Genomic DNA, 72,089 nt, shown 5'->3' with positions numbered 1-72,089 from the left:
TTCTTGATTCCTGTAGTTCTTGAATGGCCTTGTCGACGAACTCTTGCAGGTCTGACCCTCCTTGCCTTGCTCCTTCTTGAAGGAAACGTGCTTTGAAACATGCCTCCATGTGGTGCCCAAGCGCCTCCCTCGTGACCTTGGCCAGGTCGGTGGCCCTCAAGGTGAGAGCCCCCGAGCCCTGCCTGAGGAGGGCGCCGGGAGCGCTTTCCTATGCGATGGAAGGAGGTTTCCCCTGGGCAGATGCGGGCCCTGAGGGGCCCGCCTCTCGAGGGGCTGGTCCAGACGATGTCTTCTTCTTCTTGGGGTGGTCTCGAGAAGCCTCCTGCTTCTGCGATCCGGGTCTTCCAGTGTCGCGGCCTGAAAGGCTCGCTCCAGGGAACACACTGCATCCTTCTCTACACAGGGCACCGTGATGACTCTGCCACTTCTTGGCATCTTGAGGATGTTGTAGCCATGGTGAGTCACGACCATGAACTTGGCCAGTGCTGGGTACCCGAGGATGGCATTGTACGGCAGGCGGATGTGGGCGACGTCGAAGTCGATGAGCTTGGTGCGGTAGTTGTCGCGTGCCCCGTAGGAGACAGGGAGGCGGACCTGCCCAATCGAGACCGTGGAGCCGTCGGTGACTCCGGAGAAGGGCTTGGTTGGCTGAAGCTGGTCGTAAGGCACTTGGAGATTGTTGAACGTTTCACGGACAGGACGTTGAGCCCTGCCCCACCATCGCTGAGGGTCCTGGTAACCAGTACATTGCTGATGACTGGGGAGCAAAGCATCGGGAGGACCCCGGCTGTGGCCGCGCACTTGAGTTGATCCCCTGAGCTGAATGTGATGGAGCAGGCCGACCACCTGAGAGGGCGCGTTGCTTCAAGCCTGGGGAGGACTGCATTCACTTCACGGGCAAACTGCTTGAAGATGCGTTGTGAGGCTGGGGCTTGAGCTCCGCCCAGGATGCAGGCGATGGCGCGTGGCTCCTGGAAGCCCCCAGCCCCTTCGTCTCGGTGGCGGTCCTCGTTTCTCCTTGGCTAAGGCGGTAGTGGAGGGAGGCCTGCGTTGCCCTGTGGGCGATCCTCACGAGGCTGATCCCTCCAGTCCCTCTCGCGAGGCAGGTCTCGCCAGCGATCCTCGCAAGGTTGATCGCGCCACCCTTGGCGCGGGCCACGGTCTTCCCAGCGTCATGTGTTTCTTCCTCCTCCTCGGCCGTAGCCCCGATAGGCGCGTTCGGGACGACGGCCGATCCTTCCTTCTCGCACGGTGCGGAGTTCTTGGCATTTGTTGGTGTTGTGGGTGTGGAGGTCATGGTACACACAGTACCGGCCGCCCCTGGAGGACTTGGGCAGATCTTTGCCCCGCTTGGTGTCTGGTTCTGCGGCGAGCACGGCAGCCCCCTTGCGCTTCACATCCTTGGCCTTGGGATTCTTCTCTTCTGGGTCTGTGGCAGGCAGCTCGAGGAGGGAGAGGCGTCCCTCCTCAGCCCTGGCGCACTTGGTCGCCAAGTTGAACAGCTCCAGGGAGGTGCACAGGTCTTCATGAATCGCCAGCTCCTCCTTCATCTTGACGTCGCGCACACCATCGGAGAAGGCCGAGATGATGGCCTCCTCGGACACCTTGGGGATCTTGAGGCGCGCGCAGTTGAAGCGCTGGATGTACTTTTTTGCAGGGTCTCTCCGGGTTGTTGCTTGATGCGGCGCATGTCGCTCACGGCGGGTGAAGCGGGTGCGCATCTGGTCCCAGGAAGAGATCGTCCCTAGAGCCAGATTCAAGAGCCAGGTGCGAGCTCCTTCCTTGAGCGCCATGGGGAACCAGTTCGCCGTGACCTTCTCGTCCCTGCTGGCAGCTTCGATGCCTAGCTCATAGAGCTGGAGGAACTCTGCAGGGTCAGTCATGCCATCGTAACGAGGAGGCAGGTCTGGCTTGAACTTGCCGGGCCACGCGACGCTACGAAGCTCGATGGTGTACGCACGGCAGCCTGTAGTGGCCACGAAAGGCTTCGGCTGGTGGAGAGCTCGGTCTTGAGGGTCCCCACGCGCTGCAGCTAGGAGCAGCGCGGGGTTCTGGCGTGCCTGAGCCGGAGTAGGGTCGCGGCGTGCCGGAGCAGGGAGCGCCCGGGCAGCTCCTTGCGGGCGAGGGACTTCTTGGCAGCTCCGTTCTTGCTGCGCTGGCACCTGACAGAGCGGGTTCCGCCAAGGGGCCACGCGCCTTGGAGCCATGGCGTCTTCTTGGAGAGGAGGCGGCTGGTACGCCCCCGGAGCTTCGTTGCCCGCGCGGGCCGGGGTGCGGCACGGCGGAACGGACGGTGCGGGAGAGCCCCCCGCGGCGCGGACGAGCTCGGCGACGCGGTCGAGCCACTCTTCATAGACGTTGTCGATGGGACGGTAGCGCAGGAGCTCGTTTGCCGCGACGAGCGTAGCTCAAGCCTCCAAGGGTGCGCGGAGCGCGCGGGACGAAGCAACAGCTGGTGTGAGCAATGGAGTAGCGGTGCGACCGTCTTGCCGCACGGATGGATGCTGAGACGACGCTTGCTGCTCGCCCCCCGCCGGGCCGGTGGCGGCGTTGATGGCAGGTGACGGGGAACGTTGAGGACGCCCGCCGACGGGCGCCGTCTGGGCGACGCGGGAAGCGATGGCGGCCCGGCGCTCGGCGCGGGCCCGACGAGCATCGGACATGGATGCGACGATAGGAGGAGAACGGGGCGGTGGAATACGAATTCCGGCGCACCCCTACCTGGCGCGCCAAATGTCGGATTTCGGGTTCCGGTAGACCCTTAAGGTTCGAACACTGGGGTGCGCGCGGAGATTACGCCTTCTACCTCTCCGTCTCGCAAAGATCTAGACTACTGAAAGAACTGCACAAGAGACACAAGGTTTATACTGGTTCGGGCCACCGTTGTGGTGTAATACCCTACTCCAGGGTGTGGTGGGTGTATTGCCTCTTGGGGCTGATGATGATGAGCAATACAAAGAAGAACAGCCTCGTGAGGGTCTGTTCTTGGATGGGGCGATGAACTGCTAGGAGGAGTTCAGCCACCTTTCTCTTTCTCTCTCTTTCTTTCTCACTGCCTTACTTTTATTCGCCCCCTTCCTTTCTTCCTATCGGTCAACCTCTAACTCACCAAACCCTTGATCTGTGGGCGGCTGCTCCTATTTATAGAGGCCCTGGTCCTCTTCCCAAATATTGAGCGGGAAGGGAGCCAACAATGGCGGGCTAATTTGAAGGGGGACAGCAAGTATCAGCTATCCTGACAAAAGTAGTCTTCGCCTGCGCAAAGCTCTGGTGATGACGCCGTCTTGGGCTCCACGGTGACCTCCGTCTCGTAGTCCTCCTGGTCTTGGTCTTGTTGCACCGAAATGGCAACCTTTGCCTAATGCCTCGGTACTCCGCGGCTGCGCTTGCCCCCTTTGCACCAAAGAGGAAAGGAGGACGTTGCGCGGGCTGGCACCCGCCTGGCGCCCTGAGTCGTCATGGCTTGTGTCACGGGCACCTCGCGAGGTACCCCACCTTGATTTCTCTGCCTCCTCATGAGCCAGCCTGACAAGGCCGCGCCTGAGGAAGCTCCACGTCGTCCGCCCCGTGAGGCTTGGCCCCTCGCGAGGGTCTTGAGTCTTGTGTTGGTGAAGGATGGGCCGTGCCGGGCCACCTTTGAGCCACGCCGCAGGCCGCAGGAAGGCAAGTCTGGGGACCCCCGTTCCCAGAACACCGACAATGATGACCCACAAGTATAGGGGATCTATCGTAGTCCTTTCGATAAGTAAGAGTGTCGAACCCAACGAGGAGCAGAAGGAAATGATAAGCAGTTTCCAGCAAGGTATTCTCTGCAAGTACTGAAATAAGTGGCAACAGATAGTTTTGTGATAGGATAATTTGTAATGAGCAACAAGTAACAAAAGTAAATAAAGTGCAGCAAGGTGGCCCAATCCTTTTGTAGAAAAGGACAAGCCTGGACAAACTCTTATATGATGTAAAGCGCTCCCGAGGACACATGGGAATATCATCAAGCTAGTTTTCATCACGCTCATATGATTCGCGTTCGGTACTTTGATAATTTGGTATGTGGGTGGACCGGTGCTTGGGTGCTGCCCTTACTTGGACAAGCATCCCACTTATGATTAACCTCTATTGCAAGCATCCGCAAATACAACAAAAGTATTAAGGTAAACCTAACCATAGCATGAAACATACGGATCCAAATCAGCCCCTTACGAAGCAACGCATGAACTAGGGTTTAAGCTTCTGTCACTCTAGCAACCCATCATCTATTTATTACTTCCCAATGCCGTCCTCTAGGCCCAAACAATGGTGAAGTGTCATGTAGTCGACATTCACATAACACCACTAGAGGATAGACAACATACATCTCATCAAAATATCGAACGAATACCAAACTCACATGACTACTAATAGCAAGACTTCTCCCATGTCCTCAGGAACAAAAGTAACTACTCACAAAGAATAAACTTGTTCATAATCAGAGGGGTATTAATGTGCATATAGGATCTGAACATATGATCTTCCACCAATTAAACCAACTAGCATCAACTACAATGAGTAATTAACACTACTAGCAACCTACTAGCACCAATCCCAGACTTGGAGACAAGAATGGATACAAGAGATGAACTAAGGTTTTGAGATGAGATGGTGATGATGAAGATGTTGATGGATATTGCCCTCTCCCGATGAGAGGAGCGTTGGTGATGACGATGGCGATGATTTCCCCCTCCGGGTGGGAAGTTTCCCCGGCAGAACAGCCCTGCCAGAACCCTAGATTGGCTCCGCCAAGGTTCCGCCTCGTGGCGGCGGAGTTTCGTCCGAGAAGATGGCTTATGATTTTTTTCCCATCAAAAAGTCCATATAGCAGAAGATGGTCACCGGAAGGCCACCAGGGGGCCCACGAGGTAGGGGCCGCGCCAAGGGGGGTAGGGCGCGCCCCCCACCCTCGTGGGCAGGGTGTGGCCCCTCTGGTGAAGTTCTTGCGTTCAATGTTTTTTTTATATTTGGAAAACATCATCCGTGAAGTTTCAGGACTTTTGGAGCTGTGCAGAATAGGTCTCTAGTATTTTCTCCTTTTCCAGCTAGAATCCCAGCTGCTGGCATTCTCCCTCTTTATGTAAACCTTGTAAAATAAGAGAGAATAGGCATAAGTATTGTGACATAATGTGTAATAACATCCCATAATGCAATAAATATTGATATAAAAGCATGATGAAAAATGGACGTATCAACTCCCCAAGCGTAGACCTCGCTTGTACTCAAGCGAAAAGCCGAAATCGAAAAATATGTCCACATGTTTAGAGATGAAGGTGTCGATAAAAATAAAATACAGACATGAGGGCATCATGATCATTCTTAGAGCAGCAACTTATATAATTCTTGTCATATGATATCTTATGCTAGAGTAATAATTCAATCACAATATCAAGTATGAATCGTAAACTTCATTGAAAACTGACAAACTATAATCTTAGTCATTGAGGCAATTGCAATTTATCATAACATAGGAAAGAGTCAATGTATAAGAGCTTTTCAGCAAGTCCACATACTCAACTATCATATAGTCTTTCACAATTGCTGGCACTCATGCAATACTTATGGGTATGGGATTTTAATCGGACACAGAGAAAGATAGGGGCTTATAGTTTTGCCTCCCAACGTTTTACCTCAAGGGTAATGTCAACAGTAATAGTTCATGAAAACCCACATCCAATTAGCCATGTATACCAGGATCTTTCCAACATATTGTGCTTGCCAAAGGATAAAATGTAAAAAGGAAAGGTGAAGATCACCTTGACTCTTTTGCAGTATAGGACATAAAAGTAAAAGATAGGCCCTTCGCAGAGGGAAGCAGAGGTTGTCATGCGCTTTTATGGTTGGATGCACAAAATCCTAATGCGAAAGAACGTTACTTTATATTGCCACTTGTGATATGGACCTTTATTATGTAGTCTGTCGCTTTTATTACTTCCATATCACACGATCGTATAAAGCTTATTCCTTCCACACCAATCAATCATACATATTTAGAGAGCAATTTTTATTGCTTGCACCAATGACAACTTACTTGATGGATCTTACCCAATCCATAGGTAGGTATGGTGGACTCTCATGGCAAAACTGGTTTAAGGGTATTTGGAAGCACAAGTAGTATCTCTACTTGGTGCAATGAATTTGGCTAGCATGAGGGGGAAAGGCAAGCTCAACATGTTGGAGGATCCAAGACAATATAATTTATCTCAGATGTAAGAAAACATAACCCATCACGTTTTCTTCCTTGACCAATGTCCACTCTTTAGCATGTCATATTTTAATGAGTGCTCACAATTATAAAAGATGTCCAAGATAGTATATTTATATGTGAAGACCTCTGTTTATTTATTACTTCCTATTAATTGCAACGATGACCAAAACTATGTGTGTCAACCCCCAATAACTTTTATTTATATGTGAAGACCCTCTGAGATATAGTGTTTGATTCTTTGACCGTTCACCACCTTCGGATTTGTGCCTTCGAAGTTGTTGATTTTTATGGCACCGGAACGGTAGACCTCCTCGATAACGTAAGGACCTTCCCATTTAGAGAGAAGTTTTCCTACAAAAAATCTTAAATGAGAGTTGTATAGCAATACATAATCACCTACATGAAACTCATGCTTTTGTATCCTTTTGTCATGCCATCTTTTAACTTTTTCTTTAAACAACTTGGCATTTTCGTAGGCTTGGGTTCTCCATTCATCAAGTGAGCTAATATCAAATAACCTCTTCTCACCGGCAAGTTTAAAATCATAATTAAGTTCTTTAATAGCCCAATAAGCCTTGTGTTCTAGTTCGAGAGGTAAGTGACATGCTTTTCCATAGACCATTTTGTACGGAGAAATACCCATAGGATTTTTATATGCAGTTCTATAGGCCCATAATGCATCATCTAGTTTGTTGGACCAATTCTTTCTAGACCTATTAACAGTCTTTTGCAAAATTAATTTGAGTTCTCTATTGCTCAATTCTACTTGACCACTAGACTGAGGGTGATAAGGAGATGCGATTCTATGATTAACATCATATTTAGCAAGCATTTTACGGAAAGCACCATGAATAAAATGTGAACCACCATCAGTCATTAAATATCTAGGGACTCCGAACCTTGGAAAGATAACTTCTTTAAGCATTTTAATAGAAGTGTTATGATCAGCACTACTAGTTGGAATAGCTTCTACCCACTTAGTAACGTAATCAACATCAACTAAAATATGTGTATAACCATTAGAGGAAGGAAAAGGTCCCATATAGTCAAAGCCCCAAACATTAAATGGTTCAATAACAAGTGAATAATTCATAGGCATTTCTTGACATATACTAATATTACCAATTCTTTGACATTCATCACAAGATAAGGCAAACTTACGGGCATCCTTGAAGAGAGTAGGCCAATAAATACCAGATTGCAGTACCTTATGTGCAGTCCTATCTCCAGCATGGTGTCCTCCATAAGCTTCGAAGTGACACTTGCGTAGGATCTGTTCCTGTTCTTGCTCAGGTACACAACGTCTAATAACACCTTCTACTCCTTCTTTATAATGATGTGGGTCATACCAAAGGTAATGCGTCAAATCATAAAAGAACTTTTTCTTTTGCTGGTATGTGAAACTAGGTGGTATAAACCTAGAAACTATGTAATTAGCATAATTAGCAAACCATGGAGCAGTATGAGAAGTATTTATGACATTTAATTGCTCATCAGGAAAGCTATCATCAATAGGTAGTGGGTCATCAAGCACATTTTCTAGCCGAGACAAGTTGTCTGCAACGGGGTTCTCAGCTCCTTTTCTATCAACAATGTGTAAATCAAATTCTTGTAGCAAGAGAACCCATCTAATAAGTCCAGGTTTAGCATCTTTCTTTTCCATAAAATATTTAATAGCAGCATGATCAGTGTGAATAGTTACTTTAGAATCAACAATATAAGGTCTAAACTTATCACAAGCAAATACAACTGCTAAGAATTCTTTTTCAGTAGTAACATAATTTCTTTGAGAATTGTCTAGAGTTTTACTAGAATATTGAATAACATTTAGTTTCTTATCAATTCTTTGTCCTAGAACAGCACCTACAACATAATCACTAGCATCACACATAATTTCAAAGGGTAAATTCCAATCAGGTGGCTGAACAATAGGTGCAGAGATCAATGCTTTCTTAAGTATTTCAAATGTTTCTACACAATCATTATCAAAAACAAATGGTATATCTTTTTGTAATAAATTAGTTAGAGGCCGAGAGGTTTTTGAGACGTCCTTGATGAACCTCCTATAAAAACCAGCATGACCAAGGAAACTTCTTATATCTTTGATGTCCTTTGGACATGGCATCTTTTCAATAGCATCAACCTTGGCTTTATCAACTTCAATACCTCTTTCAGAAACTTTATGCTCCAAGACAATACCTTCATTAACCATAAAGTGGCACTTTTCCCAATTCAAGACAAGATTAGTTTCTTCACATCTCTGCAAAACTCGATCAAGGTTGCTCAAGAAATCATCAAAAGAAGATCCATACACGGAAAAGTTGTCCATGAAAACCTCACAAATCTTTTCACAAAAGTCAGTGCATTACATAAACCAAAAGGCATACGTCTATAAGCAAAAGTACCAAAAGGGCATGTAAAGGTAGTCTTTGATTGATCTTTGGCTAACACAGGTATTTGAGAGAAACCAGAATAACCATCTAGAAAGCAAAAATGTGTATGCTTAGACAATCTTTCTAGCATTTGATCGATAAAAGGTAAGGGGTAATGATCCATTTTAGTAGCCTTATTTAATTTGCGGAAATCAATTACCATCCTATAACCAGTAATAATTCTTTGAGGAATCAATTCATCTTTATCATTAGGAACAACAGTAATACCTCCCTTTTTAGGTACACAATGGACGGGACTTACCCACTTACTATCAGGAACGGGATAAATTATACCTGCCTCAAGGAGCTTTAGTATCTCCTTTCTTGCCACTTCTTTCATTTTAGGATTCAGACGGCGTTGATGATCACGAACTGGTTTAGCATCTTCTTCCAAATTAATTTTATGTTGACATAGAGTGGGACTAATGCCCTTAAGATCATCAAGAGTATACCCAATAGCAGCACGGTGCTTCTTCAGAGTTTTCAATAATCTCTCTTCCTCATGCTCTAAATGGTTAGCACTAATAATAACAGGATATATCTTTTTCTCATCAAGATAAGCATATTTAAGAGTATCAGGTAACGGTTTAAGCTCAAACACAGGATCACCCTTGGGTGGAGTAGGATCCCCTAGGATTTCAACAGGTAAATTGTTTTTCAGAATAGGTTCTTGTTTAAAGAATACTTCATCTAATTCCCTTCTTTCATTCATAAACATATCATTTTCTTGGTCTAGCAAATATTGTTCTAAAGGATCACTAGGAGGTACGGCAATAGAAGCAAGACCAATAATTTCATCCTTACTAGGTAATTCTTCTTCATGGTCTTGTCTACTAAATTTAGAAAAATTAAACTCATGAGTCATATCATCTAAACCGACAGTAACAACATCCCTTTTGCAGTCTATGGTAGCATTAACAGTATTTAAGAAGGGTCTACCAAATATAATGGGACAAAAACTATCTTGTGGGGAACCAAGGACAAGAAAATCAGCAGGGTATTTAGTTTTCCCACACAAGACTTCAACATCTCTAACAATTCCCATTGGTGAAATAGTATCTCTATTATCAAGTTTAATTGTAACATCAATATCTTCCATCTCAGCAGGTGCAATATCATGCATAAATTCTTGGCATAAAGGATAAGGTATTGCACTAGCACTAGCACTAGCACCCATATCACATAAGCCATGATAACAATTATCTCCTATTTTAACAGAAATAACAGGCATGCCTACCATAGGTCTAGGTTTATCTGTATCATGGGGTTAGCAATTCTAGCAGTTTCATTACGGAAATAAATAACATGCCCATCTATATTATCAGACAAGAGATCTTTAACAATAGCAATATTGGGTTCAACTTTAACTTGCTCAGGAGGTGTATATGTTTTAATATTGCTTTTACGAACCACAGTTGAAGCTTTAGCATGATCCTTTATCCTAACAGGAAAAGGTGGTTTCTCAACATAAGAAGTAGGAACAATAGGATCATTATAAGTGATAGTCTTTTCTTCAACTTTAATAGGTGCAGCTACTTTTACTTCTATGGGAGGATGATATTTAAACCACTTCTCCTTGGGGAGATCAACATAAGCAGCAACAGATTCACAGAAAGAAGCTACTATCTCAGAGTCAAGTCCATATTTAGTGCTGAATTTACGAAAAATATCGGTATCCATAAAACATTTGACACAATCAAAACTAGGTGTCATACCTGACTCCTTACCATTGTCGAGGCCCCAATCTTCATAGTTGCGTTTAATTCTTTCCAATAAATCCCATTTGAATTCAATAGTCTTCACCATAAAAGATCCAGCACAAGAAGTATCAAGCATGGTGCGTATGTTACCAGAAAGTCGAGCATAAATTTTTTGAATAATCATTTCTCTTGAGAGCTCATGATTGGGGCATGAATATAACATTTATTTAAGCCTCCCCCAAGCTTGAGCAATGCTTTCTCCTTCGCGAGGCCAAAAATTATATATATAATTGTGATCACGATGAACAAGATGCATAGGATAAAACATTTGATGAAATTCCAATTTCAATCGTTTGTAGTTCCAAGACGCCATATCATCACATAGCCTATACCATGTTAATGCATCTCCCCTCAAAGATAAAGGGAAGAACTTCTTCTTAACAACATCTCCGGGTACACCTGCAAGCTTAAATAATCCACAAACTTCATCCACATATATTAGATGCTCATCAGGATGTTTTGTTCCATCTCCTAAAAAAGGATTAGCTAGCAATTTTTCTAACATACCCAAAGGAATTTCAAAACAAGCATTTTCATTTTCAGTAGGTTCAGTAGGTTGAGGAGCAACTCTTTGCTCTACTGGTCAGGGTGAAGATACCCCGAACAAGCCCCTCAGAGGATTACTTTCCATAGTAACAAGTGACAGTAAATTTCAGCACACTATATAAATTTTTCCTTACCAAATTCTACCTACCAAAGGCGCTTCACTCCCCGGCAACAGCGCCAGAAAAGAGTCTTGATGACCCACAAGTATAGGGGATCTATCATAGTCCTTTCGATAAGTAAGATTGTCGAACCCAACGAGGAGCAGAAGGAAATGATAAGCGGTTTCCAGCAAGGTATTCTCTGCAAGTACTGAAATAAGTGGCACAAGATAGTTTTGTGATAGGATAATTTGTAACGAGCAACAAGTAACAAAAGTAAATAAAGTGCAGCAAGGTGGCCCAATCCTTTTGTAGCAAAGGACAAGCCTAAACAAACTCTTATATGATGTAAAGCACTCCCGAGGACACATGGGAATATCGTCAAGCTAGTTTTCATCACGCTCATATGATTCGCGTTCGGTACTTTGATAATTTGGTATGTGGGTGGACCGGTGCTTGGGTGCTGCCCTTACTTGGACAAGCATCCCACTTATGATTAACCTCCATTGCAAGCATCCGCAAATACAACAAAAGTATTTAGGTAAACCAAATCATATCATGAAACATATGGATCCAAATCAGCCCCTTACAAAGCAACGCATAAACTAGGGTTTAAGCTTCTGTCACTCTAGCAACCCATCATCTACTTATTACTTCCCAATGCCTTCCTCTAGGCCCAAACAATGGTGAAGTGTCATGTAGTCGACGTTCACATAACACCACTAGAGGAGAGACAACATACATCTCATCAAAATATCGAACGAATACCAAATTCACATGACTACTAATAGCAAGACTTCTCGCATGTCCTCAGGAACAAAAGTAACTACTCACAAAGCTTAAACATGTTCATAATCAGAGGGGTATTAATGTGCATATAGGATCTGAACATATGATCTTCCACCAATTAAACCAACTAGCATCAACTACAAGGAGTAATTAACACTACTAGCACCAATCCCGGACTTGGAGACAAGAATTGGATACAAGAGATGAACTAGGGTTTTGAGATGAGATGGTGCTGATGAAGATGTTGATGGAGATTGCCCTCTCCCGATGAGAGGAGCGTTGGTGATGACGAAGGCGATGATTTCCCCCTCCAGGAGGGAAGTTTCCCCGAAAGAACAGCCCCGCCAGAACCCTAGATTGGCTCCGCCAAGGTTCCGCCTCATGGCGGCGGAGTTTCGTCCGAGAAGATGGCTTATGATTTTTTCCCATCGAAAGAGTCCATATAGCAGAAGATGGTCACTGGAGGGCCACCAGGGGGCCCACGAGGTAGGGGGCGCGCCCAGGGGGTAGGGCGCGCCCCCACCCTCGTGGCCAGGGTGTGGGCCCCCTAGTGAAGTTCTTGCGCTCAATGTTTTTTATATATTTGGAAAACATCATCCGTGAAGTTTCAGGAATTTTGGAGCTGTGCAGAATAGTTCTCTAGTGTTTGCTCCTTTTCCAGCCAGAATCCCAGCTGCCGGCATTCTCCCTCTTTATGTAAACCTTGTAAAATAAGAGAGAATATGCATAAGTATTGTGACATAATGTGTAATAACAGCCCATAATGCAATAAATATTGATATAAAAGCATGATGCAAAATGGACGTATCACTTCACGGAGATTTTTTATGGATTATTTAAGAAATATTGGAGCCAATAACCACCAGAGGGGGGCCACCAGGTGGGCACAACCTACCTGGGCGCGCCAGGCCCCCCTAGTGCGCCCTGGTGGGTTGTGGACTCCTCGGCCCACCTCTGGTGCCCATCTTCTGGTATATAAGTCATTTTGACCTAGAAAAAAAGGAGAAGACTTCCTGGGTGGAGCGCCGCCGTCTCGAGGTGAAACTTGGGCAGGACCACTTTTGCCCTCCGGTGGAGCGATTCTGCCGGGATAACCCCCCCCCCCCCCGAAGGGGGAAATCATCGTCATTAGCATCACCAACAACTCTCCCATCTTGGGGAGGGCTATCCATCAACATCTTCACCAACACCATCTCATCTCAAACCCTAGTTCATCTCTTGTATTCAATCTTGTTACCGGAACTATAGATTGGTGCTAGGGGGTGACGAGTAGTGTTGATTACATCTTGTAGTTGATCACTATATGGTTTATTTGGTGGAAGATTATATGTTCAAATCCATGATGCTATTTAATACTCCTCTGATCATGAGCATGTTTATTATTTGTGAGTAGTTGCTTTTGTTCTTGAGGTCATGAGAGAAATCATGTTGCAAGTAATCATGTAAACTTGATATGTGTTTGATATTTTGATAGTATGTATGTTGTGATTCCCTTAGTGGTGTCATGTGAACGTCGAATACATGACACTTCACCATACTTGGGCCTAAGGGAATGCATTGTGGAGTAGTAAATAGATGGTGGGTTGCGAGAGTGACAGAAGCTTAAACCCCAGTTTATGCGCTATTTCGTAAGGGACCGATTGGATCCTAGAGTTTAATGCTATGGTTAGAATTTATTCTTAATACTTTTCTCCTAGTTGTGGATGCTTGTAGGAGGTTTAATCATAAGTAGCAGGTTTGTTTAAGTAAGAACAGCACCTAAGCACTGGTCCACCCACATATCAAATTATCAAAGTAGCGAACACGAATTAAACCAACATGACGAAAGTGACTAGATGAAATTCCCGTGTACCCTCAAGAATGCTTTGCTTATCATAAGAGACCATTTTGGCCTGTCCTTTGCCTCAAAAGGATTGGGATACCTTGCTGCATACTTATTACTACTATCGTTACTTACTCATTACAAATTATATTGCTATCAAACTATTCTGCTACTTACAATTTCAGCACTTGCAGACATTGCCTTACTGAAAACTACTTGTCATTTCCTTCTGCTCCTCATTGGGTTCAACACTCTTACTTATCGAAAAGAGCTACAATTCACCCCCTATACTTGTGGGTCATCAAGGCTATTTTCTGGTGCCATTGTCGGGGAGTGAAGCTCCTTTGGTAAGTGGAATTCGGTAAGGAAACATTTTATACAGTGTGCTGAAATTTATTGTCACTTGTTACTATGGAAAACAATCCTTTGAGGGGTTTGTTCAGGGTATATTCATCTCGTACGGAACCAAAATTAGCTACCCCTCAACCTACTGCACCTATTGAAAATATTGAATATGAAATACCTTCGGGTATGATAGAACAACTGCTAACTAATCCTTATGCAGCAGATGGAACCAAACATCCTGATATGCACTTGATATATTAGAACAAGTTTGTGGATTGTTCAAGCTTGCAGGTTTAACCGGAGATGAGGCGATAAAAAAGGTTTTCCCTTTATCATTGAAGGGAAAAGCATTGGCATGGTATAGGCTATGCTATGATATTGGATCATGGAATTGGAATCGTTTAAAATTGGAGTTCCACCAAAAATTTTATCCTACGCATCTAGTTCATCATGATCGGAATTATATATATATATATATATATATAATTCTAGGCCTCGTGAAAGAGAAAGTGTCGCTCTAGCTTGGGGGATGCTTAAGTCAATGTTATATTCATGCCCAATCATGAGCTCTCAAGAGAAATTATTATTCAGAACTTTTATACTCGGCTTTCTCGTAATAATCAAACCATGTTGTATACTTCTTGTGCTTGTTCTTTTATGCAGAAAAGTATTAAATTCCAGTGGGATCTTTTGGAAAGAATTAAATGCAACTCTGAAGATTGGGAACTCAACGAAGGTAAAGAGTCAGGTATAAAGCTTAAGTATGATTGTGTTAAATCTTTTATGGATACCGATGCTTTTCAAAAGTTTAGCACTAAATATGGACTTGACTCTGAGATAGTAGCCTCCTTTTGTGAATCATTTGTTACTCATGTTGAACTCCCTAAAGAGAAGTGGTTTAAATATCACCCACCTATTAAAGATGAAATTAAAGATCTGGTACCAGTTAAAGAAGAAACTATACTCTATAATGTTGATCTAGTTGTTCCTACTGCTTATATTGAGAAACCCCGTTTTCCTGTTAGGATAAAGGAACATGCTAAAGTTTCAACTGTGGTTAACAAAATCTATGTTAGAACACCTAAACTATATGAACAAATTAGAGTAGAACCTAATGTTGCTTTGGTTAAAGATCTCTTGGAAGAATATTTAGATGGGCATGTTATTTACTTCTGTGCAGAAGCTGCTAGAATTGCTAAACCCGATAAAAGGGATAAATATAGACCAGTTGTTGGCATGCCTGTCATTTCAGTTAAAATAGGAGATCACTGTTATCATGGTTTATGTGACATGGGTGCTAGTGTGAGTGCTATTCCTTACACTTTATATCAAGAAATTAAGAAAGACATAGCACCCACAGAGATAGAAGACATAGATGTTACTATTAAACTTGCTAATAGAGACACCATATCACCTTGTGGGATTATTAGAGATGTTGAAGTCTTGTGTGGGAAAATAAAATACCCTACTGATTTTCTTGTTCTTGGTTCCCCACAAGATGACTTCTGTCCCATTATCTTTGGTAGACCTTTCTTGAACACAGTTAATGCTAAGATAGATTGCAAGAAACAAATTGTTGGTGTTAGCTTTGGTGATGAGTCTCACGAGTTTATTTTTTCCATGTTTAGTAGAAATCATCATGAAAAAGAATTACCTAGTAAGGATGAATTAATTGGTCTTGCTTCTATTGATGTGCCACCTACTGATCCTTTAGAACAATACTTGCTAGACCATGAAAATGATTTACATATGCATGAAAGAAATGAAATAGATAAGATTTTCTTTGAACAACGTCCTCTGCTTAAACAGAATTTGCATATTGAAACTCTCGGAGGTCCTCCTCCACCTAAAGGTTATCCTGTGTTTGAATTAAAACAATTGCCAAACACTTTAAAATATTCTTATCTTGACGAAAAGAAGATATATCCTATTATTATTAGTGCTAACCTTTCAGAACATGAAGAAGAAAGGTTATTGAAAGTTCTAAGGAAGCACCGAGCTGCTATTGGATATACTCTTGATTATTTAAAGGGCATTAGTCCCACTGTATGTCAACAAAAAATTAATATGGAACCTGATGCTAAACCAGTTGTTGATCACCAACGTCGGTTAAATCCGAACATGAAAGAGGTGGTAAGAATGGAAATACTAAAACTTCTGGAAGTAGGTATAATCTATCCTATAGCTGATAGTAGATGGGTAAGTCCTATTCATTGTGTCCCTAAGAAAGGAGGTATTACTGTTGTTCCTAATGATAAGAATGAACTTATTCCACAAAGAATTATTACAGGCTATAGAATGGTAATTGATTTTAGAAAATTAAATAAAGCTACTAGAAAAGATCATTACCCTTTGCCTTTTATTGATCAAATGCTAGAAAGATTATCTAAGCACACACACTTTTGTTTCCTTGATGGATATTCTGGCTTTTCAAAAATACCTGTATCTCAACCTGATCAAGAAAAGACCACTTCTACTAGTCCTTTTGGAACCTATGCTTATAGACGTATGCCTTTTGGTTTACGTAATGCACCTGCTACCTTTCAAAGATACATGATGGCTATATTCTCTAATTTTTGTGAAAAGATTGTTGAGGTTTTCACGGATGACTTCTCTGTCTATGGGAAGTCTTTTGATGATTGTTTAAGCAATGTTGATCGAGTTTTGCAGAGATGTGAGCAAACAAATCTTGTCTTGAATTGGGAGAAGTGCCACTTTATGGTTAATGAAGGCATTGTCTTAGGTCATAAAATTTCTGAAAGAGGTATTGAAGTGGACCAAGCTAAGGTTGATGCAATTGAGAAAATGCCATGTCCTAAGGACATAAACTGTATTTGTAGTTTCCTAGGTCATGTTGGTTTCTATAGGAGTTGGGGACCCAGGGGCTCGGTCCAACTCAGCATCAGGGAGGGAGTCGGGAAACCGGGCGGCGGCAGAAGACGTTGGGCAGGTGGGACCACCGGGGGTCGCCGCCGCACATCGCTCCAAGTAGGGGTGCGGGGATTGGTGCCGAAGGAGCTGAAGCCGGAGAGACATGAAAAAAGGGAACACCGTCTCAACAAAATACACGTGCCTCGAGGTGTACACACGATGAACGACATGATCATAGCACTGGAAAACTTTGGTGTTAGAGGGATAGCCAAGGAAAACGCATGGGACGGAACGTGGTACGAGTTTATGTGGAGTGGTGGATGCTGTGCAAGGATAGCATAGACACCCAAAGATGCGAAGACCGTCATAGGACGGCGGTGTACCGAAGAGAAGGTGGTGAGGGGCGTAGTTCCACCGAGGACGACACGGACAAATGTTAACTAGAAGGGTGGCAGTGGCGAGAGCGTCAGGCCAAAACCGAGCGGGCACGTTAGAGTGAACGAGTAACGTGCGAATGCAGTCATTAAGAGTGCGGAGAATGCGCTCGGCTCGGCCGTTCTGCTGTGATTGTTGGGTAACATAACATGCAATTTCAAAAAAATTCCTACGATCATGCAAGATCTATCTAGGAGATGCATAGCAATGAGAGGGGGAGAGTGTGTCCATGTACCCTTGTAGACCAAAAGCGGAAGCGTTAGGTTAACACGGTTGATGTAGTCGAACGTCTTCACAATCCAACCGATCTTAGTACTAATGTACGGCACCTCCGAGTTCAGCACACGTTCAGCTCGATGACGTCCCTCGAACTCTTGATCTAGCAGAGGGTCGAGAGAGAGTTCTGTCAGCACGACGGCGTGGTGATGGTGATGGTGATGTGATCTGCGCAAGGATTCGCCTAAGCACTACAACGCTATGACCGGAGGAGTAAACTATGGAGGGGGGCACCGCACACGGCTAAGAGAACAATTGATGTGCTATGGGGTGCCCCCTTGCACCTGTATATAAAGGAGGGGAGGACGAGGAGGCCGGCCAGGAGGCGCGCGCCATGGGGGGGAGTGCCACTATGAGTAGGATTCAGCACCCCCTATATCCTTTCTTCACCGGAAGGGAAGGGAAGGAGAGGGAGAGGAAAGGGGGGTCGTGCCCCCTCCTCCTTGTCCTATTCGGACTCCCTAGGAGGGGCGCACGCCACCCCTCCGCGGGCTTCCCTCTCTCTCCCTTAGGGCCAATGTGGGCCCAATACTTCCCCGGTGGGTTCCAGTAACCCCTCGGTACTTCGATAAAATACCCGAACACTTCGAACCATTCTGATGTCCGAATACTACCTTCCAATATATGAATCTTTACCTCTCAACCATTTCGAGACTCCTCATAATTTCCGTGATCTCATCCGGTACTCCGAACAAACTTCGGTCACCAAAACACATAACTCATAATACAAATCGTCTTCGAACGTTAAGCGTGCGGATCCTACGGGTTCGAGAACTATGTAGACATGACCGAGACACATCTCCGGTCAATAACCAATAGCGGAACCTGGATGCTCATATTGGTTCCTACATATTCTATGAAGATCTTTATCGGTCTAATCATAATAACAACATACATTATTCCCTTTGTCATCGGTATGTTACTTGCCGGAGATTCGATCATCAGTATCATCATACCTAGTTCAATCTCGTTAATGGCAAGTCTCTTTACTCGTTCCATAATGCATCATCCCGCAACTAACTCATTAGTCACATTGCTTGTAAGGCTTATAGTGATGTACATTACAGAGAGGGCCTAGAGATACCTCTCCGATACTCGGAGTGACAAATCCTAATCTCGATCTATGCCAACCCAACAAATACCTTTAGAGACACCTGTAGAGCATCTTTATAATCACCCAGTTACGTTGTGATGTTTGATAGCACACAAGGTGTTCCTCTGGTATTCTGGAGTTGCATAATATCATAGTCACAGGAATATGTATAAGTCATGAAGAAAGCAAGAGCAATAAAACTTAACGATCATTATGCTAAGCTAACGGATGGGTCTTGTCCATCACTGATATGTCTCCAATGTATCAATAATTTTTGATTCTTCCATTCTGTTTTATTATCAATCTTGGATGTTTTATAATCATTTTATAGTCATTTTATATCATTTTTTGGTACTAACCTATTGACATAGCGCCTAGTGGCAGTTGCTATTTTCCCCATGTTTTTACACCGCATGAAATCAATATTAGATGCAGTCCAAATGCCACGAAACTCCATGATGATTTTTTATGGGCAAGAAGGAAGGCAATGGGCCCTGGTTGCTCCTGGGGGAGTCCCGAGGAGGGGACAACCCACCAGGCCGCGCCAAGAGGCCCAGACGTGCCTTGGTGGGTTGTGCCAACCTTGGGTGCTCCCCGGACCACCTCTTTGCTCTATAAATACCCCAAAAATACCAGAACCCTAGGGGAGTCGACGAAATATTCATCTAGCTGCCACAGAGTCCGGAACCACCAGATCCAATCTAGACACCATCTCGGATGGGGTTCACCACCTCCATTGGTGCCTCTCCATTGATGCGTGAGTAGTTCTTTATAGACCTTCAGGTCCGTAGTTAGTAGATAGATGGCTTCCTCTCTCTCGCTGAATTCTCAATACAATGATATCTTGGAGATCCATACGATGTAACTCTTTTGCGGTGTTGTTGGGATCTGATGAACATTGAGATTATGAGCAGTTAAATATTTTTATATCCATGAAAGTTATTTGAATTTCTTTGATCTCTTATATGCATGATATCTTATAGCCTTGTATTTATTCTCCGATATTTGGGTTTTGTTTGGCCAACTTGATCTATTTATCTTTCAATGGGAAGAGGTTCCCGGTAGTGGGTCGATCTTACGGTGCTTGATCCCAGTGACAGAAAGGGAACCGACACATATGTATTGTTGCTACTAAGGATAAAAATATGGGATCTATATCTACCGCCATAGATAAACGGATCTTGTCTACATCATGTCATCGTTCTTATTGCATTACTCTGTTTTTCCATGAAGTTAATACACTAGATGTTTGCTGGATAGCGGTCGATGTGTGGAGTAATAGTAGTAGATGCAGGTAGGAGTCGGTCTACTAATCTTGGACGTGATGCCTATGTAATGATCATTGCCTGGATAAAGTCATAATAATTTGAAGTTCTATCAATTGCCCAACAATAATTTGTTTACCCACCGTTTGCTATTTTTCTCGAGAGAAGCCACTAGTGAAACCTACGGCCTCGGGACTTCTTTCTCATATATTTGCTTGTGATCTACTTTCCCCTTGCACTTTTATTCAGATCTATTAAACAAAAAATACAAAAATACTTTGCTGCACTTTATTTTATTTGCGATCTATTATTTCAATCTATTACAACTTTCTCCCGTCCACGCACCATTTCTGGCGCCGTACCCCGAAAGGGATTGACAACCCCTTTAACACGTCGGGTTGTGTGTGGTTGTTATTTGTGTGCAGGGGCTGTTTATGTTGTGTTGCTTGTTTCTCCTACTGGTTCGATAACCTTGGTTTCATATCTGAGGGAAATACCTACCGCCGCTATGCTGCATCATCCCTTCCTCTTTGGGGAAATACCGACGTAGCTTCAACCGACATCAAAAGGAATTTATGGCGCCGTTGCCGGGGAGGATCTTCAACATAACCAGGATCCTAATCACAAATCTCATCTCCTTGTAATTTACATTATTTGCCATTTGCCTCTCGTTTTCCTCTCCCCCACTTCACAAATTTTGCTATTTTATTCGCCTCTCTTTTTCCGTTCGCCGTTTTCTTGTCAGATCTATTCTCTCCTTAGAATCATGAGTGATTTCGGTATGGCACCAACAGATGATGGCCTGACTCCTAAGATCGGACATATATGCAATCTGTATGCTAAAACTTTTATCTTGGAGCAAGGAAACATTATGGGGAAAGAACGTATCCAAGATTTTTTCAATTGTGTTGGAAATCTGAGTCTTGATGATGCTCCTATACTTAAAACTGCTAGATCTTATGCGGATGCTATTTCAGCACTAGTTCTGAAACTTGAAAGTAAATTTACCCGCACTCATCCTACTTTGCAAAGATTGTTTTTTGAGCTTGCCGAAATAAAGAATCATAGAGCCAAAAATTTGGCCACTCTCGTTCTCATGAACGAGTTTGACTACATAATTCGGGAAGCTAGGGAAATCTTTGACTTTTATGGTATGAATCGTGAAAAACCCGTGATAGATGAAATTCTTTACAATAGTGACTATGCACTAAGGCATTTGCTGGGGGATAATTAGATCTTTGATGAGAATCTTAAAAAGGAGGTTCCCATTCTATAAATAATCCAACAAGTTTTTAATAATGTTAATCAACACTATTCTTGGATTGTTGCAGGAAATCAAAGGGGTTATGATGAAAACCAACTAAGGAATGCTAAAGTTTCTATGGATAATATGTTTTATGTTGTGTTTACCAAACCTCCCGATAAAAATACCCCTAAGAAAATTAAGAAGAACAAAGATGACAAAACTTAGATCCTTGCTTTATGCCTAGCTAAGGGTGTAAAACTATATTGCTTGTTGGGAGGCAACCCAATGAATAAAATTTATTTTTGCTTTTTGCTATCTGTTCTTGTGTATTTACACAATTATTCTACTGTTATGATTGTGTTTTTATGTTTTAATTAGTGTTTGTTCCAAGTAGAACCAATAGGATCTTCTTGGGTTATAGTTGTTTGATCTTGCTGAAAAAGACAGAAACTTTGTGCTCACAAAAACAATTGTTAAAATTCACCAGAACGTGATAAAATGCCAATTATTTTTGCAGAAGATTAATATAAAAATTATCCAGGTTGTCATAGTTTTTTAGAATGTTTGGAGTTCCAGAAGTGTTTGAACAAATCAGATTACTACAGATTGTTCTGTTTTGACAGATTCTGTTTTCTTTGTGTTGTGTGCTTATTTTGATGGTTCTATGGTTTTCTTTGATGAGTTTTTGCCATAGAAAAGTTGGAATACAGTAGATATAATACAAAAACAAAATATAAATTGGTTTGATACAACACTTATAGTAGTGGTTTATTTTTCTTACACTAGCGGATCTCACGAAGGTTTTGTTGAGTTTTGTGTGATTGAAGTTTTCAAGGTTTGGGTTATCTTACGGTGGATCAAGGAAGGATGTAAGAGCCTAAGCTTGGGGATGCCCCGGCATCCCAAGCTATTATCCAAAAATGAGCAACCAAGTAAGCTTGGGGATGCCCCCGAGTGGCATCCCCGCTTTCTTCCAACGACCATCGGAATTTTAGTCGAGGCTATATTTTTATTCATCACATGATATGTGTTTTGTTTGGAGCGTCTTGTATGATGTGTGTCTTTGCTTGTTTTATTTTGTGTTTTAAGTCATCAATCCTTGCTGGACACACCTATTTGAGAGAGCCAAAATTATATCATGACTTGTTAGAATTGCTCTCTGTGCTTCACTTAAATATTTTATGAGATTTTTGAAGAAATGCTCTCTTGCTTCACTTAGATTTATTTGAGAGTTAGTAAAATTTTCAAGAAATTCTCTCTTGCTCCACTTAAGTTATTTTGAGAGAAATAAAATTTGTTATGCTCATGATCTTCACTTATATTTGTTTGAGCTTATGAAAAGCAACACATGAAAATTAGTCCCAAAGTGATAGATATCCAAGAAGGATAAAGAAAATGTCATGTAGATCATTGGACAAAATAAACTTGATTCTTAGTAATAGTTTTGAGATATGATGATGTGATATGTGAGTTATGTTGATGAGTAATTGTGCTCTGGTAAGAATATTGGTGTTAAGGTTTGTGATTCCCTATGCATGCACGAAAGTCAATAATCATGCAATGAAAATTATATCCTACTTGTGGTGCATTATTCGGTGTTAATTATGCTTAATGCTTGCTTATGAGATTATTCGTCTCTTGGTTGGTCTCTTCTCAATCTTCTTGCTAGCCTTCATTTTGCACTAAGTATGACCTCTACTTGTGCATCCAAAATCCTTTAAACCAGTTTTGCCATATGAGTCCACTATATCTACCTATATGTGGTAATCTTTTGCCGTTCTAAGCTAATTTGCATGTGACATCTCTAATTTTCAAAATAAACTTCTCTTTTGTGTGTTTGTTTCACTCGCGGAACGGTAATGGGTGGCCAATATTTTCCATGCTGGATGTGTTATTCTCACAATGAGTGTTTATTCACTTGTCATTGCACGAGAGTAAGGCAATGATTTTAGGGATTCCCAGTCCCGAAATGCAAAAATGAATTTACTTTATGTTGTCAAATAATAAATTCCTTGGAAAGTGATTGTATGGAGGGCACCCGTGGACACTGTTAGCCATGGAAAGTGAAAGAATGGTGGAAAAAGGAATAAACTTTATTTTCTGTTTGGGAACCGCTTATGGCATATCTAGCATGAAAAGTGTTGGGAACTCTAAGTCGTTTTCATTGGTGGGATGGATGCACCTCTCAAAATGTTTTTTATCTCTAATGTTTCGCTTTGAGCTCTGGCACCTCTACAAATCCCTACTTCCCTCTGTGAAGGGCCTTTATTTTACTTTATGCAATTTTTATTTTTAATTTTAGTCTCCATCTTCTCTCATAAAAAGCACCAACTGGGAGGCAATGTTTGAGCATGATGGGCTAGGGATAACTTATTTTAGCATTGATATTTTGAAAGACATGGTTGCTTGTTGATATGCTTGAGTATCTAAATTATTATGTCAAAAATAGACTATTGCTTTGAATCACATAAAAGTGCAAATGTCCATGCTATAAAGAAAAGAATATGATATGACATGATCAACAACACTCCACATCAAAAATTCTGTTTTTATCACTTACCTACTCAAGGACAAGTAGGAGTTAAGCTTGGGGAGATGCTGATACGTCTCCAATGTATCTATAATATTTGATTGTTCCATGCTATTTTATTATCAATCTTGGATGTTTTATAATAATTTTATAGTCATTTTATATCATTTTTTGGTACTAACCTATTCACATAGTGCCAAGTGCCAGTTGCTATTTTTTCCATGTTTTTTACATCGCATGAAATCAATATCAAATGAAGTCCAAATGCCACGAAACTCCATGATGATTTTTATGGGCTAGAAGGAAGACAATGGGCCCTGGTTGCACCTGGGGGGAGTACCGAGGAGGGGACAACCCACCAAGGCGTGCCCTGGTGGGTTGTGCCCACCTCGGGTGCCCCCCGGACCGCCTCTTTGCTCTATAAATACCCAAAAATCCCAGAACCCTAGGGGAGTCGAAGAAATATTCATCTAGCCGCCGCAGAGTCCAGAACCACCAGATCCAATATAGACACCATCTCGGATGGGGTTCACCACCTCCATTGGTGCCTCTCCGATGATGCGTGAGTAGTTCTTTATAGATCTTCGGGTCCGTAGTTAGTAGCTAGATGTCTTCCTCTCTCTCGCTGAATTCTCAATACAATGGTCTCTTGGAGATTCATATGATGTAACCCTTTTGCCATGTGTTTGTTGGGATCTGATGAACTTCGAGTTTATGATTAGTTATATCTTTTTATGTCCATGAAAGTTAGTTGAGTTTCTTTGACCTCTTATATGCATGATGTCTTATAGCCTCGTATTTCTTCTCCGATATTTGGGTTTTGTTTGGCCAACTTGATCATTTTATCTTGCAACGGGAAGAGGTTCCCGGTAGTGGGTTCGATCTTACAGTGCTTGATCCAAGTGACAGAAAGGGAACCAACACATATGTATCGTTGCTGCTAAGGATAAAAAGATGGGACCTATATCTACAGCCATAGATAAACGGATCTTGTCTACATCATGTCATCGTTCTTATTGCATTACTCCATTTTTCCATGAACTTAACACACTAGATGCATGCTGGATAGCGGTCGACGTGTGGACTAATAGTAGTAGATGCAGGCAGGAGTCGGTCTACTAATCTTGGATGTGATGCCTATGTAATGATCATTGCATGGATATCGTCATAATTATTTGAAGTTCTATCAATTGCCCAATAGTAATTTGTTTACCCACCGTTTGCTATTTTTCTCGAGAGAAGCCACTAGTGAATCCTATGGCCCCCGGGTCTTCTTTCTCATATATTTGCTTGTGATCTACTTTTCCCTTGCACTTTTATTCAGATCTATTAAATCAAAAATACTTTGTTGCACTTTATTTTATTTGCGATCTATTATTTCAATCTATTACAACTTTCTCCCGTCCATGCACCGTTTCTAGCGCCGTACCCCGAAAGGGATTGACAAACCCTTTAACACGTCGGGTTGCGAGTGGTTGTTATTTGTGTGCAGGGGTTGTTTATGTTGTGTTGCTTGTTTCTCCTACTGGTTCGATAACCTTGGTTTCATATCTAAGGGAAATACCTATCGCCGTTGTGCTGCATCATCGCTTCCTCTTTGGGGAAATACCAACGTAGCTTCAAGCGACATCACTCACATCATTATCTAATGATGTGATCCCGTTGACCAGATGACAACACATGTTTATGGTCAGGAAACTTAACCATCTTTGATTAATGAGCTAGTCAAGTAGAGGCATACTAGGGACATTCTGTTTGTCTATGTATTCACACATGTACTAAGTTTCCGGTTAATACAATTCTAGCATGAATAATAAACATTTATCATGATATAAGGAAATATAAATAACAACCTTATTATTGCCTCTAGGGCATATTTCCTTCAGTCTCCCACCTGCACTAGAGTCGGTATTCTTGATTACATAGTAATGATTCTAACACCCATGGAGTCTTGGTGCTGATCATGTTTTGCTCATGGGAGAGGCTTAGTCAAGGGGTCTACAACATTCAAATCCATATGTATTTTGCAAATCTCTATGTCTCCCTCCTTGACTTGATCATCGATGGAATTGAAGTGTCTCTCGATGTGTTTAGTTCTCTTGTGAAATTTCGATTCCTTCGCCAAGGCTATTGCTCCAGTATTGTCACAAAATATTTTCATTGGACCCGATGCACTTGGTATTACACCTAGATCAGATATGAACTCCTTCATCCAGACTCCTTCATTTGCTGCTTCTGAAGCAGCTATGTACTCCGCTTCACACATAGATCCCGCCACGACGCTCTGCTTGGAACTTGTAGCGATCCGACCTCAGACGGTCAAATCTCTGTGCATAAGTGTCATCCCTGGATCAGTAATGCTGACACACACAGTACTCGAGGATTTATAACAGATTTCAATCACACACTTATTACATCGAATGTCCCAAAAGAGAACTTATTACAATAATATGGCTGAAGGCTATCTAAATAAGATAACAGCGGAAGCTTCGAAGCTAAATGAGCCTGATGACCCACAAGTATAGGGGATCTATCGTAGTCCTTTCCATAAGTAAGAGTGTCGAACCCAACGAGGAGCAGAAGGAAATGATAAGCGGTTTTCAGCAAGGTATTCTCTGCAAGTACTGAAATAAGTGGTAATAGATAGTTTTGTGACAAGATAAATTGTAACGGGCAACAAGTAACAAAAGTAAATAAAGTGTAGCAAGGTGGCCCAATCCTTTTGTAGCAAAGGACAAGCCGGAACAAACTCTTATAATAGGAAAAGCGCTCCCGAGGACACATGGGAATATCGTCAACCTAGTTTTCATTATGTTCACATGATTCGTGTTCGATACTTTGATAATTTGATATGTGGGTGGACCGGTGCTTGGGTGTTGTTCTTACTTGAACAAACATCCCACTTATGATTAACCTCTATTGCAAGCATCCGCAACTACAACAAAAGTATTAAGGTAAACCTAACCATAGCATGAAACATGTGGATCCAAATCAACCCCTTACGAAGCAACGCATAAACTAGGGTTTAAGCTTCTGTCACTCTAGCAACCCATCATCTACTTATTACTTCCCAATGCCTTCCTCTAGGCCCAAATAATGGTGAAGTGTTATGTAGTCGACGTTCACATAACACCACTAGAGGCTAGACAACATACATCTTATCAAAATATCAAACGAATACCAAATTCACATGACTACTAATAGCAAGACTTCTCCCTTGTCCTCAGGAACAAACGTAATTACTCACAAAGCATATTCATGTTCATAATCAGAGGGGTAATAATATGCATATAGGATCTGAACTTATGATCTTTCACCAAATAAACCAACTAGCATCAACTACAAGGAGTAATCAACACTACTAGCACCAATCCTGGACTTTGGGACAAGAATTGGATACAAGAGATGAACTAGGGTTTGGAGATGAGATGGTGCTGGTGAAGATGTTGATGGAGATTGCCCTCTCCCAATGAGAGGAGCGTTGGTGATGACGATGGTGATGATTTCCCCCTCCCGGAGGGAAGTATCCCCGGCAGAACAGCTCCGCCAGAGCTCTAGATTGGTTCCGCCAAGGTTTCGCCTCGTGGCGATGGAGTCTCATCCCGAAAAGTTCCATCTGATTTTTTTTCTCATTGAAAGACTTCATATAGGAGAAGATGGACGTCAGAGAGCCACCATGGGGCCCACGAGGTAGGGGGCGCGCCCTAGGGGGGGCGCCCCCCACCCTCGTGAGCAGGGTGTGGGCCCCCTGGCCTTCATCTTTGGCGAGGATTTTTCTTTATTTATTTGAAGATGTTCCGTGGAGTTTCAGGACTTTTGAAGTTGCGTAGAATTCCGTAGAATTCTGGGATGGAAAAGGAGCAAATATTAGAAAAATCCTCGCCAAAGATGTTTCAGGACTTTTGGAATTCCGTGGAGTTTCAGGACTTTTGGAGTTTCAGGACTATATGTGAAACCTCTCTTTCCTTATTACTTCCTATTAATTGCAACAATGACCAAAGCTATGTCTGCCAACTCCCAACAACTTTTAATCATCATACTCTTTCTATGTGAAGTCATTACTCTCAATAACATCAATATGAACTTTTTGTTTCTTTTTATTCTTTTTCTCTTTCTTTTATTCACCCAAGATCATGGCAAAATAATCAAGCCCTTGACTCAACACTAATCTTTGTTATATATAGCTCACGGACTCGATTACAAAGAGAGATCATAAAGCAAAACTCAAAACTAGATCATGCCATAAACTTTATTCTACTAGATCAAGATACTACTAATAGGATCGAACTGAGAAAAAACGGTAAAAATAGGAGTTGTGATTGTGATACGATACCGGGGCACCTCCCCCAAGCTTGGCAGTTGCCAAGGGGAGTGCCCATACCCATGTGATTATATCTCCTTCTTTGTTGTCGGTGTAATATTCTTGGCGATGATTCCCCTCAGGATGCGATTCTCCTCCTTGAGCTTGTTGACTTGCTGTTTGAGGTCCATTATTTCCTTACGAAGCTTTCCTGTGACAGCTAAAGCTCCTTGCACCCAAGGGTGTTGCATATCTTTGGGAGAACAAGTGACACTCCTCTTCATATTTTCATAAGAAAGAAATCTAACATTAGAAGGGATAACCGAATTTGGAATAGCTGAGCTCTGTAGTTCCCCCATCGTGAACCCAGCTCGGAGGCGAGAGGTGACTTCTTCATCCTCCATGGCATCTACCCTCATCAAGTCAGCCTCCATATCTTCCTCCGTTGCTGGCCCAAAGTGGTCAGCGTCGCTGTTTGCCCTTGGTTCCGGTGCCAGATTAGATACCCGGCTCTCCCCGATTGACTCTTGAGAAGACATCTTGTTCTAATCTACAGCAGCAATAGCTTGAAAACAAATAGAGGAGATTTGTGTGATACGGGAGTCAAAACCTTCGGGAGAATATATAATGAATTTTTACCGACCAAAACACATATCGTGCAAGAAAACGGAGTCCGGAAGGCACACGAGGTGCTCACGAGGTAGGGGGGCGCGCCCAGAGGGGTAGGGTGCGCCCACCACCCTCGTGGGGCCCTCGTGTCCTTCCCAGACTTCTACTTATTTTTCTATTTTTCTAAATATTCCAAAACATAGAAATATTGCCTTTAAAATTGTTTTGGGGTCGGTTTACTTACCGTACCACATACCTATTCCTTTTCAGAGTCTGAAACGCTCCAGAAAGTGTCCCTTATGTATTCCTCCGGGGTTACGGTTTCAATAATATTGGTTTCAACATTTATGGGATTACCTGAGATATAATGTTTGATTCTTTGACCGTTTACCACCTTCGGATTTGTGCCTTCGAAGTTGTTGATCTTTATGGCACCGGAACGATAGACCTCTTTGATAACATAGGGGCCTTCCCCATTTAGAGAGAAGTTTGCCTGCAAAAAATCTTAAACGAGAGTTGTATAGCAATACATAATGACCTACATTAAACTCACGCTTTTGTATCCTTTTGTCATGCCATCTTTTAACTTTTTCTTTAAACAACTTGGCATTTTCATAAGCTTGGGTTCTCCATTCATCAAGTGAGCTAATATCAAATAACCTCTTCTCACCGGCAAGTTTAAAATCATAGTTGAGCTCTTTAATAGCCCAATAAGCCTTATGTTCTAGTTCGAGAGGTAAGTGACATGCTTTTCCATAGACCATTTTGTACGGAGAAATACCCGTAGGATTTTTATATGCAGTTCTATAAGGCCATAATGCATCATCTAGTTTCTTGGACCAATTCTTTCTAGACCTATTAACAGTCTTTTGCAAAATTAATTTGAGCTCTCTATTGCTCAACTCTACTTGACCACTAGACTGTGGGTGATAGGTATATGCAATTCTATGATTAACATCATATTTAGCAAGCATTTTATGGAAAGCACCATGAATAAAGTGTGAACCACCATCAGTTATTAAATATCTAGGGACTCCAAACCTCGGAAAAATAACTTCTTTAAGCATTTTAATAGAAGTGTTATGATCAGCACTACTAGTTGGAATAGCTTCTACCCACTTAGTAACGTAATCAACAGCAACTAAAATATGTGTATATCCATTAGAGGCAGGAAAAGGTCCCATATAATCAAAGCCCCAAACATCAAATGGTTCAATAACGAGTGAATAATTCATAGGCATTTCTTGACGTCTACTAATATTACCAATTCTTTGACATTCATCACAAGATAAGACAAACTTACGGGCATCCTTGAAGAGAGTAGGCCAATAAAAACCAGATTGTAATACCTTATATGCAGTTCTATCTCCAGCGTGGTGTCCTCCATAAGACTCGGAGTGACACTTGTGTAGGATCTGTTCCTATTCATGCTTAGGTACACAACATCTAATAACACCATCTACTCCTTCTTTATAAAGATGTGGGTCATCCCAAAAGTAATGTCTCAAGTCATAGAAAAACTTTTTCTTTTGTTGGTATGTGAAGCTAGGTGGTATAAACTTAGCAACAATATAATTAGCATAATCAGCAGACCATGGAGTACTATGAGAAGTACTTATAACATTTAATTGTTCATCAGGAAAGCTATCATTAATAGGTAGTGGGTCATCAAGAATATTTTCTAACCTAAACAAGTTGTCTGCAACGGGGTTCTCAGCTCCTTTCCTATCAACAATATGCAAATCAAATTCTTGTAGCAATAGAACCCATCTAATAAGTCTAGGTTTAGCATCTTTCTTTTCCATAAGGTATTTAATTGCAGCATGATCAGTGTGAATAGTTACTTTAGAATCAACAATATAAGGTCTGAACTTATCACAAGCAAATACAATTGCTAAAAGCTCTTTTTCAGTAGTAGCATAATTTCTTTGAGAATTTTCTAGAGTCTTACTAGCATAATGAATAACATTTAATTTCTTATCAACTCTTTGCCCTAGAACAGCACCTACAGCATAATCACTAGCATCACACATAATTTCAAAGGGTAAATTCCAATCAGGTGGCTGAACAACAGGTGTAGAGACTAATGCTTTCTTAAGTGTTTCAAATGCTTCCACACAATCATCATCAAAGACAAATGGTATATCTTTTTGCAATAAATTATTCAGAGGCCGAGAAATTTTTGAGAAGTCCTTAATGAACATCCTGTAAAATCCGGCGTGACCAAGCAAACTTCTTATACCTTTGATGTCCTCGGGACATGGCATCTTTTCAATAGCATCAACCTTGGCTTTATCAACTTCAATACCTCTTTCAGAAATTTTGTGCCCCAAGACAATACCTTCATTAACCATAAAGTGGAACTTTTCCCAATTCAAGACAAGATTATTTTCTTCACATCTCTGCAAAACTCGATCAAGATTGCTCAAGCAATCATCAAAAGAGGAACCATAGACGGAAAAATCGTCCATGAAAACCTCACAAATCTTTTCACAAAAGTCAGAGAATATAGCCATCATGCATCTTTGAAAGGTAGCAGGTGCATTACATAAACCAAAAGGCATACGTCTATAAGCAAAAGTACCAAAATGACATGTAAAAGTAGTCTTTGATTGATCTCTAGCCGACACAGGTATTTGAGAGAAACCAGAATAACCATCTAGAAAGCAATAGTGTGTATGTTTGCATAATCTTTCTAGCATTTGATCAATAAAAGGTAAGGGGTAATTATCTTTCTTAGTAGCCTTATTTAATTTACGGAAATCAATTACCATCCTATAACCTGTGATAATTCTTTGTGGAATCAATTCATCTTTATCATTAGGAACAACAGTAATACCTCCCTTCTTAGGGACACAATGGATAGGACTTACCCACTGACTATCAGCAACGGGATAAATTATACCTGCCTCCAGAAGCTTGAATATTTCTTTTCTTACCACTTCTTTCATTTTAGGATTCAAACGTCGTTGAGGATCGTGAATTGGTTTGGCATCTGCTTCCAAATTTATTTTATGTTAACATAGAGTGGGGCTAATGCCCTTAAGATCATCAAGAGTATATCCAATAGTAGCACGATGCTTCTTCAGAGTTTTCAATAATCTTTCTTCTTCATGCTCTGAAAGGTTAGCACTAATAATAACAGGATATATCTTCTTTTCATCAAGATAAGCATACTTAAGATTATCAGGCAACGGTCTAAGCTCAAACATGGGATCACCCTTGGGTGGAGGAGGATCCCCTAAAGTTCCTGTTTAAAGAATACTTCATCTATTTCCCTTCTTTCATTCATGAACATATCATTTTCATGGTCCAACAAATAGTGTTCTAATGGATCACTAGGAGGTACGGCAATAGAAGCAAGACCAATAATTTCATCCTTACTAGGTAATTCTTCCTCGTGATGTTGTTTACTAAATTTAGAGAAATTAAACTCATGAACCATATCATCCAAGCCAATAGTAACAACATTCTTTTCGCAATCTATCCTAGCATTAACAGTGTTCAAGAAGGGTCTACCAAATATAATGGGACAAAAGCTATCTTGCGGAGAAGTAAGAACAAGAAAATCAGCAGTATATTTAGTTTTCCCACACAAGACTTCAACATCTCTAACAATTCCAATTGGTGAAATAGTATCTCTATTGGCAAGTTTAATTGTGACATCAATACCTTCTAACTCAGCAGGTGCAATTTCATTCTTTATTTCTTCGTATAAAGTATGCAGTATAACAATAGCACTTGCATCCATATCACATAAGCCATGATAACAATGATCTCCTATTTTAACAGAAATGACAGGCACGCCTACCACAGGTCTATGTTTATCTTTATCACAAGGCTTAGCAATTCTAGCAGTTTCAGCATCGAACTGAATAACGTGCCCATCAATATTATCAGACAAGAGATCTTTAACAATAGCAATATTAGGTTCTACTTTAACTTGATCAGGAGGTGTATAAGTTCTAATATTGCTTTTACGAACAACAGTTGAAGCTTTAGCATGATCCTTTATTCTAACAGGGAAAGGTGGTTTCTCAACATAAGAAGTAGGAACAATAGGATCATTATAAGTGACAGTCTTTTCTTCAACTTTAATAGGTGCGGCTACTTTTACTTCTATGGGAGGATGATATTTAAACCACTTCACCTTAGGAAGATCAACATAAGTAGCAAAAGATTCACAGAAAGAAGCTACTATCTCAGAGTCGAGTCCATATTTAGTGCTAAACTTACGGAAAATATCGGTGTCCATAAAAGATTTAACACAATCAAACTTAGGTGTCATACCTGACTCCTTACCTTCATCGAGGTCCCAATCTTCAGAGTTACGTTTAATTCTATCCAATAAATTCCATTCAAATTCAATAGTCTTCATCATAAAAGAGCCAGCACAAGAAGTATCGAGCATGGTGCGATTGTTTTCAGAAAGCCGAGCATAATTTTTTTGAATAATCATTTCTCTTGAGAGCTCATGATTGGGGCATGAATATAACATTGATTTAAGCCTCCCCCAAGCTTGAGTGATGCTTTCTCCTTCACGAGGCCAGAAATTATATATATATTTGCGATCACGATGAACAAGATGCATAGGGTAATACTTTTGATGAAATTCCAACTTCAATCTTTTATAGTTCCATGATTTCATATCATCACATAGCCTATACCATATCAATGAGTCTCCCTTCAAAGATAAAGGGAAGACCTTCTTCTTAGCAAAATCATCGGGTGTACCTGCAAGCTTAAATAATCCACAAAATTCATCCACATATATTAAGTGCTCATCAGGATGCTTTGTTCCATCTCCTGTAAAACGGTTAGCTAGCAGTTTTTCCATCATACCTGAAGGAAATTCAAAAGGAGTTTCATTTTCAATAGGTTCAGTAGGTTGAGGAGCAACTCTTTGCTCTACTGGACGGGGTGAATATACCCCGAACAAGCCCCTCAAAGAATTACTTTCCATAGTAACAAGTGACAGTAAATTTCAGGACACTATATAAATTTTTCCTTACCAAATTCCACCTACCAAAGGCGCTACACTCCCCGGCAACGGCGCTAGAAAAGAGTCTTGATGACCCACAAATATAGGTGACCTATCGTAGTCCTTCCGATAAGTAAGTGTCGAACCCAACAAGGAGCAGAAGGAAATGATAAGCGGTTTTCAGCAAGGTATTCTCTGCAAGTACTGAAATAAGTGGTAATAGATAGTTTTGTGACAAGAAAAATTGTAACGAGCAACAAGTAACAAAAGTAAATAAAGTACAGCAAGGTGGCCCAATCCTTTTTGTAGCAAAGGACAAACCGGAACAAACTCTTATAATAGGAAAAGCGCTCCCGAGGACACATAGGAATATCGTCAAGATAGTTTTCATCACGTTATATGATTTGCGTTCGATACTTTGATAATTTGATATGTGGGTGGACCGGTGCTTGGGTGCTCTTCTTACTTGAACAAACATCCCACTTATGATTAACCTCTATTGCAAGCATCCGCAACTACAACAAAAGTATTAAGGTAAACCTAACCATAGCATGAAACATGTGGATCCAAATCAGCCCCTTACGAAGCAACGCATAAACTAGGGTTTAAGCTTCTGTCACTCTAGCAACCCATCATCTACTTATTACTTCCCAATGCCTTCCTCTAGGCCCAAATAATGGTGAAGTGTTATGTAGTTGACGTTCACATAACACCACTAGAGGCTAGACAACATACATCTTATCAAAATATCAAACGAATACCAAATTCACATGACTACTAATATCAAGACTTCTCCCATGTCCTTAGGAACAAATGTAATTACTCACAAAGCATATTCATGTTCATAATCAGAGGGGTAACAATATGCATATAGGATCTGAACATATGATCTTTCACCAAATAAACCAACTAGCATCAACTACAAGGAGTAATCAACACTACTAGCAACCTACTAGCACCAATCCCGGACTTTGGGACAAAAATTGGATACAAGAGATGAACTAGGGTTTGGAGATGAGATGGTGCTGGTGATGATGTTGATGGAGATTGCGCTCTCCCGATGAGAGGAGCGTTGGTGATGACGATGGTGATGATTTTCCCCTCCCGGAGGGAAGTATCCCCGGCAGAACAGCTCCGCCGGAGCTCTAGATTGGTTCCGCCAAGGTTCCACCTTGTGGCGGCGGAGTCTCGTCCCGAAAAGTTCCTTCTGATTTTTTTTCTCATCGGAAGACTTCATATAGGAGAAGATGGACGTCGGAGAGCCACCAGGGGGCCCACGAGGTAGGGGGCGCGCCCTGGGGGGGCGCCCCCCACCCTCTGAGCAGGGTGTGGGCCCCATGGCCTTCATCTTTGGCGAGGATTTTTCTTTATTTACTTTAAGATGTTCCGTGGAGTTTCAGGACTTTTGGAGTTGCGCGGAATAGGTCTCTAATATTTGCTCCTTTTCTAGCCCAGAATTCCAGCTGACGGCATTCTCCCTCCTTATGTAAACCTTGTAAAATAAGATAGAATAGCCATAAGTATTGTGACATAAAGTGAAATAACAGTCCATAATGCAATAAATATTGATATAAAAGCATGATGCAAAATGGACGTATCAGAGCCCATCAACTCCAACGGCATAGCTGAGTGCACGACAACGACCTAGCGCACCTTACTCTTCATTTGAAAACTCTACAACATAATTCATTGCAGCCTGTGTAGGTCAGCACATGGAATATTCTGGCAAAATAACACTATAGAGCAATGAACATGTAACAGCTATAACTATATGCATAATTGGCTGGTGGAGGCTCTATGGTTATCATTTGCATAAAGCTAGTTTTTCCCTAAAACAAAGGAATATATTTTATTTAACTACAAAATTGGTTGATAAACATTGAGAATGGTAACCCCATCTCAATCCCCAAAATAATAATCATTAACCCAACAAATTAATTATGTAGAGTGATGAGATCAACATAATAATTCAAGCACGAGATACTCAAGATGTCCATAACCGGGGACATGGCTAACCATGATTAGTTTGTACATTGTGTAGAAGTTTGCGCACTTTTCCCCACAAGACTTGATCTCCTCCGTTGGATTTCTCGCACTACATGACGTTTGAGAAACGGATGACCGAGACACAGTCTTTCAGAAGTGTTAGCTCATTATGACAGGTAGATAGTACCACCTACATCCCCTACATCTCATAGTCTACCACTGTAAGAGGTCACACAACATACTCAACTATGTCAGAGCCCATAATGGCTTGTGGCTACACACAGAAGTTCCCAGCATGAATAAGATAATGATCCCTTTGAGCCTGGGTGGCAAACCATAGGATGATCGCACGGATTCCCAGGGATCTCCTTGGACAACACTGGGTTCCCCAGGTGCCCACAAACCAATCCACCCAGATGTGTGTTAAAGTAGCCACCTTAAGTTAAACCTTAGTTAACAATAATCTCTCACTTCTGTCATGAATACTATCAAAACCAAACCACGTCTAAGGGCATAGCATAGCAGTATAAACATACATAGTAACTCCCAGGTTTGAATGCAAGATAATAGGTTCTACCTCATCAACTACTTCCCAATACGCAAAAGTTATCAAGTCCTAACCATGCAGCGTTTGAGGGTTGAAACCAATGCATAAAACTGGGTAATAAAGGGGTATGATCAAAGTTACTTGCCTTGCTGACGATCTGAAAACCCTAGCGACTCATAGTAGCACGCTTCGCACTCAGGAAAGTCTATCATAAACAAATAATAGCATACATAAGCACTCAAGCATAAGATGCAAGGGTAAAACTCAAATGAAAAGATCCAAACTAAAGGGCTTCGATTTACAAAAAAAAAATCAATCAAATCGAAGCTACGAAACTCAAACTACGATCAAAAGAAGTTCAAATTCAAATCTGCTTGAAACCAAATTTTAAATTTGTCAAAACCATGTTCAAGTTGGTTAACTGGAAAGAGGGGAATAGGATGAAGATTTTGGCATTGGTTTCACTGGATTTGGACAACCAAGCAAAAAGTAACGAGGGTTTGAAGAGCAGGGACTAAATTGTGATAAAAGTATTTGCGGATAGGTCCCTGGCCGAAAATTAAAATAAAAAGAAAAACCTAACGAACGAACGCTCGCTACCAGGAACTAACGAACGAACGTCCGCTAATTAGATCCGATCGGAAAAATCGAGAGAAAAACCCTAACCCTAAAAATAAGCCGAGGGAAAACCGAATGCTTTTCTTACCGGTTAACCAGAGAAAAACGCCTGCGGGTCAATGGCAAGTCTGGCACGGCTCCGACGTTCGGCGGGGCGGCGAGGCACGGCTGCGGCGGCGAGGAGGCGGGGCGGCTGCGAGCGGCAGGGTGAGGTGGAGGCCCCGGCGGCGGGGCTCCGCTTTTTAAAGGCCGAGGGGGGGCGATGTGCGACAGGGGGCGGCGGGAGTCCTCCCGCCCGGGAGGAAGGCGGCGGGGTGAGCGGGCCGGCCTGGCTTGGTTGGGCCTTTGGCCCAGTCGGGCGGCGAACCTTTTTAAAAAATAAATTTCTCCTGAAAGAAAAATCCTAATAAAATATAAAAAATTCTAAAAATACCAGAAATAATTTTCACAGTCTAAATCTAGTATTTAGAACAAGGTGAACATTTTTCTGGCCTAAAAATGCAATTTTCAAAAATGCATATTTTCTAATTCAAATAAAATAGCAAATAAAATATTAATTTGATTTTAAAATTTCTTCTCCATTATTCCTCTCTTTTGAAGAAGTCATTTTATCTTCTCTCTTTTATTTTTATTATTGTAAATAATTGGAGAGAAAAATATTTAAAATCAAATTAATCCTCTTTTCAAATTTGAAAAAAATTAAAATATGAAAATTTGTGAAACCTCCAACTCTCTCCTTGGGTCCTTGAGTTGCTTAAGATTTCTAGGATCACAACCAAAATGCAAATAAAATATGATATGCATATGATAACCTATGTATAACATCCAAATTGAAAATTGGGATGTTACAAACCTACCCCCTTAAGATGAATCTCGTCCTCAAGATTCGGGTTGGCTAGAAAATAGGTGTGGGTGGTCCTTCCATAGGTCTTCTTCTCGCTCCCAGGTGGCTTCTTCCTCGGCATGGTGGCTCCACCGAACTTTGCAAAACTTGATAACCTTGGTGCGTGTAACTCGGCTGGCAAACTCGAGAATCTTGACGGGTTTCTCCTCGTAGGTTAGGTCACTATCCAATTGAATTGCTTCCAGGGGAACTGTATCTCTCAGAGGAATATCATCCATCTCCGCATGGCACTTCTTCAACTGGGAAACATGAAACACATCATGAACTCCTGACAATCCTTCGGGTAACTCCAACTTGTAGGCCACTTCTCACATACGCTCCAAAACTCGGTATGGTCCTACAAACCTTGGGGCTAACTTTCTCTTAACTCCAAATCGTTTAACACCTCGCAGTGGTGACACACAAAGATATGCTCTATCTCCAATTTCATAGACTACCTCCTTGCATTTTGTATTGGCATAACTCTTCTGCCTGGACTGAGCTACCTTCAGTCTATCTCGAATCAACTTAACCTTCTCTTCAAACTCCTTAATTAAATCCGCTCTGAATAACTGACAATCTCCAACTTCATCCCACATCAATGGTGTCCTGCACCTCCTTCCATACAGAGCTTCTAAAGGGGCCATCTTCAGACTAGCCTAATAATTGTTGTTGTATGAGAACTCTGCATAAGGCAAATTATCATCCCAACTAGATCCATAATCTAGCGCACAAGCTCTCAACATGCACTACAAAAAAGTACACTTCCTTGATTATACGTGTTTGTCACAGTAGGTCGCGTTTTTTGTCATGCATGTACATCCATCAAAAATTTATGACAGAATCAAGATAGTCATACATGTGCTGTCGTAGAAGTGTTCCATGACATTACCAAAATTATCATCACGGAAGTGTGCACTTCCATGACGATAAATTGCGCATCACAGAAGTGCTTTCGTCAAGGGTGACCGACACGTGGCATCCACCGTAACGGAACGCCGTTAAGCTATTGGGTCGGGTTTTGGATCTGATAACCCGTTAACAGCCCCGACCAATGTGGATTTTCCACGTGTAAAATCATCATTGGCTAGAGGAAACATGTGTCAGCTCATCGTTGGGACAGATGTCATCCACTCATTGGACAGAAGGCGCCTATGATACGTCGACACGTGGCACGGCCCAACAGAGCCCATTCCTGTGAAATGGCCGGCCCGTTTGACTTGATCAAAAGGTGGCGGGCCGGCCCATGGAAAGCCTGTTAACGGCCTGTTCGCATATAGCCCATTTACAGCCCGCTAACCCAAGGCCCGTTACGCCCTATCCAAATTAGGCCCAGTAGCGTCATCTGGGCTATCCAATATGATTCCAGCCCATTTTCACTTCTGGCCCATGTATGGCCCATGATGTCTTTCGGCCCATGTGAGGCCCTATGTAAATCTTGGACTATTAACGGCTCGTGGTGAAACTGGCCCATAATGAATAGTGTATCACATTACACCCATTAACAGCCCTTGGTCAAACTGGCCCGTAATGAAGTGTATCACTTTACACCCATTAACAGCCCTTGGTGAAACTGGCCCGTAATGAACAGTGTATCACTTTATACCCATTAACGGCCCGTTATGCCGTTGGGCCATTTCCAGCCCATGTTATCTTTCGGCCTTCCAGAGCCCATTTATTCTTGGGCTCATTTCTAGCATTTGTTTACTTACGGCCCATTACTATCATTTTCTGCTTGTGGGCCAAATTCAGCCCGTCATTATAGTCGGCCTGTTTGTGGTCCGTTAATACGTTGGGCCATTTTCATAGCATCATCAAATATGGCCTATTAACAATGGCCCGTTTACGGCCATAATGCGGCCTGTTATTGGCCCATGTTTGGCCAATCGATCATACGTCCCATATAAGGCACATTGATGATACGGCCCGTAGAAGGCCCATTGTTTCTATGGCCCGTAGAAAGCCCATTGTTTCTATGGTCCGTAGAAGGCCTACTGTTTCTACGCCCGTAGAAGGCCCACTGTTTCTACGGCCCGTAGGAGGCCTAGTGTCACTACAGTAAATATTAGCCCATGGTTATTGTGGCCTAGTTTTAAAAAATAGGTTATTGCAGCCACTAGCAAACTGTGGAAAAAGAACTGCACTGACTACAAGCAAATAAATAAACAAGACAACAAGGAAATAAATAAGCAAGCAACTTATGCTAGGCTATCACGGCTATTACACATATTACATCCACTGGGCATCAAAGTTCGCCACCAGTGCAAATATAGGGAACAAAGCAGCATATAAACGCCGCAGCAAAACAAGTCTGGAACTGAAACCACTCCAGAAGAGTTCAAGAAACAATATCCTGGGTACCCATAATGCTGGCAAGATGCTTAGAAAGCTTATTAACTTTCTCTTGCTTGGCGCTTAAATCCTTCAGCGCTTGCTGTTGCACAAGAAAGGACTGGTGTTTATCAGCCACAGTAACTTGCTGTTCGAGTTACTGGCCAGTACCGCTGGCACAAGCGCTTGTAGCTGTCCAGTACCGCTGTCCTGTTCAAGAACCCCCTCCAATTCAAATGGCTGATAAACAAGAAAATAAATTGAACGTACAGACATTGTATGATATACAGATGTGTTAATTCACATATATGTTGTCTGGAAAACATGGCATTGCATAATTCACATATCTAATATAGAAAGCAAATAGGAGGCATTCACACAAAGCATGTCTAATCTAAGGAGACGACATGGCAATGCAAGACACCATATGCATGATATGAGCAATATAACCCAGTCAAGTTAGAGCATGCACCTCGGAGGGGGATACGACTAGTCATCTCTCTCTGAATCCTCCTCTGAGGAGCTATCTGTAACCAACAAGAAATCTGCATCGATAGGTAGCACTGACTGCTCAGAAGACCTTGTTTTCACTCCAGATTTTCCCATGACCGACTCAAATGGCTGATGCACGGGAAGAGTAGATGAATGTATAAACATTGTTGACAAATGGAATACATTATGGAAAAAATATGGCATGATACAATTCACATATATGATGACTGGCTAAACAGGATGGCATTGCATGATTCACGTATATGATGCCTGGCTAAAGAAGATGGCGTTGCATAATTCCCATATACTCCCTCCGTTCCTAAATATTTGTCTTTTTAGAGATTTCAAATGGACTACCACATACAGATGTATATAGACACATTTTAGAGTGTAGATTCACTCATTTTGTTCCGTGTGTAGTCACTTGTTGAAATCTCTAAAAAGAAAAATATTTAGGAATGGTGGGAGTATGATATAGAAACCAAACAGGTGGCATTGACACAAAGCAAATCTAAACTAAGCTGATGACATATAAGATGAATAATGTAAGAAATGCAAGGCGCCATATGCATGATATGACCAACATCAGGATGCCAGGTTAGAGAAAACACCTCAGGTGGTAAATAGGCATGGTCGGCTCCTTCTGAATCTCCATCTGAACAGTTATCTTCCTCTGGAATACAATCTGGAAATGCAGGAGGGAGGGGGGCACTTCGCCCACCATGGAGCGGCGTCTGCATGACATTATATTCGCATGCAACAGTCTTCTCTTTTTCTCTACATGTTTAGTACGATCGTGTACAATATCTGACATGCATAATAAAAAAATAATTAGATTTTGTAAGGCCTAAGGGGTGCATGCAAAAATCAAGACTGATGGTAGCAAACGAGTGGATGGATCCAAAACTAATGATAGCAGGTAGATTATAGCTTCAGTTTAAAAAGATAGACGATGGATCATCTATTGTTTGTTACGCACCCAACATGAACCACATAGAAGACCCGGATGAACCAGATAGCAGATAGACTATTCATTGCTGGCTCAATATGAGACCCATGGGCAATTCAAAACTCGAGATTGAACGATAAAGTAGCAGGTAATAATAACCGATGTATAACGTAAGCAAACACGAAAGACTGTGACCTCTCTTCCAGAACTGTGTAGTCCTCAGGTTCATCTACTCAAGTCGATGATGGTAATGCAATTGGCGTGGCTGCCGGCAATGGGGAAGATGATCTGAGGCGGCGCAAGGAAGTCTGTAGGGGGGATCTCTGCTGCAGTGAACGCTTCTATCGATGGTGCACCTCAGGTGGGGTGGATGACGGCACAGCAGGAGCAGGACATAACACACAGAGTTTTCTTTGACGCCTATCTAAAAATGAAGTAAATATGTAAGGGCTCCTTAGAATTGGAGGATTCTATAAACGCAGGGACAGGAAAAACACAGGAATAGGATAGGAATGCACGTGCAAAACAGAGCATTTGGAAACATAGGATTTCAGTCAACCTGGGTGTTTGGCTCACATGAATTGGAAGAACAAAGGAATGGAGAAACAAAGTGATGCAACAAGTGTACAACCTCTTTGGCATAGCCTTGTGGACCTTAGCATCATTGGGTCGGACGTGGAGGATGGTGATGATGCTGGTGTGACTGTCAGAGGCGGGGAAGAAGATCCGAGGCCTCTGGAAATGGCGCCGAGGGTACTGCTCCGCTATGATGGACGGTTCCGTCACTGGAGCAACTCCACTAAGGTGTACGATGACGAGGCTAAAGTATGACAAGACTGACAACGTTAATCTGAAGTGGGATCCTAATATCATCTGCAATAGATGATGTAAAATACATCACCAAAAAGTTCTAGATGTAAAACGCATCAGCCGCGCCACGACTGCTCCGACAGATGATGTAAGTACTGTTCACTCTGAATTTAACTGAACAAAATGAACTTCACAGTCGAAACTAAATTTTACTGTCGAAACTGATTGAACTAGTATAGAGCATTGCAATAGATGTTTAGGGCGTTCGAGCACTAGTAGCAGAGAAGCAGTGATCTAAATCAGCAGACGCTCCAGCAGGGAACACACTAGCAGAGAGCAAGTCATGCAGTAGCACCATGAGCGAGTGATAAAGCAGCAACTCATGTAGCTGCCGGAGGTCGTGCAGCAGTAGCAGCAGTGCAAGCAAGAGCAAGAGCAGAGCAGCAGCACAAATGAAAGCAGGAGCAATGCAGCAGCGCGACTGACAACAAGAACAGAGCCGCAGCGCGAGCGAGAGCCGGAGCAGCTGCAGCTAGTGCCATTGTGGAAGTCGCCGTCGAGGAAGCAACGACATGGGGGACAGACGTTGTGGATGATGTGGCCGGCAACGGTGCCGTCGATGGAGACACGCCATGTCAGCTCGGTATCGAGCACCGGCAGCCCCGTGAGATCGAATAAAAGATAAAATGCAGCGGTGAGTGCAGAACCTCCTTGGTGGCACCGAGTTGGCCTCGGCTTCATCGGATGAATTGGTGAGGGTGTTGCAGTTCCGGTGGGGCAGGTCAAGACGGCGCTGTGGGGATTGAGGTGGCGCGATAGACGAGGCGAACATCGGGGCAGCTCCTTGGAGGTGGAGGACGGGGCGGCTGATCCGGTGGGATGACGAGATCGATAACGGATCCTCATCCGGTGCGGTGGATGAGGGACGGCGAGCTGTTGTGGTGGACGACGTAGTCGGGGAAGAGTCTCCGGCTGGGCGGCGGTCGGGAGGCTGGTGAAGGAGCGTGGGGTTTCACGGGTTTTGGCATCCTCGGTGTACGAATGGGGGGCGAAGGGGGAGGGGTGAGCCAAGCTTAGGGACGCGCTTGTCCGAAATGTAGGGTAAGTTACCAGCGTACCCCACCGGTTTTGACACCGCGACGTGGAACTTCATTTCCGGTTGAGGGGTAGAAGGGGGATTTCGCGTGTCTGGGATGCGGGAGCAATTTCGGATGAGGAGGGACTTCTCGCGCGCCTCCAAATTTCGGGATAAGAAGGCGCGACGCGGATTGAAGAAGCGGGAGTTTGAAAGGAGGTGAGACAAAAGATACTCGAGCTTGAAAATTTCGGGATAACAAGGTGCGGATTCCTTGTTCGGCAGAACAAACTTGACGTGTAAAAACAATTCATACAAGACGCAAGAGAGTCATGTCCCCTTTTACTATATTTCTATAGATGTCATTGAAAAAACTACAAGAAAAATGTAAAAAAATCGGGAGAACAAGATTACCCTGCGCAGTACCAAATCGATTCGCACTTCCCTCAACAACAACAAAAAACAAATCAATTCCCACCAAAGAAAGAGTAATGTCCCTTTTTATATGATTACAGATGCCATGATCTCAAATTTCAATTTTTGAATCCACGTTATGTTGAATTCGAATATATCGTTAGGTGACCTTGCGGTTTATAATTGATGTAGTCGTACATTTGATCTTCCATCATATATGAATTTTTACTCCACCATGTGAACATATATATTGTCGTCTACCATATGGACTAAATTTGAATCAATTTTCCTTACTTGAATATGATTGTTGTCAAGTTATACAATAATTTAAATATTATCTTGATAACAAAAAACATACGTATAACAGTAATCATATTTCACTATGAACTACATGTACCATACGCTCTCCAATTCAAATATTTGTATCCATTTTATGTTGAATTCAAATCGCAGTACATTATTGGTCTAGGTAGCGATATGTTTGGGATAATCTAAACCCTGTTTTCATACATATAATTTTTGGCTGAATTGGGACAAGTTTTGGTATAAGCCTCTTGCAAAACTGGAGATTCTCTCAACAAGCCTTGTGGTTCCGAGAGGGAACATGTCACCTTTGTGTGTGAAACGATATACGCTGCCTCCCCCCTGATTTTATTTACAGAGGCAACATAGAACTATATGAGTGCCCTGTTAAAATTTGGAATTATTTGTTCATTTTTCCTTTTTATACATTAATTGAGTTTCTGTACTTTTAATGTGCATAATCTAAATATGAATTGCATGCACATGCTCCGGTGCACCAAAGTGGGTTGAAAAATCCCATGTGTGTCCCTGGTTGAATTTCTAGGTCCCATGGAAGAAATGAGAATGAAATTCAAACATCTGGGCATCATGACTCGGCCGAGAACATCGAGAAACTTTGATTTTAAATTCATGTAAATCAAACTCGCCTGGAAATCATGAAACTTGGCATGGTGTCATGTCATGGCACTAACATGTTGTGGTAAAATGGGCCGATTTGGAAGCTCGTGGTTCTAAGAGGGAACGTGCCACCTTTGAGTGTGAAACGATATACGCTGCCCCCCCCCCTTGAGTTTCTTAACAAAGGCAACATAGAACTACATTAGTGCCTGTTAAATTTTGGAATTATTCCGGGTTCGTTTGTCATTTTTATACATTAATTGAGTTTCTGGTCATTTAATGTGCATAAGTCAAATTTGAACTACAAGCACATGCTCTCGTGCCCCAAAGTTGGTTGAAAAATCACATTTGTGTCCTCGGGTGAATTTCTAGGTCCCATGCAAGAAATGAGAACAAAATTAAAACATCTGGGCATCGTGGCTCGGCCGAGAACATTGAGAAACTTGGTTTTAAAATTCTTGTAAATCCAAAACACGTCTGAGAATCATGAAACTCGGCATGGATGTCATGTTATGGTACTACCATGTTGTGTTAAAAAAATTGGCCGAATAGGAACATATTTTGGTATAAGCTTTTGCAAACCGAAGCTTCTCTCAAGAAGGCTCGTGGTTTTGAGAGGGAACGTGCCACCTTTGAGTGCGAAACGATATACATTGTCCCCCTTGAGCTTATTTACAAAGGCAACATAGAACTACATGAGTACCCTGTTAAATTTTGGAATTATTCCGGCTTTGTTTGGCCTTATTTACACATTAATTGAGTTTTTGGTCATTTAATGTGCATAATTCAAATTTGAACTACAAGCACATGCTCCTATGCACCAAAGTTGGTTGAAAAATCACATTTGTGTCCTCGGGTGAATTTCTACTCCCTCCTTCCATCTATATAGGTCCTAATGCGTTTTTCGAGGCTAACTTTGACCAAACGTTAGAGCAATAATATATGACATGCAACTTACACAAAGCATACCTTCAATTTTGTATGCCAAAGGAGCTTCCAATAATACAATTTTCATAGTATACATCTCATGTGCTATTAATCTTGTCAATAGTCAAAGGCTGTCTTGAAAAACACATTAGGCCCTATATAGATGGAAGGAGGGAGTAGGTCCCATGCAAAAAATGAGAATAAAATTCAAACATCTGGGCATCGTGGCTCGGTCGAGAACATTGAGAAACTTGGTTTTAAAATCATGAAACTTGGCATGGTGTCATGTCATGGTAGTACAACGCAGTGGTAAAACAAATTGGCAGAATAGGAACAAATTTTGGTATAAGCTTCTTGCAAATCGGAGCTTCTCTCAAGAAGGCTCGTGGTTCTGGGAGGGAACGTGTCACCTTTGTGTGCATAATTCAAATTTGAAATACAAGCACATGTTCCAGTGCACCAAAGTTGGTTGAAAAATCACATGTGTGTCCTCGGGTAAATTTCTAGGTTCCATGCAAGAAACGGGAATGAAATTCAAAATTCTGGGCGTCGTGGCTGGGTTGGAAACATTGAGAAACTTAGTTTTTTTTTAATTCCTATAAATCCAAAACACACATGAAAATAATGAAACTTTGCTTGGTGCCATGACATGGCACCAACATGCTGTGGTAAATTTGCAGTCCGATTTGCGAAGGCGCACACATTAACAATCAACAAAGTCATTTTGGAACAAGTGCTGTCACGTTACAATCGGAAACACAACTATTATTGAAACCGTGGGCGTTCTACTTACTAGTACCATTTACGTGCCGCCACGCGTCCCCATTTTTTATTAGCTAGGAGGCACCGTGCAGGGTAGCTATTTGAGTACGAGAGGCGTGCGATCAGACCCCTGCGCGTGCTTATCGGGAGGAGAGCCCTTTGACCTCCATCTGCCATCCACCTCTCTCCCAAGGTCTCCATTAATGGCGCCCGAGCCTCTGTTTAATGGCGTGGCTATGTCTCATTCGACTGGGATTTAAGAGAGAAAAAAGAAAATCTGAAAGCATAGATCTTGATGTAAGATCCAACAGACCTATATAGCATCTACCGCGACCTATAGCAAGACTGATGAATATATAAGGACGATTAAAAAAAATTATCAAAGAAGGGCTTGCCCCTTTCGATTTTCATTACTGAAAACCACCACAATTCACAAGAAGTTCAACACAACTCCATCCTAACACGAAGGAGGAAAAGCTACCAGATTGAAATCGCAACATCCCAAGAGGCCAACAAAGGCCAAACATCCGTGCTAGAACCCAACATTTCACAACTGACGACACAATCCACATCCTAAACCGATTATTACATCAAAAGAAACCAGGAAACTAGTCTCCGCGGCGAGCGGCAATGAGCTCTTTCATGTCCTCAAGACGCTGCTTGAGAACATCCACGGATTCCTCCACCAGCCTTTGGCGCTCGTTGCGGAGCATGTCATTCTCGTCCATAAGTTTCTTCAACAAGGCACTGGTCTCCTCCGGCAAGTCTGCACTTCGGACGATCTTCTCCCTCAGCAGGTCGCGCTCGGCCCGAAGCCTCTCATTGCCCTCCCTTAGTTGCCGGATGACACTGGTAGCCTGTTCAAACGAGGCTATCATGTCGTCCTGCAACCTCGCCGAGCGGAGATCTGATCCATCTGGCTATGGACGATCGCATGCGTGCACCTGTAACATTCGTCGCCTGCCCGCGAGAAATTTTCCCACGCCGCCGCGACGCGATGGGACATCTCTGCTGCATTTGTGGCGCGGCGGGACATCTTTGTTGCTTCCGCGGTGCGGCCGGACCAGTCTGCTGCATCGACGGCGCGGCGGGATCTCCGCGCTGCTTCAGCGGCGCAGCAGGACCTCTGTGCTGCTACTTCCGCGCGGCGGGACATGTCGGATGCTCTCGCAGCGAGGTGGGACATCTCTCGTGCTTCCACTTCCATGCTCACCTCTCCCTGGTGGAAATCTCTCGACCCAGAACTCACGCTGGCCATGGCAGACGCAAGGGAAGGATGTTGAATGACTTGTTTGTTTTTGTGGATGAGGAGTTGAGGAGGAATGTGGAGTACTAATACGCTCCTAAGTGGGAAACCGTTTAGGTTGTGATCGGTGTGAACAGGTTTGCAATTCAATATAGCGTGGTGTAATTTGGAATGTGACGAGATGCAAGCTCAAAATTTATTGACGGTTCTAGGGCTTATCTCAAAATTTTAGGGCTTATCTCAAATTTTAATTTTCCCATTTTATAAGGCTCAATTTGGTTGTCCCCAACACATGTTCAGATTCCAAGGTGCATTAAATCATTGCATGCAAGTATTAAGAGAAAATTGACCAATGCATGTACTTTATGCATGCATGCATTGCAATTAATGCATTAAACCTATCTCTCGGGTCTTCTCGCACGCACCATCGTGCCACCCACAAAAACTTGTACTCTGAGTTTAGTAGTACGTTATACAGGAAGAGAAGAGGTGCACGCACGCACTCGTCCTCTCACACACGCGTCTGTTTTTTCTTGAAAAGGAGGATGATGACCCCCGGCCTCTGCATCTGGGAGTCACACACGCAAATTATTGAAATATATTGAGTGCAGTGCTTTGATGTGTCGCATCAACTCGTACATCAACAAGAAGTTTGATTATCCTCTCCCTCGCGAACTTAACTACACCTGCCTTTGGCTGTATGACAGGTTGGCCACACACCTGTAGGGCCTACCTGTCATACACGCAAAGGCAGGAGCGTCCCTCCCTCGCCCATGAGCGTGGTGGCTGGCAAGACTAGGAGAAGCTTTCGCTACACGCTCTCCCTCCCGCACGTGGTGGACATGCAGCAGTTCAATCGGTGTCAGATGGCCAGAAGCGTACTGTAGTACTCCTCCAGTGCAGTAGTATTCCATCATTGTTCGACTTCCCGAAGAGGCGAAGAGCCAAGCGCAGCCCGGATGCTCATGTGGCAGTTTCATGTACATAGTAGTCTAGGATAGCGTGTACCGTGCTTTTAAGCTTAAAATCATTGGGGTCGGCTCCATGCTATGTGGCCGTCTCGAAGTTTTTTTTAAATTAAAATAGTCTTCTAGCCCTACCCGAAAACTGCCGCGTGTACTGCCCGGGAAAAGCCCCGCCCTCAACTTTTAACTACGCGAAAATAGTTCGAGCTTGTTCGTTCTATATAAATATAGTACTTAATGTATGTTTATTCACCTGTGGGGTTGTTAAATGAATGGAGGGGCGGGGAGCACAAGTGAACAATACTGTAGTACTACTAGTAGTAAGTAGGAGTCGTACAGTAGTCACCTTAAATAGAGAGTTTCTTTTCTTTAATTCCACGTACACAAATGGAAACGCTTGTTGTGGAGAGAAAAAAGATAATCACTCCACTATATATGGACGCAGGGGCCTGAGTGCTTGCTTTACTAGGGTTGCTCTCTTCATTCTCTCATCCTCTCCAGATATAAACAAGACAGCGGTAGCGACATTTTCTCTCTGCTCACCGCTGGTCACAGATCCGGCCGGATCCCTTCGACCGGTGTGTGTAGAGGACTAAAAGGTGCATCATTCATGCGGTCATCGCCGCCGAGGGAGGAAACTCACAGCTGCCGGAGGGGCCCGATCCTCTGCCCATGCCGTTCTCTCTGACACATGGCCAGCTCAGGAGGTCCTCCGACCCTTCTTCCTCACTGCCGTATTGTCTGCAGATCTGACCTGCCGCTGCCGACATCTCGGCGACCCTCAGGTATAAGTTCTTCGAAAGCGGCCTTGCTCTACTACCTCAGCTCCCCACGTGTCTGCATGTGCATCTTTTTCTACTCCCATCAGCTCTTCCAAAGCCACCTAAATTTTTAGTATTATTAGAGGTAAAGCTACTTCATGCATTCGAATCTAGGACTTTGTTCAAACAACGAAGAAAGGGGGGAAAGTTGTAGCATGAATCTAGGACTTGATTCAAAGAGGAAATAATATGGTGAAAGTAGTAGAGACCGGATACCCAACCGGTCTCTTGGTTGAAAAGGGAAATAATGGGAAAATGCAGTACAAACTGGATAAGGAACATATCTATTATTGGAGGAAAAAAGGATAGAAAGTGGCGGCTGGTGGACAATTCAACAGAGTATGTCCAGGATTAGATTTGCTGCCATCACATAGTAAAAGGTCTCCAGGATTAGATTTGCTGCCCTCACATACTAAAAGGTCTCAGGATTATATTTGCTGCCCTCACATAGTAAAAGGTCTCCAGGATTAGATTTGCTGCCCTCACATAGTAAAAGGTCTCCAGGATTAGATTTGCTGCCCTCACATAGTAAAAGGTCTCCGGGATTAGATTTGCTGCCCTCACATAGTAAAAGATCTCCAAGATTAGATTTGCTGCCCTCACATAGTACAATGGCACTCCTGTTGTTTTCCCAGTATGATAAGTTACGCTACTGAGTGTCCTGGTGTCCCCACGGTCCCATGACCTTAAACCAACTCTTTAGCTGTTGTTGATTTACTGTGTCTGGTAAACAAGCAATGCCACCATTAAAGCATATTTGAGGAATCTCATTGTTGATCGTAATGCTTCTGGTAACATGAAGCATTGCTGACATTTTAAAATTTCTACTGTCCTTGCATGATTGCCATGAACATAATTAAGATGCTTCTTTTCATTTTGTATATGTTTCTTATATTCTTATTGTCCAGCAACTGTTTACTTTCTATCTTTTTGTGCAGATAGGGATATCCATTTCACCTTGTTGCTATTGTGACCTTTTGGTGAACTGCACAAAACACTTTTTTTGGAATGGGTGTCTTGTGCAGTTCAACTAAAATGTCACGTGGGAAACATCTCTCAATTTTGGTGGAACTGCACAAAATGGTGATTGGAGTTTCCAGAATCTCCGTCAAATTCTGCTGGTAATCTCGTGCAACATTTTATTAGCCTTTGCAAGATGGAGCCGTCACTGTCACCACAATGGCACTTTATTTTAGTGGAACTGCACAAAAGGATAAGAAAATTATAGTTGCACCTTACATGAGCCGGACAACCAACCTTAATGTTCCTCAATTTTAGTGCAACTACTAAAGAAGAACCTGCCAGCTCACAAGAGCAAGTACTTCTTGCTAGCTGAATGATGCAATCTTTGCTTCATTTCAGGTGAACTGTAGAAAAAGGCGCATGAATTGAATCATGGAACTCCAGGCAGACCTCATCCAAGAGCTGGAGGTTGAGTTCAAGGAGGCCGCTATTAAAGCAAAATCATGCTCTCCTGTCTCCTTGTTTGTGCTGTGCAAACATGTTGTGCAAACAGGAATACTCAACTACAGATGTTGTGACGGTCAAGAGCATTTGCCAAGTTCTTCGATTGTATGACATGGCTAGCCAAGATGGATTTAATCTCGATATTCACTTTATCAAAAGGCTCTAATGGGTTGGTTCTGAATCTTCCAAGCTGGGAATCAGTGAGATGTGTAGGCATCTTTGTTGTACTTATTATTTGGATCTTATTTGTTGGTTCTGAATCTTGCAAGCTGGGAATCAATGAGATGTGTAGGCATATTTGTTGTACTTATTATTTGGATCTTATTTGTTGGTTCTGAATCTTGCAAGCTGGGAAACACGACATGATGATGCAGAGGACAACAACCATAACAAACAGTTCAAACTTGGTAGTATTATCTTTGTGAAAGTGCGACAAATGTGCTGATCGTGTGCGTCCTGAGAATAATAATTCTAATTGTTGTGCATGTTGATCCTGTGGCACTGATAGAACGAGAGAATGCATTGCTTCTTTTAAGTACAAATTTCTATTAAAGCTAATTAAATTTAAGTAAAGTGACCACTAACTCCTGTTATTACAGTACCAATACGTACTCGCACGTGAACCAACGTGTGGCCGAGGGTGCATCTTCTGCTGGGCATGCAGCGGATGAGGGAGGGGTAGTAACTGTTGTCGCCTGTACACACTCAGCTTGCTGTTGAATCCAGTTCCCCAAGAGCTGAAAAACGAACTGCTGCTGCCGCCTACACACTCGTTCACTCGAAGAGACTCCAATAGCGATCCGAGGGGTGAGCCTGCTGGATATGCACATCAGCAAGGAGTTCCCCTTTGAGTTCGCCATCTAGTCCTATGGATGCACCAAGTTGAATGTGATGTACACCAACGATACGGACTCGGTGAAGCTCTGCCTCGCCTCAGTCCTATGGCTGCACCAGGTTCTGGAGCATTCGCCCGTTTCATCGGCAGCGCCGACTGCACCTTCACTATGGTGGAGAGAAGGAAGAACGCGACGATTCAGCCATCTAGTGCAACAAGCTTGTCGACATCCAGAAGCAATACAAGATCATCAGCAACGGGCAGGAGAAGGACTCCATGGTTGACCTTGTTGAGACCATCATCGACCCCTGATACGCCAACATGAAAGAAGACAACCTGAACACGTGGGGCGTACCTCTGAATCTAGCCTACATAACCTACACGGCCAAGGACGCATACGCATGCTACGACATGTACAGGCAGATCTTGGACAAGAGGGCGTGTCTGCTTCTCGTAACCGACGAGTACACGGACAGCTGCAGCGTCATGATCAAGCGTGACAGGAAGGTCTAGATGTTGTACTTTATCTGTTTATAAGCACCTTTATCATCTGAGTGTTTCATGCATTAGCCTATGTGTCGTAATTATCTGTTTTGTCCGAAATATTTCTTTTAAGAACCCATTAACCTGATTTCTTTTTAGTGGCTATTGGCTTATGTATCTAAACTAGTTCACTTGTCCATAAAAAAACTAGTTCACTCGGCTGCCGTGCTTTGTATCTCCTTCCTCCCAACATATTCCCCTCCTCAGGTGGACCCAGCAGGTCTCTGAATTTTCTCCCACTTTCTTTTTCGATGTAAACTGAGTTTTCTCCCAGTACTTTCCCCTAGAACCAACTCAACTGTCCCACGTCTAGCCTAAAAAAAATAATACCCCATGTCCTATTAACTCATCAAATTAAAATGGTATTTTATTTCGTAAGTTGAAAGTTCTTACAAAATAATAATTATTATTATTTATATATACAACTTGGCAAGTTAACTCCTAGTGATGCAGACTAAGGCATAGCCTAGTGGTGGGAAGCGGCTGATGCCTTCCCACCCACCCAGGTTCAAGGCATGGTACTTGCAATTTGGGTTTGTTGCACCAATTATACTGTAGGGGGTCCCTTACAGTCTTTATGTCAAAAAAAAAGTTAACTCCTAGTGATTGCGTACATAAGCTTGCAAAGATTTACTGACGTGCAATCAGGTGTTTATGTTTTTATAACATCTCTCCGTCTAGCCCAACATGATATTTTCACCCAACCTAGCAAGTCCGCAGATTTCGAGAAAAATGCAAATTGGATTTAAATGGGCCGCATAGATGCTACATCATTGTTTCACCCAGCCCACCAAATGGACTAAAAACAAATGGACTGACAGCTGGGTCCACAGCCACAGCCTAGTTTTTTTTGTGATTTGCCCAGTCGCTTTGTTAGGCCTGTTGGGCTGCAAATCTTTCAAGACGAGAAGAGCTTTCATTCGGCTGGTCGAGAAAATGGCCCATCGGTAATGAGAAATGGGTTGTACATTTTTAAAACACATCAAACCGGCAATTAGTTTCAAATATCTTTTTTTTCATTTCGAGATTTTAAATTACATTAATTTTTATGTGTGGAGAATTTGTTGGATTTTATATTGATATACATTTATTTTTAAAATCAGTTTGAATGCGAGTCAAAATTTCAGGATTAAAAATAGTTCGGACCGCACCGAAATATGCAAAATTTTGTATAATTTTTTAACCGTGGCCACAATATGGGTTGTAATGCTAACAAAAAGAATATGAGCTCAAAAAAACCTTAAGAATTAGCAAATGGGTTGTATGCTGTTTTCCACAGATTTGAGGCTTTCCTAAAAAAAGGTTGACGCACAAGCAGTGACTGTTGGATGTCCATCGAACGGTCGTCGTGCTTCTTCAATCTCTGCTCTTCCTGCTCCAGCCGCTCAAACAAGCGCCGGTGGGAGGACTACCTGCTCCCTCCTCACCACAGCCGGCTGTGCTGCCGCACAGGCCTCACCACCCCACCGTACTCCCATCATTAGCCTAGCCATCCCTCTACTCACCCACACCTGCTGTTATTCTCCGGCGACGGCAGACGAACCAATAAACCCTCGTACAGTCGTACTCCCCTCCGCACGGGAAACAACTGCCGAGTCTTCCCTACCTTCGTGTCGTTCCCTTCCTAGCCCTCGCCGTCGTCCACCGCCCTGGTGCTCTCGGCGCGGCCTGGTCAACGTGGTCAATGACCGACATGCATCTGAAGTGGACTGTACGTGGAGAGGCCGACAGCTGGGTCCACGGTCGCACGTAAGGAAATGCCTCCTTATTACACGCAAAATAATGATTCCTCCACCTGACATCAGGGACCCACCGAAAGGGCCTCTGTATTTCGCGAAAAAAACGTTACCGCCGCTGACAGCTCGGACCCACCAGCTATATCTTTGCATGCAAGGAAGTGCCTCCTTATTACGCACAAAAAAATGAATACTCCCCCTATTAGCTGGGACCCAGTATAGTGGCAGGATGACTTGTGGGCCTACTAAGTTGACGGGGACGGAGGCTTTGTCAAGTTAGTCAATATATGCACGATTCTAGCTCCAGTGACCGTATGATGTCCATCCAACGGCCGTAGTGCTTCTTCAAACTTTGGTCTTCTTTCTCCAGCCGCCCAAACCAGCGCCGATCGTGCCTCGTGCTCCTGCCTCCCGTGGCCTTATGCAATGCGGCGGAGGCCTCACCGCCCCCTACTACTCCCACCGCTGGCCAGGCCATCCCTCTACTCACCCACACCCCCTGTTATTCTGCGGCGACGGCAGCCTCACACCACAGTGAACCAGTGAACCCTCGTATTCCTCTATACGTGGGCATCCACTGCTGCATCTTCCCCGGCTCCGCGTCGTCCCCTTCCTAGACCTCGTCATCGTCCACCGCCCTGGTGCTCTCGGCGTGGCGTGGTCAACGTGGTCAAGGAACGGCTTCCATCGGACGTGGAATGTACGTGGAGAGGCTGACAGCTGGGTCCACGGCCGCAGCGATGAAGTGCCTCCTTATTACGTCCAAAATATTTATTCCTCCACCTGACAGCGGGGACCCATCGTACGGGCCACCGTATTTCACGAAAAAAACATTTCCCCCTGACTGCTGGGACCCACCAGCTACACCTTCGCACGCAAGGAAGTGCGTTCGGGCAAAAAAACAAAACGATTCGCCCCCCTGACTGCTGGGACCCACCAGCTACATCTTCGCACGCAAGGAACTGCCTGACAGTCGGGACCCACCTGGTCGAAGCATATGTAGTGTTGTCATTCTGGTCGCGAACGTGTACGTACATATATACTGGTCGATGTAGAGGCGCGCACATGTCGTAGTAGTGGCGCGCACATAGCATGTACACGTATGTACAGTGGCCAGGATGCAAGAAAGAAAATACGGCCACGTACGTACATACAGGCAGGGTCTCGAACGCCTACTCGCGCATATGTACGGCCAAGGCTCGTGTACATGGCTGGGTCGGAATGGAGAAACAGCGTCATCGTCGTGTTCATGGGGAGGCAACATCGTCGTCGTGTTCATGGGGAGGCAACGGAATGTGTCGTATTCATGGGGAGGCAATGGAATGCGTCGTGTTCATCGGGAGGCAACGGAACGCGTGGGAGCCAACCAGCTAGGTCGGAATGGAATGCGTGTTCGTGTACATCGGGAGGGCTTGGACGGAACAGGCGATGGAAACGAGGCCTGAACGGGGTCATGTTGATCGAGAGGGGTCTGGCGTATCGCAAAACGGAGGAAACGGACCTCCTACGGTCGAAACGGGGGTCCTGTTGATCGGGAGGGGTGTGGCGTACCACAAAACGGACGAAACGGACCTCCTACGGTCGAAACGGAGGTCCTGTTGATCGAGAGGGGTGTGCCGTACCGCAGAACGGACGAAACGGACATCCTACGGTCGAAACGGGGGTCCTGTTCATCGGGAGGGGTGTGGCGTACCATAAAACGGCATTCCACAGGATACTGTTCATCTCCACCGTCGACCTCCTCTAGCCTCCACGGGCTCCTGTTCATCCATCCTCCACCGTGCGCCACTCCACCGACTACTGTTCAACCACCCCTCCACCGTCTACTGTTCATCCAGCCCTCCACACCACGGGGTCCTGTTCAACCACCCCTCCACGGGCACCCCTCCACCGTCTACTGTTCATCCAGCCCTCCACCACACCACGGGGTCCTGTTCATCCAGAGGCAACGCCACCGCTCACTGTTCATCCAAACCCCCCCGCAACGCTCACTGTTCATCCCAAAGGAAGCATCGATCGGCTTCAGTTAGCAGTAGTAGCGAAGGAATCGCTTGATCGGGTTTAGTTAACATCCATCGATCGATCACTCGGGTTCAGTAACGCGTAGCCTGCAGTGCAATCGCTCGGGTTCAGTTAGAGCCCAACGACTCGCTCGGGTTCAGTTAGAGCCAACGCCTCGCACACACGCGCGTACGTGTACGAGAGAAACGCGCATCGCTCGGCCCCCGACCTCCCACCGTAACCGGGAACTTCCCGAACTTTTCCTCCCCCTCGCTTCTACCACGGTTTTTTCCATCATGGACGGCCCAAAGAATGTCATGCAGCTGCATCTCCGTCCCGCCCAGGACGAAAAGCCCATTTTCTATCATGATTTTTTGTCATAGAAGTAGGAGCCCACCATATCTATGATGATACCAGGTTTTGTCACAATTATCGTCATAGAAGTGTCATATGTATGACAGAAAAAAATTTCGTTCAGCCAAAAATGTCACGGATGTCTCTTTTTTTGTAGTGATGTCTTCCAGAATCTGATTGACTTTCTTGGTCTATCCATCTGTCTACGGATGAAAGGCTGTACTAAACTCTAGCTTGGTACCCAAAGTCTAGTGCAGCTGATTCCAAAACATCGAGGTAAACGGTGTCCCTCTATCTCATACGATGGTCCTCGGAACTCCATGCAGACATACGATCCTAGTCATATATATTTTGGCCAACTCCGCGCTCGTATACGTGGTTTTCACGGGGATAAAGTGAGCCACTTTGGTCAAGCGATCAACTACTACCTAGATGGGAATCATAACATGATCTGGTCCTGGGTAATCCGGTGATGAAATCCATGCCAAGCTTATCCCACTTCCATTCGGGTATCGGCATAGCCTGTAATATCCGGCTGGCTTGTGATGTTCTGCCTTCACTCTCTGGCATACATCACATACTGCTACATACTCAGCAATATCCTTCTTCATACCTGTCCACCAGAAACATTCCTTCAAATCCAAATACATCTTGGTGTTTCCGGGGTGAATCAAGTATGGCGAGTCATGAGCTTCCTGAAGTGTTAACTTCCTGATCTCCGTGTTATTGGGCACATATATATGATCCTCAAACCATAACGTTTCATACTCATCCTCATGGAAACCCTTGGATTTGCCTTTGCTCATCCTCTCCTTTATCTCAGCAATTTCCTTATCATCCTTCTGGGCTTCTCGAATCTTTCCCAATAATGTGGACTGAACTTCCATTGTTGCAACAAAACCTCTTGGAACTATCTCCAAACGAAGTTCCTTGAGATCGTCGGCTAACTCCTGCAGTAATCCTCCGCTTACGAGGGTATTGACATAACTCTTGTGGCTCAAAGCGTCTGCTATGACATTGGCCTTTCCTGGATGATAATGCAACTTCATATCATAATCCTTTATGAGCTCCAACCATCTCCTGTGTCTGAGATTCAGATCCTTCCGGGTGAAAATTTAATTCAAACTCTTACGGTATGTGTACACGTCGCAGCGGTTTCCAATAAGAAAGTGTCTCCATGTCTTGAGCGCATGCACCATGGCTGCTAGCTCCAAATCATGCATGGCATAATTCAACTCGTGAGGTCAAAGCTGACGTGAAGCATAAGAAACAACTCTTCCGTCCTCCATATGTACACCTCCAAGTCCTAGGCGAGAAGTGTCACAGTAAACTTTGAAATCCTTGTGTATATCCAGAAGAATTAGCACTGGGGCTATAACCAAACGTTTCTTCAACTCCTGAAAACTGGCCTCACATTCCTCGGTCCATTTGAACTTGCTATCTGTCGGTGTCAAAACCGGCGGATCTTGGGTAGGGGTCCCGAACTGTGCTTCTAAGGCGGATGGTAACAGGAGGCAGGGGTCACGATGTTTTACCCAGGTTCGGGCCCTCTTGATGGAGGTAAAACCCAACGTCCTGCTTGATTTATTCTTGATAATATGAGTAGTACAAGAGTTGATCTACCACAAGATCGGAGAGGCTAAACACTAGAGGCTAGCCTATGGTATGATTGTATGTTGTCCTATGAACTAAAACCCTCCGGTTTATATAGACACCAGAGGGGGCTAGGGTTACACAAGGTCGGTTACAAAGGAGGAGATATACATATCCGTATTTCCTAGCTTGCCTTCCACGCCAAGTAGAGTCCCATCCGCACACGGGATGAAGTCTTCAATCTCGTATCTTCATAGTCTAACAGTCCGGCTGTCCGGAGACCCCCTAATCCAGGACTCCCTCAGTGTCCTTCTTCAATAAATCCGTCATGGGTTTTGCAATCTTGGAAAAATTCTCAATGAATCTCCTATAATATCCTGTGAGTCCCAGAAAACTGCGGATCTCTCCAATTGAGGTGGTTGCCAACCACTCAGTGACAGACTGAACCTTGGTAGGGTCTACTGCTATACCTTCTCCTGATATAACATGTCCAAGAAATCCAACTTCCTTAAACCAAAACTCACATTTGATGAATTTGGCATGTAGCTGATGTTCTCGAGCTTCTCGAGAACTAATCGCAGATGTTCCTTGTGTTCCTCTTCATTCTTCGAGTACACCAAAATATCATCAATGAACACCACAACAAACTTATCCAAAAACTCCATGAACACTTTGTTCATCATACTCATAAAATAGGAAGGGGCATTGGTCAATCCAAAAGACATGACTGTGTACTCATATACCCCGTACCTTGTGGTAAAAGTTGTCTTGGGTATATCATGTTCCCGGATCTTCAGCTCATGGTATCCTGATCGAAGATCGATCTTGGAGAATACCTTGGCTCCTTGTAGCTGGTTAAACAAATCGTTGATCATCGGTAGTGGGTACTTGTTCTTGATCGTCACTTCATTCAATGCCCAGTAATCAACAACCATTCTCAAAGATCCATCCTTCTTCTCAACTAAGAGCACTGGGGCTCCCCACGGTGATGAACTTGGTCGGATATATCCTTTCTCTAGTAACTCCTTGATATGTTTCTTCATTTCCTCCAGATCGTTAGCGGCCATCCAGTATGGTCTCTTCGATATTGGTCCGGTGCCTGGCAACAACTCTATCAAAAACTCTATGTCTCGATCTGGCGGCATGCCTGGTAATTCCTCTGGAAATACATCCGGGTAATCCTTCATAACATGCACTTCTTCCTGAACAACTCCCGAGAGTGAATTTACTTGGCTCCTCTTTGGCGCATGCTTGGATACATACTTGATCCTCTTTCCCACTGGGGTGGTGAGTAAAATTGTCTTACTAGCACAGTCGATGTTTCCTCCATACTTAGATAACCAATCCATGCCTAGTATTATATCCAATCTTTGTGATTCCAAAATTACTGGGTCTGAGGGGAAAACGTGGCTAACAATGGTTAGGGGTAACCGATCACACCATCGGCTAGCCATATACTCTGCCACCAGTGCAAATATAGGGAACACAGCAGCATATAAACGCCGCAGCAAAACTAGTCCAGAACTGAAACCACTTCAGAACAGCTCAAGAAACAATATCCTGGCTAAGGTTGGCAACTTAAACTTGTCCACAAATCCCCTTGATATGTATGAATGCGATGTACCAGTGTCAAAAAGAACGAGAGCGGTAAAAGACTTAATCAAAAACTTACCAATCACAGCGTCAGGCTGATCTTCATCCTCCTCCACGTTGATGTGGTTCACCTGGCCTCTAGTGAAGGGATTGGGCTTCTTTCCAGAGTTTCCATTTCCATTGCCATTCTTCAACTCCGGACAATCATTGGCATAGTGTCCAGTCTTCCCGCACTTGCAACAGGTAACATGGCTCAGGTCCTTCTCAGCGGGTGTTGCTGGGTTGGAACGGTTCCGGTTGTTGCTTCCTCCATTCCCATTTCCATTCTTGGGGCCACTGTGGTTATGTGAGCTTCATCCATTATGAGTATGGCCTCCATGGTTATGGGTGTATCGTCCCGAGTTAGGAGTAAAGCAAGGCTTCTGCTGAGCTCCAGAATTATACTTCCCCTATCCATACTTCCTCTTGTGGCTCTCTATCTGTTGCTGCTTGCCTTCTATCATAAGAGCCCTATCTACCAACTCCTGGTAGTTGGCAAATGTTGCCACCATCAACTGCATACTCAGCTCATCATTCAGCCCTTCCATAAACTTCTCCTATTTTGCGGCACCTGTGGCCACATCATCTGGGGCATAGCGGGCTAATTTGCTGAACTCATCCACGTACTGTGCCACAGTATGATTTCCCTGGAGTAAGTTGTGAAACTCATGCTTCTTCATACTCATTACTCCAGTTGAGACATGTGTTGTGTGGAAAGCTTGCTGAAACTGATCCCAAGTGACATTTGCTATGTGGTAAGTGACGGTGTAATTCTCCCACCATGAGGCTGCGGGTCCATCCAGTTGATGTGCGGCAAAATGCACCTTCTCAGCATCTATGCAACCTGCGGTGCTCAGCTCCCTTCCAATCCCGCGGAGCCAGTCATCAGCAACAATCGGCTCGGTGGTACTAGAAAACACCGGCGGATTCAACCTCAGAAAACGGTTGATCCAACAGCAGAATGCCTTGATGCAGTTGCTAGTCCAGAACCAAGGCAACAAAAACAACTTAGCCCATATGCACATGAGACAAAACACATTCATTATCACACCACTCAATTCAAACAAGGGCATACAATCGATCTAGCAACCGTTACAAAATACTCAGACTATTACTATATACATGGGGGAATACTATTGAGAATTTGGTGGTCGACTAGAAATTTTGATCGGAGGAAGACTCCATAATATCTGCTCCAGCTTCGTCTTCATTATCATCATCACTATTGGGGTTGGAGTCGGTGTCGTCGATGATGATGTAGTCTTCAGGTTGGTTGTCCTCCTCTGGTTTGGGATCTCCCATGAATATTCCCAGCTTCTTCTTCAGGTCTTCATTCTTCTCCAGTAGTATTGTAATCTCCTCTTCATATCCATCGCGTGTAGACTTGAGTTCCTCTTCTAGCTCCATGTTCCTGGTCATCACCTTCTTCGGGTCTATCATGCTGGTGCACATCTGGTTCTCCTAATGACGAATATGCTGGTTTAACTCCTGGATGTAGGCTTCAATGGATTTATCCCTCCAGGTGCAAATCATCTCCAATTGCTTGTCTCGGCGTTCGCATATCTGGTAGATGGTGTCTTTAAGATCCTTGTGATAAACTTCGCCAATGCGTCCCATGGCGATGTGGGCTGTCATGCTCTTTCCTAGACTCTAGGTTGGTGCATCAAAGAAAAACTCTATGGGCTCAGTAACAGGCGTGAATGTCCTTCCTAGAATATGAACTCGAATCATCCAGCGCTCCTCTTCTAGTAAAGTGGCAGTGTAGGTCCCGGTGAAGCTTGGTATCCCGATGCTTAGGTAGTTAGTGGCTTCCTTCAAGTGTCGTCCAAAAGGGGTGTCATCGTCTGGTTGAGCAAACTTGTTCCTTGGGTCCGCCATCTATAGAGTGGAAAATGGAGAAGAGTCAGAAATGAGTAGAGAAGAGGGTCCTATGGCTCATCTTAGTGGTCGCGTCCTATAGTCAGCGTGTGCTCTGATACCATCTTGTAGCAATCCAACCTCAGACGGTCAAATCTCTATGCATAAGTGTCATCCCTGGATCGGTAATGCTGACACACAGTACTCAAGGATTTGTAACAGAGTTCAATCACACACTTATTACATCAAATGTCTCAAAAGAGAACTTATTACAATAATATGGCTGAAGGCCATCTAAATAAGATAACAACAGAAGCTTCGAAGGTAATTGAGTCCATCAACTCCAACGACATAGTGAGTGCACGACAACGACCTAGCGCACCTTACTCTTCGTCTCAAAACTCCGCAACATAATACGTTGCATCCTGTGTTGGTCAGCACATGGAATATGCTAGCAAAATAACACTATAGAGAAATGAACATGTAATAGCTATAACTATATGCATAATTGGGTGGTGGAGGCTCTATGGTTATCATTTGCATAAAGCTAGTTTTTCCCTACAACAAAGGAATATATTTTATTTAACTACAAAATTGGTTGACAAACATTGAGAATGGTAACCCCATCTCAATCCCCAAAATCTTTCCCTAATAATAAAGCACGGATTGACTCCGTGGGTTCACCGTTACAATACACTTCTTCTCAGTGATTTTACGCTTTTAGTTTTTTCCACTTGTATTATTTTCTACATGTAAGGTGGTACTATTCATGTGATTTCGTCTGTAATTTTGTTCCACTTTTGCGTACATCAATCGTCCGCCAGTGTGGGCCTCAACCAGGCGAGAGAAAAACCCGACCCGGAAGCCCATGACCTTACCTCCCATCTCTGCCAATAGTGCACCGCCGCCGCATGCTGCCACCACCGGCCCCCGCCCCTCTGCCGCGCGCTGCCACTGCCGGCCAACGCCGTCACGCCCACCCCTACCCGACGCACCTTCCCCAACTCATCTTTCCCCTCCTCCTCTGCCGCTGCCGCTCTCCATCGGCCGACCAACTCCCTCGAGTCAGCGCTGTCTCCTCCATCTGGTTCCTGCTCGATCTCCTGTAGGTCCAGATCCTCCACAATCTCGCACGACGGAAAAGGAGCCTCCGCGTGCTTCTTGTCAGGCGACAGCGCGGCCGTGCGCCCCAACTCCTGATGGATTTCCAATGTGTTGCTGGCCTCCCAATTTTTTTCCGTCGTGCAGCCGCTCCACGTCTCCCTGCGTCGTCTCAAGATGGTTTAGCTAGGCGCCGCCCTGACGGCCGAGCGTGTGCTATCCAAGGAAGATGGCTCCTCCACCCAGGCCCTCCTCCACAATGCCGGTGAGGACACTACTTCGTCCGAACGATCATCACCACCGCGAACAGGTACACACACATGTGCTCCCCTGCCAGGCTGCCGCCCCTGCACTGATTTAAGGCGAAATCCAATTGGGAGGTATTGATAGGCACCAATGTATTCTTCGTTGAGTTCCCATGTCTTGAATTACGTTGATCCTTTTGGTAAGATCAAACCGAACAAACTGAACATCACTTGCCCAAACAAGCTTTACATCATGCTACATTATTGTAGTTACCGGGACTTTTCTTTGTACAAAACAGCAAAGACCTCAATCACTTATTCGTAGAGCACAAGCGAAGACATCCTTCTTTGAGTCCACATATATGTTTAGTTTTTTTAATTGATTTTGAAATTTCAGAAGCTCTATGGCACATGTAACAGGTCTTAGGTATGATGGCCAGACGCGATGAGGAGGACATACTCGATCCCCATGGACGACAAGGATTCGAGGACATTGGTAGATGCAGGGGAGGCAATGAGGACGGAGATGATTGCGGCACACAATTTAAATAAACCAGAATATCCTGAAAAATATATTTGGTGTATAGAATTCAGTTTTAGTCTTTGCATACATTTTCATGATTCACTAACTCCAATATTATAAAACTATGTGACAATGTTTGTTAGACTTTTGTGTCTGCCATGCGTCCCAACGATTCCACCGGCATCGGCCCTCCCCTGCCTTGCTACAGACCGCAGTATCAGCGGTCTCCTTGGAGTACTGAAGCAGCTCGATGGCATCGTCATTGGTGCGCCCCCTCAAGGCTTGATGCTTTCTACAGGAAAAAATGGCTCCTTTCTTTGAGATGAGGAAAATTACTTCCCTTTCTATAGGAAAAGATTGTTTTGTTTGATAAATGTTTTCCCAAGTTAAAGGCCCATGGCTCCGAAGTACTAATATTCTCTGAGGTACTGATTCTATCTGTTACTCATGCACCTAGCTTGGTTGCTTCAGAAAGCATCATGACTTTGATAAAAATAAGATAGCAATCATGAGTTATAGAAGTTCTGCTTGTGAGGTGATTTTGTGCCCATGCTCACATTCTATCTTGAGTTTTGTGACCCATCTTGTACGGTTATCTGCTTTGCGTATTCATGATCGTGTGGAGTTTGCAAAACTAATTTATGCTGGCTTCTTAGCTTTCCATTTTTCTTATTTGCCACAAGCCTGCTTTGTTATGTTATGGTTGATCTTGTTGCCCAGCTCATGCTTTCAGCTCTTCCTTCTCATTATATAGTGAATATGTAAACTCTTAAATCATGACCACGAAAGGTGTGCAGGTTCTACATGTTTACTTGCATGCTATTTTTTACAGGAGCACCATAACATGTGAAAAATTCGAAGAGCTTTGTGAAGATTTGTGGGAGCAGCTCTAATTCCAATTAAAGAAGTCCCACACAGCGGGCATGAAGATTGGTCACATCTATATGTACAGTAGAGTTGATAGGACTTACACGGCACCCAAACTGTAGGTGATTATACTCTTCACTGAAGACTTATACTTTGAGAGGCTGTAATGGTAATGCAGGAATGTTGCATGGTTCCTATCTACCATCAACCATCACTACTTACCTTTTTGTTCTTCTTGCTGTTGGCTGGTAGCTTTTAGTAGCAATTTGGATAATTATGTGCACATAATATTCTGTCTGATTTTGGGGCAAGAAAGGTCGGGGATTCTGTTGTGGGTGGATCATGGCCTACAGAACAATGCACACTATACAGTAGCATGAGCAAGTTGTGGGTGATGCCTTCATATGGTTGTTAAATTGCTACTCTTTTTCTATATGGATTAATGCTAAGTACCTCAAATTTCTCTCTATGTTCGATTTGAGTTCTTGCTCTCCTAGTTGGAGAAACTTCGAGAGTAGGAATAAGTCGTCATCGTATTCAACTCTGTAATTAAAATGATTTATAGCAGGAACCAGAGCTGGGACTGTTACTTTTTATGTAATAAAATGCATGCTATATCAAATGATTTTTTTCACAAAGGTGGGGATTCAACTCTGTAGCTAGAAAATGGCTAGAGCGTACTTGAATTGTTGAAAGCGTGGCTCAGGTCCTATAGTAGCTATCTTTGATTTACAACCAAAGTTCACTTATAATTATAGGATGAAACTTCATATTATTTTCCGTCTTATTTTGTTTGTAAAAGTAGCTGCAACAAATAGCAGTTTGAATTAATGCAAGCAAGCAACGCTTTGATTGGAAAATGTGTGTGTTTGCATAGGCTTAAGCAAGCACCTTTACTATCAGTATTTGTCTAAATCTTTGTGTGTTGGCATAGGCTGAAGCAAGCATCTCTTTGGTCTAAATCAGTAGTTAGTGCAGCTAGCTGTAGCAAGCCCCAGATCAACTTAATGCTAGCAATTACTTGAAGCCTTGATCTGCTCTTGCCAACTGGATAAACAAGCGCCTCGTCGATCTGTATGCCTGAATCTTTAGTTTGTGCAGCTAGCTACTAGCAAGTAATTAAAGCCTTGATCTGCTCTTGCCGACAAAATAATCTTTGAAGAAGCATCCAGATCACTCCACTATGGGCCCATCCAGTGGCTTATGCATCCTATAATTAGCTTTTGAAGATTATCCGTCACTCCACTCTTTATTGTATTGTTATAATTGCTCCCTATTTCATTGAACTCCATGTTTTGCAAAATATGGAACATTGTTTAAACAGGGTAATTGTTGGAGTTTCAACTTCAATTTTTGTTGTTGTTACACAAAATTTTGCCTCCGCTGACAGTGTCGGAAGACCATCAGCCATCGCCTAGACCTACTTCACTCCAGTCATATTTTTTTCGTTGTGCAAATTATGATGGAGCTATGTTTGAATTACAGTGATTTACAGTCAGGGCTTACTGATGGTTAAACTAGCAATTAAAATTGATTTGAAAAAGTATTTAACACAATTGGTCTCTTAGCATAGGCTCAAGTATAAAACTGCTATGTAAAATCTCCATATGTTTGTGCAAATTGATTCTGTAAGCTACTCTGGAAACTTCATTCTTTTTTCAAAATTGATTTACTTGGTGCTAACTTCCAGTTTCTCTCAACAAGACATGTGGTATTTTGAAAAAGGAGCTTCTTTATTGGATGGCAGCCCGTGATGGTGGTTTCATATATGAAGCTAAGGAAAGCATGCCTCATAATTCATTCGATGTAAACAAGTAGGTCCAATTAGATATTGTTGGCTATAAATGACATGAGTTTTTAGCTTTCATAAAAATCTAGATATGTACTTTTTAACTATAATCTGTGGATGAGGGTAGCATCCAGTATACTTGATCAACCTTCGGCTAGACAAAAATATGACAATGTAATTTTGATTTAGATCTCGACTCTCCAATGTCAGGATAATTACGCCTGTAGCCTGTTGCTTTTACTCGTGCATATCATCATGTATAATTTCACTAGGACTCAAAAGAATTTGGCCAAGTGTTTGTTCCTAAGAGAAGTGGGAAGACAAAGAGGGATAGAGAGCTCGCCTCCTTTTTTTGTAATCACCAAAATTGTACGATGACCCTTCACTATTTAAAAAATCAATGCATGTGCAAACCAAATATAAGAACAAAAAAGCATTGCGCAATTTCCCAACTAGATAATGCATGTCTTCAAAAAAAGATTCCATTTTAAAAAAAGTTCAAGAAAATACTCTACGAATTTACAAACGACTAGGATTGCTTATTCACTCCAAATTACATGGACCAAAAAGCGATAGTCAATGTAACCTTATTTCTGACGTTTGCCAAAATCGGATATAAGAAGTGTTGTGTAAAGCATGCTTTAATTTTTTTTCGCCCATTGCAACGCACGGGCATTTTTACTAGTAATAATCATTAACCCAACAAATTAATTAAGTAGAGTGATGAGATCAACATAATAATTCAAGCACCAGATACTCAAGATGTCCATAACCGAGACATGGCTAACCATGATTAGTTTGTACACTCTAGGAGGTTTGCGCACTTTTCCCCATAAGACTCGATCTCCTCCGTTGGATTTCTCGCACTACATGACGTTTGAGAAACGGATGACTGAGACACAGTCTTTCAGAAGTGTTAGCTCATTACGACAGGTAGACAGTACCACCTACATCCCCTACATCTGCTAGTCTACCACTGTAAGAGGTCACACAACATACTCAACTATGCTAGAGCCCATAATGGCTTGTGGCTGCACACGAAAGTTTCCAGCATGAATAACATAATGATCCCTTTGAGCCTGGGTGGCAAACCATAGGATGATCACACGAATTCCCCGGGATCTCCTTGGACAGCACTGGGTTCCCCAGGTGCCCACAAACCAATCCATCCAGATGTGCATTAAAGTAGCCACGTTAAGTTAAACCTTAGTTAACAAGAATCTCTCACTTCTGTCATGAATACTCTCAAAACCAAACCATGTCTACGGGCATAGCATAGTAGTATAAACACACGTAGTAACTCCCCAGGTTTGAATGCAAGACAATAGGGTTTGAATGCAAGACAATAGGGTTCCCCAGGTTTGTCATCAACTACTTCCCAATACCCACAAGTTATCAAGTCCTAACCATGCAGTGTTTGAGGGTTGAAACTAATGCATAAAAACTAGGTAATAAAGGGGTATGATCAAAGTGTTACTTGCCTTGCTGATGATCTGAAAACCCTAGCGACTCGTAGTAGCATGCTTCACACTCCAGAAACTCTATCGTAAACAAACAATAGCATACATAAGCACTCAAGCATAATATGCAAGGGTAAAACTCAAATGAAAAGATCCAACCTGAAAGTTCGACTCAAGGGCTTCGATTTGCATAAAGAATCAATCAAATCAGAGCTACAAAACTCAAACTACGATCAAAATAAGTTCAAATTCAAATCTGCTTGAAACCAAATTTTAAATTTGTCAAAACTATGTTCAAGTTGGTTAACTAGAAAGAGGGGAACAAGACGAAGAATTTGGCGTTCGTTTCACTGGATTTGGACAACCGAGCAAAAAGTAGCGACGGTTTGAAGAGCAGGGACTAAACTGTGATAAAAGTATTTACGGATAGGTCCCTGGCCGAAAATTAAAATAAAAAGAAAAACCTAACGAACGAACGTTCGCTACTAGGAACTAACGAACGAAAAATGTTCGCTACTACAGATTAATGGACGAACGTTCGCAAATTAGATCTGATCGGAAAAACCGAGAAAAAAACCCTAACCCTAAAAATAAACCGAGGCAAAACCAGGGAAAAACCGAACGGTTTTCTTACCGGTTAACCGAAGAAAAACGCCGGTAGGGCAACGGCAAGTCCGGCGCGGCTCCGATGGTCGGCTAGGCAGGGCTTCGGCGGCGGCGGCAAGCTGCGGCGGGGCAGCAAGCTGCGGCGGGGCAGCGAGGAGGCGGGGCGGCTGCGGGCGGCGAGGTGAGGTGGAGGCGGCGGCGGGGCTCCGCCTTTTAAAGGCCTGAGGGGGGGCGACGTGTGGCAGGGGCGGCGATGTGGAGTGCGGCTCGGACTCCCTCGGCGGCGTGCGACGGTGGAAGTCCTCCCGCCCGGGAGGAAGGCGGCGGGGTGAGCGGGCCGGCCTGGCTCGGCTGGGCCTTCGGCCCAGTTGGGCGACGAGACCTTTTTTAAATAAATTTCGCCCGAAATAAAAATCCTAATAAAATATAAAAAAATTCCAAAAATACTAGAAATACTAGAAATAATTTTCACAGTCTAAATCTAATATTAAGACCAAGGTGAACATTTTTCTGACCTAAAAATGTATATTTTTCTATTTCAAATAAAGTAGCAAATAAAAAGCAAATAAAATATTAATTTGATTTTAATATTTCTTCTCCGTTATTCCTCTCTTTTGAAGAAGTCATTTTATCTTCTCTCTTTTATTTTTATTATTGGAAATAATTGGAGAGAAAATGTTTAAAATCAAATTGATCCTCTTTTCAAATTTGAAAAAATTCAAATATGAAAATTTGTGAAAACTCCAACTCTCTCCTTGGGTCCTTGAGTTGCTTAAGATTTCTAGGATCACAACCAAAATGCAAATAAAATGTGATATGTATATGATGACCTATGTATAACATCCAAATTGTAAATTGGGATGTTATAGAACTGCACCAACTGACAGCTGCACCATTCAATATAAATACGTATCCGGTTTGTGACTTAGAGTCATCCGGATCAGTGTCAAAGCTTGCATCGGCGTAACCATTTACGAAAAGCTCTTTGTCTCCTCCATAAATGAGAAACATATCCTTAGTCCTTTTCAGGTATTTCAGGATGTTCTTGACCGTTGTCCAATGATCCACTCCTGGATTACTTTGGTACCTCCCTGCTAAACTTATAACAAGGCACACATCAGGTCTGGTACATAGCATTGCATACATGATAGAACCTATGGCTGAGGCATAGGGAATGACTTTAATTTTCTCTCTATCTTCTGCAGTGGTCGGGCATTGAGTCTGACTGAACTTCACACCTTGTAACACAGGCAAGAACCATTTCTTTGACTGATCCATTTTGAACTTCTTCAAAACTTTATCAAGGTATGTTCTTTGTGAAAGTCCAATTAAGCATCTTGTTCTATCTCTATAGATCTTGGTGGACAATATATAAGCAGCTTCACCGAGGTCTTTCACTGAAAAATTCTTATTCAAGTATCCTTTTATGCTATTCAGAAATTCTGTATTATTTCCAATCAACAATATGTCATCCACATATAATATTAGAAATGCTACAGATCTCCCACTCACTTTCTCGTAAATACAAGTGAAGGAAATATGCCCTAGAGGCAATAATAAAGTTATTATTTATTTCCTTATTTCATGATAAATGTTTATTATTCATGCTAGAATTCTATTAACCGGAAACATAATACATGTGTGAATACATAGACAAACATAGTGTCACTAGTATGCCTCTACTTGACTAGCTCATTGATCAAAGATGGTTAAGTTTCCAAACCATAGACATGAGTTGTTATTTGATCAATGGGATCGCATCATTAGGAGAATGATGTGATTGACTTGACCCATTCCGTTAGCTTAGCACTTGATCGTTTCTGTTTACTGCTATTGCTTTCTTCATGACTTATACATGTTCTTATGACTATGAGATTGTGCAACTCCGAATACCGGAGGAACACTTTGTGTGCTACCTAACGTCACAATGTAATTGGGTGATTATAAAGGTGCTCTATAGGTGTCTCCGATGGTACTTGTTTAGTTGGCATAGATCAAGATTAGTATTTGTCACTCCGATTGTCGGAGAGGTATCTCTGGGCCCTCTCGGTAATGCACATCACTATAAGCCTTGCAAGAAATGCAACTAATGAGTTAGTTGCAGGATAGTGCATTACGAAACGAGTAAAGATACTTGCCGGTAACAAGATTGAACTAGGTACTAGGATACCGACGATCGAATCTCAGGCAAGTAACATACTGATGACAAAGAGAACAACGTATAGTGTTATGCGGTTTGACCGATAAAGATCTTCATAGAATATGTAGGAACCAATATGAGCATCCAGGTTCCGCTATTGGTTATTGACCGGAGGCATGTCTCGGTCATGTCTACATAGTTCTCGAACCCGTAGGGTCCGCACACTTAAAGCTCTGTGACGATCGGTTTTATGAGTTTATATGTTTTGATGTACCGAAGGTAGTTCAGAGTCCAGGATATGATCACGGACATGACGAGGAGTCTCCAAATGGTTGATACATGAAGATTGATATATTGGAAGCCTACATTTGGACATCGGAAGAGTTCCGGGTAAAATCGGGATTTTACCGGAGTATCGGAGGGGTTACCAGAACCCCCCGGGGGCTAATGGGCCTTGTTGGGCCATAAGGGAAAGATAGAGGGGCCGGCCTAGGGCAGGCAGCACGCCCCTCCCTCTGGTCCGAATTGGACTAGGAGAGGGGGGGCCCTTTCCTTCTCTTTCTTCCCCTTCCTTTCCCCCTCCTAGTAGGAGTAGGAAAGGGAGGAATCCTACTCCTACTAGGAGGAGGATTCCTCCTCCTGGCGCACCAACAAGTGTCGGCCGGCCTCCCCCTTGCTCCTTTATATACAGGGGCAGGGGGCACCTCTAGACACACAAGTTGATCACAAAGATCTCTCCCAGCCGTATGCGGTGCCCCCTCCACCATAATCCACCTCGGTCAAACTGTAGCGGTGTTTAGGCAAAGCCCTGCTGCGGTAGCTTCATCAACATCGTCACCACGCCGTCGTGCTAATGAAACTCTTCCCCGAGCTCTACTGGAACATGAGTTCACGGGAAGTCACCGAGTTGAGCGTGTGCTGAACGCGGAGGTGCCGTACATTCGGTACTGAGGATCGTTCGATCGTGAAGACGTACGACTACATCAACCGTGTTGTCATAACGCTTCCGCTTAACGGTCTACGAGGGTACATGGACGACACTCTCCCCTCTCGTTGCTATGCATCACCATGATCCTACGTGTGCGTAAGAAAATTTTGATATGACTACGTTCCCCAACAGTGGTATCAGAGACAGGTTTAGGCGTAGATGTTATATGCACGAGTAGAACACAAGTGAGTTATGGGAGATACAAGTCATACTGCTTACCAGCATGTCATACATTGGTTCGGCGGTATTGTTGGATGAAGCGGCCCAGACCTACATTACTCTTACGCTTACGCGAGACTAGTTCTACCGACGTGCTTTGCACATAGGTGGCTCGCGGGTGTCAGTTTCTCCAACTTTAGTTGAACCGAGTGTGGCTACGCCCGGTTCTTTAGAAGGTTAAAACAACACTAACTTGACGAACTACCGTTGTGGTTTTGATGCGTAGGTAAGAACGGTTCTTGCTCAGCCCGTAGCAGCCACGTAAAACTTGCAACAACAAAGTAGAGGACGTCTAACTTGTTTTTGTAGGGCATGTTGTTATGTGATATGGTCAAGATATGATGCTATATTTATTGTATGAGATGATATGTTTTGTAACGGAGTTATCAGCAACTGGCAGGAGCCATATGGTTGTCGCTTTATTGTATGCAATGCAATCGCCCTATAATTGCTTTACTTTATCACTTAGCGGTAGCGATAGTCGTAGAAGCAATAGTTGGCGAGATGACAACGATGCTATGATGGAGATCAAGGTGTCACGCCGGTGACGATGGTGATCATAACGGTGCTTCGGAGATGGAGATCACAAGCACAAGATGATGATGACCATATCATATCACTTATATTGATTGCATGTGATGTTTATGCTTTATGCATCTTATTCTGCTTTGTTTGACGGTAGCATTATAAGATGATCTCTCACTAATATTTCAAGATAAAAGTGTTCTCCCTGAGTATGCACCATTGCCAAAGTTC

This window comes from Triticum dicoccoides, chromosome 3A, assembly GCF_002162155.2.
Source record: "Triticum dicoccoides isolate Atlit2015 ecotype Zavitan chromosome 3A, WEW_v2.0, whole genome shotgun sequence".
NCBI lineage: Eukaryota > Viridiplantae > Streptophyta > Magnoliopsida > Poales > Poaceae > Triticum > Triticum dicoccoides.
The sequence above is the reverse complement of the archived record's forward strand: the minus strand, read 5'-3'. Positions refer to the sequence as shown.